The sequence below is a fragment of the Peromyscus maniculatus genome, chromosome 1 (genome assembly GCF_049852395.1).
Source record: "Peromyscus maniculatus bairdii isolate BWxNUB_F1_BW_parent chromosome 1, HU_Pman_BW_mat_3.1, whole genome shotgun sequence".
Taxonomy (NCBI): domain Eukaryota; kingdom Metazoa; phylum Chordata; class Mammalia; order Rodentia; family Cricetidae; genus Peromyscus; species Peromyscus maniculatus.
In genome coordinates, this window is record NC_134852.1 from 181767442 (window position 1) to 181828389 (window position 60948).

General features: G+C 45.4%; 1 protein-coding gene across 2 annotated transcripts; it reads left to right on the forward strand.

Moving 5' to 3' along the window:
• Nucleotides 1–50395: 50395 nt before the first annotated feature.
• Mlana (melan-A) lies at nt 50396–60494 on the forward strand. 2 transcript variants are annotated; one of them, XM_042262512.2, is made up of 4 exons: nt 50396–50466; nt 55453–55549; nt 58404–58532; nt 59993–60494. In XM_042262512.2, the coding sequence occupies exons 1-4, from the start codon at nt 50396–50398 to the stop codon at nt 60059–60061; spliced, it is 366 nt and encodes a 121-aa protein (XP_042118446.1). In that variant the 3' UTR covers nt 60062–60494. The 2 variants fall into 2 exon arrangements, with proteins under 2 accessions (XP_042118446.1, XP_076418188.1); XM_076562073.1 differs by lacking the exon at nt 50396–50466 and adding an exon at nt 52229–54607 and having other exon boundaries at nt 55049–55549.
• Nucleotides 60495–60948: the final 454 nt, after the last annotated feature.

Here is a 60948-nt window from a genome sequence, read left to right on the forward strand (position 1 = left end):
TTATCTTTCTCTTCATCTCTTTATTATAATAAACTATTTATGCATGGATGCAGGGCCTGGAGTGAGAATGACTTTCCACACACTGCTGCCCACCACTGCATCTGCCCGGCATGTTTTCCCCCATGTGTGGGACACCCTGGTCCGGCCAGCTGGGGGTCCCCCACATACAATAGTATAACAAGTGAGCGACTGGGTGAGCTGGAGCTTGTTGTGGGTAGACTGAGTCCAGGATCCTGTCGTGCAAGGGGCTGCCAGGAGGACCTACCTGAGTCATGGCATCAATGTAATGATACAGGATGTGAGAGGGACCTTGGTGGGTTTGGAGGCAAGGTGCCCCACGGTGGGTGAGGCAGACGGAGATGCCATGCAGGCAGGGCTCAGTGAATAGTTTTATTTTGGTAAAGGGAAGAAAGGAGGAAGAGGGAGAGAGAAGGAAGGGAAGACAGGGGGCCGAGGGTGCATACCTTATAGGAATGGGCGGGGAGAGGGAGTTTTCTTTTTTAAGGGGGACTTTATGTCAGGATGCTGGGCAGGTCTCTAAGGGGCAGGTCAGAATACTAACACTCAGTAACACGGATCTGGGCTTAAAACTTGTCAACCTCACAGGATTAGTGTGAGAATTAACTGTTGTGTACAGAGCAGTGTTCTGAAGCTCCCAAGGTCTGTCAAATGTAACCTGTAGTCATAGTGTATTAATTCTCCTGTGGGACAGTGCAAAGTCCACCCCAGGAGAGTAATAACCTCAAGGAATTGTGTTTCCCAGGGACTGGGCGAGCCCTTGCTTCCATGGGCGTGGAGGGAGGAGGTGGAGGGAGGAGGTGGGGGGAGGAGCGTTATTTATTCTGTTATCCTTCAAAGTAACCAGCCAGGGTCCCTGGGATTTTGCCATCCTTTGTTTCAATATCAATCACTTCACTTGTTTGACAGGACGTTTGCCCCTCTCTGGAAGGAGGAAGGACCTGTTTGTGTTGATGGAGACTCCTGTTTTCCATTTCTGGAGATCTCACCTTTCACCAAGAGTATACTCTTGGGCAGAATACTAGTTATTCCTGTTTGGCATGGTGCTGGATGCTGTTTACACAGGGAACTCCAAACAGACAGAGGCAGAGATGGGCTGTGAGGTGCATTCCCCTTGAAGCAGGGCCGACCTCTCAGTGCTCCTCTCCAGAGTCAGTATATTCCCTCTGCACCCATTCAGTAGGTACCTGTCTAGCAGCCCTCAGCCATCAAGAAGCCCAGAAGCCCAAGGGACAGACAGATGGGACTCTGGGAGGTGGACTCAGCTCTTGTATCTAAGAAGCACTATTTGTGTACATGAGGTGCTGGGACCCAGCCCAGGGCTTTGCTGGTGCTAGATGAGAACTCGTCCACAGAGCTACACCAACCTGTTTTACCTGTTCTTAGAACTAAAGCTATTCACAAAATCTTAATTAAAACATAATGAACTGTCACTTTCTTTTGAAGACCACGGCTTTGCAGCACCAGCACCGCCTGACATTTCCTGAAAATCAGGATTTTGTAAAAGCTTAACTAAGTCCTAAGTATGAGCACTGAGTGCAGTGATGCTGGGATGCAGGTGACTGGGCACAGGCCCGAGGCTGACTTTGTTTTAACTAAGTTCACCCAGCTGGACAGCACGGACGTCAGGGATTCTGCCCTGGCTACCTCCCATCTGGCTGTAGGGTATCCTGGGATTGCAGGTGCATACTGCAATGTCTGGTTTTCACATGCACTCTGGGGATCTGAATTCAGGCCTCATGCTTGTATGGCAAGCACATTCATCATGAGCTGTCTCCGTGGCCCATGATGTCGGGAATTTTTAATGACCTTCAGTGATAGTCAACTTCATCCCGTCATCTTAACTGCTACAAGCCTTCTTGCAACAGCCCTCTAGCTCTGTCTTCAACTCTATTTCTATTTTGGAACAATCTTTCTCTTGTAGAACAAAACTGTATTTTACCATATATTTTTTTAAGCCAAAAGCATTTATTTTCCCCCACTAGAAATGTGTTTCTACACTTCAGGCTCTCTTCCTCATACTTGCTAGTTTGTTTCTCACTTACCTTCCTTTATAATAATCCCTAGTGTCATTTACATATTTCTCTTAATGTCATAAAAACAAACAAACAACAACAACAATAAATAAATAAATAAATACACCTGATCACTTTTTGTCTTTTACAAGACAAAACTAGCTGGAAGGTGCCATTAAAGCTTAAGTGGCCCATTATTGGTCATACTGCTCTAATATCTAACTTAAATTCCAAGTTTCATTTGATATAGGTATGATAGGATGAAAGGGTAGGTTATTGAATCTACTTTTAAAGAGTAACAACTTGTTTGAAATGTTTCACAATGCTATAGATTTTAGTTTGTTGATACAAATTTAAAGTTAATTTTGTTATATTGTATATATATTTTTATTCTTGTTTAAGGTATTATGTTTGTACAGCTCATCTGAAATTGTAATGTATAATTAAGAAATACAGATTAGTAATTAGTCATCTATGATAATCAAACTTATAGTCACGTTAGTTAAGTTTTCTATATATACATAGATATATTTCAATTAAGTATGTAATCTTCAAACACTTTGAAGATCTACAAAATATGGCATTTAAAATGTTTTAAAAACTTTGACTTTCCTGGACAATGAGACATGTCTACTCCTGGCAACACCAACCTACTTCAGAGAAGATAATGGTCATTGAAGAAACTCATTATGGAGTTTACTTTCTTTGTGGCAAAAGTTAGCCACTGGGCAAAAAAGTGCCCTTGATTCAAATGCTTGACAATATGTTGTATAAAATGGACATGCAGGACACATAGGAAAGTGACCACTAAACTTTGCAAGACAAGATGATCCTTCAGGTTCCTGCTTCGAAGAGGAGACTGCCAGATATTCTACAGGACACAGAGAAGTGAATGAGAGACTCTAGACCTATAGGCTAAAGATGGATGCCCCAACGTTACAGAGGAACTTTGGGTGACTGTCCAGGCAGCCAGCTGTCTCTGTCATTATAGATTTTTGGAAGTTGCATGCAATGCACTTCCTGTTTAGTTAGGTAATATCCTTCTGCGGTCTTTGATGTAGTTGAAGCCTAAATAGTTATAATTTTCCTTGGTTATGATAAAAGATAAGTTAGATATGAAACCTTAGACTCACAAATATAGGATAAATATTTTCTTTAAATTTGCCAAATATAGACTAGATATTTTAATTTAATTCTTCCTTGATAACTGTTTTATTATATGTAATTTTACTAGATTAAAGTTAAAATCTTCCTTTTTGATTAGATAGGAAAGGGGAAATGCTATAGGATGTCTTTCTGTATGCTGTGAATATGTGTTGCTGTGATTGGTTGATAAATAAAGCTGCCTTGGCCTATGGCAGGGAAGGATTGAGCCAGGTGGGAAAATCTAAGAGAGATAGGAGAAAGAGAAAGGAGAGGCAGAGTGATGCCATTCTGCCATCCAGGGAGCAGCATGTAATGGCACACAGGTAAAGCCACGGAACATATGGCGATGTATAGATTGATAGAAATGGGCTGAGTTTAGTTGTAAGAGCTAGTTAGCAAGAAAATTGAGCCATGGGCCATGGCCATGCAGTTCATAATTGTTATAAGCCTCTGTGTGTTTATTTGGGTCTGAGCGGATGCAGGACCGGGTAGAACATAGGAAAACTTCTGACTACATTCATTCATTGCACAAATCTGGATCTCTTACTCCGGAACATTTGCCCAACCATTTGCAGAAGAGGTAAACAAAACTTGAACTCTCAGGTGACTTTCAGTTTTCAAGGTTGAAATTATGATGGATATATTCTAAAGATGAACAGACAGGGATTGGAGGCAAGTTACCCATCTTGTACAGAAAGAATACAAGGTGCTCAAGGAGAATGCATCCTTCCACTTGAGCCTCATCAAAACACCAGTGAATGACTGGACCACCCTCCACCCTTCACACAGGGGCCTGGAAATCAAGTGTAATGTGACTGACCTGACTCCAGAATTTCCTTGGCTGACAGAAACCAAGTTTCACATAGACACTCATCTTATTTTGTTTTGTTGGTTCACAGTAAAGGGAAAGTTGCTTCTCTTAGGTATACTATGAATTTCCTTCCTATAGGTCCTGAAGCAATTCACAGGAAACCCCAAAAGACAAACCACATATTGTGGTCATGATATTTTGGAGGCAAGTGATCACAGAGGATTCTTTAAGCTCTCTTCAGGATCCATTGGTGCATTATACCAAATGAATGCCTCAAAAACAAATGAACTCACCACTTGAGGTCTGGTAATACCTCTTTAATCTAATATTTACCAATTCAGCCCAATGCGTTGACCTTATCACGTGGCAACATGGACACCCAGGAAATAGTTCATGAGCATAAGTCACTCCTGCCCCCTTTAGAAAAGGACAGGTTAGGATGGATATCAAAAGCAAGGGAACTGAGGCATATAGTATCTAAAACAGGAAGGCAAGGGAGACCCAACAAGCAGTGCAGAAATGAGGGAAGCTGTGAGTACGAAGGAGCAGGGAATTGCATGGTCTCAATTCAAGGAGCAGAAGTCCACGCTTTGCCATGATGAAGACAAAGGAAAGCCAACTGAAACCAGTGAGAACAAGCAGATGTCGCCAGGATCTATCTCACCCCTCCTCCCAGGTCTCCCTGAAGTAACTTTAGCTCCCTGGACCTTGCCATCTCTGTCAAAATAATCCAGATGAGGCACAGAGTGTCGTGTAGAAGAGAGGTAGAGGGGATTACAGAATAAAGTGAGCATTCTCAAGGGTGAGAGTGGACAACTGTTAAAGAGACCATTGGGTGGAACATTCTAGGCCAGCCTTGACACTGTTTCAGAAGGCTCTGGAACAAGCAGCTTCTCCTGAGGGTCTTTGTCCTGAGCAAGCCATTACCAGGCCCACTTGGGTAGACTCTTACACAAGAGGGCAGTGGGCTATCTCTGTTATTTATCCGAAAGCCTCCAGCTCTGTAATACACTTATAAGAAGGCTTAGGCTCTTAGGGCTAGTGTTGGCTAGCTGCCGGCTTTAGGGAATTATTTCTGGGTATGAATTCAAGATTGTATATGTCCTCTTGTGGCCAAAGATATGACTCAAGTCTTCAAGCCAGTAATTAGTCGTGTAGCACCAGCCTTTAAGTTTTACACCTGCTGATTATGAGGGAGGAGTCCATTTCCTGCCCATTTCTAACTAGCTACCTAGGCCCTTGATGTGGAGATTGTATTGGATTCCCCAGGGTAGAGGACATGAGAGTTCTTATAAGGGAAGCAGGAGGCAGGGGAATGAGGGATGGAAGCAGAGATGAGGTGACACACTGGCAGCCTCCTGAAGCGCAAAGGATATAGACTCCTCTCCCCTGGAACTCCAGAGTGACGGGAGCCCTGCCGGTCATTGTATAGTGATGCATGTACGTTTGTATTATAAGCCATCAAGTTTGTGGTCATTTTAGAGTCATTGCAGGAAACCCGCACACCGTGACATCAGGAAGAGTAGGAAGAAAGGCTCGGCAATGGTTTTGGTCAGTGGTTCATTTATTTGTTGCTGTTCACGTTCTGATTTTCATGTAGATATGGGGAACTGTACGCTGTTTTGTTTTTATGCTTAGAGATGAGCTCTTAACCACGGAGCTAAATGACCTCTTTCTGCCTCCACCCCACACCCCAAATGCCCCAAACTTAGTATTTGGAAGTAGTTGGTAGCTGAGTTCTACCAGGTAGTTTGAGACACTCTAAGCCTGTGAGAGATTGAATGACATTAGAGATAACCATCTGCCCCATTTTATGTACTGAAAGCAGGGCCTAGGGAGAGGAACTGATTTGACCAAGGAACATACTGAGTTTCAGGCCAGCAATAAAGCCAAGCCCCAGCCCAGCCCTTGACCCAGCCCTCACTCTGTCCACTTCCCCTATCTTAATATGGTTTGTGTGTACTAAACACAGACATTTCACATAAACAAGGTCTTGGTTTGGTTGCTATTTGAAAGGCGATATTTCCAGCTAGTGGTGGTGCATGCCTGTAATTCCAGCACTTGGGAGGTAGAAGCAGGAGGATCAAAAATTCAAGGTCATTCTCAGCATTGAGTTTAGTTTGAGGTCAGCCTGAGCTATATCAGGCCTTGTCTTAAAACAAACAAAGAAACAAAACCCCAACTCTATTACCAAGTGATACTCAGGTTTCAATAAACTGTCTGTTGTTCTTGGTTAATAAAACCCATGCTTTTGGATGGAGGAGGGCATACAAGCTCCCACCCCTAGCTGGGAAACTACTGGTGATTGGTGGTTGCTAGGAGAGGGAGAGGTGGTTTTCTGTAGAGGCGTGTCCCTGGTGGGTTGCATGCGTAAATGGATGGCCCCATACCACTGCACACAGGGGTGGTTCTAGGTGGACTCAGTGGGCTATAAAGATTTAAAAACTCAGAATAAGCTATGAAGTAGAGAGGGTCAAGTGAGGAGGGGGTCTGGGAGGAGTTAGGAAGGAGAATGAGGGGAGTATGATTGAAATACATTGTATGCATATATGAAATTCTCAAAGAATAAATTAAAATATCATATTAAAAAAACGAATCCCATGGTGTTACAACAGGTTTACTTGAGAACCACATATGTTATTAAAAAAAATAGATAAGTCTGCTAACCTTTTACACCTTGGGTTCCTATAGAAGTTCTTATGCTAGTGAGTATTAGTCTAAATATCTTCTAGCCAAATCATGTATAAACCCACTCACATGCTGACACATGACAGCAGAAAACAGGCCAACGAACATACTTCTGCCATGCTCTAAGATCACATGCATCATTGTGCTCACCAAGGCCATGTGAAAATAATGAACCCAGAATTTCAGGATATTAATGAGGCGCCATGGGTTTCAGTCCTGCCCCTCACACCTTAGTAAAAATTCATATTTAGTGGCCACCAATGTCCTTAATCCTTTTTAGTCTGCTTTCCCAAATAGGAGTCACTTTTTAGTCTACCTGAGTGCCTACTGTGTGTCACATTGATCTATGTGCTGGAAATGCAGAAACTGAATGGGCTCCAGCCCCTGACCCGTGGAGCTCTTTTCTATTTGGGACTCAATTGAAAATCCATGTGTCATCCTGAGATAATCGTGCAGCTGAGCATTTCTCTAACCGTTTCACCAAAGAAGAAAGCAAACCACAGTGCTCAATGCTCAAGTAGGAGCCTGGAACTGTCTCACAGGCTGCTGGGGTCAGGGCAGACCGGAATCCAGATCCTCCCTCGGTAAACTCAGTGGATTGGATCACTTGTGTCTATGAATCTACTGCATGGAAAGGCCCTGGAGCTCTTGTCTGCAATACAGAATCTCTGAGCCTGAGATGCTTGGGAGGGAGAGTGCGGTCTGACCATGTGACTGATGCAAGGTCCAGTATAATCCCCCTAGGGATCCAGCTGTCAGCACTATTCTATTCCCACTGTACCTAAGACTAAATGGAGCCCATTTCTAATGATCTATGTTCTGTTAATCTGAGTGGCGCCTCAGTAATCATAACTTTGTAATGTTTCTCAAGTTATCTAAAGTGCCATCATAATTAGAAATGCATGCCCGTGTAAACAGCGGTTTAGAAAACAACCCCACAGCTCAGAGGCAGGGTGATCTCAACACTTTGCCTATGCCCTTGCTGTGGACTCTGGGAGGAAGTTAGGGTCTGGGCCCCTGGAAATCCTTGAGCTACAGAATGCCAAATCCATCCTTCACACATTGGGGAGAAGGACGTACCAAAGCCAGAGCGGGGAGACCTTGGCTCTGTCTCCTGAGTGCTGAGATTAAAGGCGTGTGCCATCACCACCTGGCTTCTTTTGTTTCTTTAAAGTAAATTTTGGTGTGGCTCTATGTGAGGAAAAGGTGTATGTGGTGTGTGGTATGTGTATGTGAGGTGTATGTGGTGTGTGTGTGTATATGTGTGTGTAGTGTGTATAGTGTGTGTGTGTGTGTGTGTGTGTGTGTGTTACTAGAGATTGATGAACTCAAGGCCTCACAAGTGCTAGGCAAGTGCACTACCACTGAGGCACACCCCCAGCTCTTACATTTCTTTCTCTATTAATTTTGAGAATTTTTGCTAGGATTATGAGCAGGCACTACAACACAGACCTTTACGTGTAGTGAAGACTAAACATATGGATTCCCTCATGATGGGCAAGGACCCTGCCAACTAGACTCCCAGCCCCAGAAACAATTTTTATAATCTTATAAATGAAGAATCTCCAATTTCAAAGTAAAAACTAAATTTGAAGTCATATAGGCGCTTATGACCATTACCTTGGTCTAAGCAAAACTCATGCCCAGCTACAAGAAGTCAATACACACTGACTAAATTTCTGTGGCAAATCTACTCATTTTAAATACAAATAACACTATAAGGCTTCAGGGATGTTTTAGTGCTTAAGGGAGTTTCCTGTTTTTCTAGAAGACCTGAGTTTGTTTCCCAGAATCCATGTCAGGAGATTCACAACTGCTTATGTCTTCAGCTCCAGAGAATCCAAAGCTCTCCTCTGGCCTCTGAGAGCACTCACACACTTGTGGCACGCACATACACACACATACACACACACACACACACACACACACACACACACACACACACACACACACGCAAATGTGGTGGTATTGTGTACTCTAATAAATTTATCTGGGGTCAGAGAACAGACAGCCACTAGATACAAAGGCTAGAAAATGGTGGCACTCACACCTTTAATCCTAGCATTCCAGAGATAGAAATCCCTCTGGATCTCTGTGAGTTCAAGGTCACATTGGAAATAGCCAAGCATGGTGACACATGCCTTTAATCCCAGAAAGCCAGCCTTTAATCCCAGGGAGTGGTAGTAGAACGCAGAAAGATATATAAGGCGTGAAGACCAGAAACTAGAAGCATTTGGCTGGTTAAGCATTTGGCCTGGTTAAGCTTTCAGGCTATGGAGCAACACAGTTCAGCTGAGATTCATTCTGGATGAGGATTCAGAGGCCGCCAGTCTGAGGAGACAAGACCAGATGAGGATCCGGCGAGGTGAGATAGCTGTTGCTTGTTCTGTCTCTCTGATCTACCAGCATGGACCCCAATAACTGGCCTTGGGTTTGATTTTATTAATAAGAACTTTTACAATTCCTTCTACACGCACACACTAAATCTGGGGCCAAGAGTGGTGGCACATACCGTTAACTCCAGCACTGGGGAAACAGAGGAAGTGTGTTTCAGTGATTTCCAGGCCATTCTGGTCTATAAAGTGGTGAGTTCCAGGTCAGTCAGAGCTACAGAGAGAGGCCCTGTCTCTATGTATATATAATATATAAGTTATATAATAAACATAATATACACACACATTTTATAGACTCCTAAAATTACCTAGGAACCTAGGAGACATTAAGGTTTTTTGTTTGTTTGTTTTTTAGGTTTTTCAAGACAGTTTCTCTATGTAACAGCCCTGATTGCCCTGGATCTCACTCTGCAGACCAGACTGGCCTTGAACTCACAGAGATCCACCTCCCCTTGCCTCCCAAGTGCTGGGATTAAAGGACACTGAGTTTTTAAGCCTTCCCTTTAGATGTGTTTCCAGCATGGGTAAGCAGCAGCTTTCCATCCACTCCAACACTGGAGTGAGAAGCTAATCAAAGAACAGTGCTTTAAATAAACAGCTTGCAAATCTTGGGGATTTGTTTTTCATAGATTTATTTTTAGCGCTCGCAGTGTAGGGGTGCAGCCACCAGGTGTGTGGAGGTCAGACGACAGGTCTGCAAAGTTAGTTCTCTCCACCTTCTCATGGGCTCCAGGGACAGAGCTCAGGCTTGCTGGGGCAAGCATTTTCACCTAGTTAGTCATCTTATGGCCCCTGCTTATTGTTTTTAACCTAGTAGTATATGTGCCTCGTTAAGCTATCTCAAATCTGCATTTTGAAACAAGAAAGCTAAGAAAGACTTGAAGAGCAAAAAAAGGATCGTGTTCACTACTCCGAGGTGGAATTTTGTAATTCCAGCAGAAACCCTTCCCTCTTTCAGAGTGCAGCAAAAGGGACACTCTTTTCCTCTGTCCCATTGGCCTAGTGGCCAAGGGCTCCAAATTAAACAGACAAAAGTTACATGACAGGAGAAAGGGCGTCCACTTTATCAGTGCTAATCCTTTTTTCCCAGAAAAGCCAAAGTTGGTACAAACATTTTCAACAGAAGGTGAGCAACCGTGGAGAAGAAACCACACAAAGTCAAGGGCGTTTGGGCCTCTAGAGGTGGAACACTGTAGGGCAGCGGCAAGAGATATGTGGGAAAGAATTGTTCAAGGTTGTTTATGCAAACTCATCTTAAGGCCAGCTCTTCAGCTCTGGGGCTTGGGCGATTAGCACAGGAGATGGGGGGACATTTGTATCCTGCTTTAGGAGAAGGGAAGAAGGCAGGGCGTGCTCCCAGTGCTGGCTCTTTTCCTAAGTGCTTCCGTCTCAAATTCATCAGTGTGCCCAAGTGGCGTGTGTTGTGGGATATCATCTGAAGGTGTGTTATTCGGTTATGCTGTGGAACATTTGTTTAATAGTGCAAAGATGTGCTGCATTCTTTTATATTGCATTTGTTTAACTCTGTGAAGCTGTGTTACTGTGCCTGTCTAAAACACCTGATTGGTCTAATAAAGAGCTAAACGGCCAACAGCAAGGCAGGAGAAAGGATAGGTGGGCCTGGCAGGCAGAGAGAATAGACAGGAGGAGAAATCTGGAAAGAGAGATTGAGGATTCAGAAAAGGAGGAGAGGGTGATGCCAGAGGCCAGCCATCCAGTTACACAGCAAGCCACAGAGTAAGAAGTAAAGAAAGGTATATAGAATAGGGAAAGATTAAAAACACAGAGGCAAAAGATAGATGGGGTAATTTCTGTTAAGAAAAGCTGGCTAGAAACAAGCCAACCTAAGGTGGGGCATTCATAAGTAAGAATAAGCCTCTGTGTGTTAATTTGGGAGCTGGGGGGTGGGCCTCAAAAGAGACAAAGTACAAAGAGTGAAAAAATAACAACCAACAACAAGCATGTCTTGGGGTAGTATGTCCTGATCTGCTTTGTGTTGTTCCTGACCTGAGCCTGAACTCAGGGAGACCTGACAATTCAGTGCCAAGCTCCGACCATAGCCTTGCTTGTCCTGACAGGCACTGTGCTCTGCTACCCAGGAAGCAGCCACCCTTAGGCACAGTGCCAAGGATTCTGCACCCAACTCCTCTGTGTTCCTAACTGTGACTTGGCCTAGAGAAACAAAGGCTGCACAGTAGGTGTTAAGGGTGCCCTGGCAAGGGTCGTGTGTTGCTGGAGGGCTTCTCTCCAGGTTCCCCAAGCCCCGCAGTCCCACAATCCACTTATAAAATAATCACTCAGACGCTTATATCACTTATAAACTGTATGGCCGTGGCAGGCTTCTTGTTAACTGTTCTTTTATCTTAAATTAACCCATTTCTATAAATCTATACCTTGCCACGTGGCTGGTGGCTTACCAGCGTCTTTACATGCTGCTTGTCCTGGCGGTGGCTGCAGTGTCTCTCCCCTCAGCCTTCCGCTTCCCAGAATTCTCCTCTCTCCTTGTCCCACCTACTTCCTGCCTGGCAACCTACTTCCTGCCTGGTCACTGGCCATCAGTGTTTTATTTATATAGAACAATATCCACAGCAGTCGTGGGCATCTGCTGGGTGCCTCCCCTTCTTCTGCGGCCTGCCTGGTTCTCCAGGAAGATGTCTGCAAATCTGAGTGTACCTAAGACTCACCCAGAAGGTTTATGTAAACAGATCCTGGGGCCTTGTCCCAAGAGGGTCGGCTGATGTAGGATGCCCGGTAATGTGCACTCCTAATGAGCCCCCAAGGGGTGACTCTGTTGTGGGTCTGGGGGCTACACTCAGTAGCACTGTCCCAGGGCTAGGACTGTCCTTCTCCCAGTTATCTGAGAGGGGGAGCAAACAGCTTCTGTGGGTAACAGGTCACTGGAGACGGGTGGGAAAAGACAGTCTGTGCTTATGTCTGTTAAGTACATACTATAAGGAAAATGGCTCATCTTTCCCACATATTGTCAGCATTAGCCGGGGTTCTGGCTGGCAATAGGTGATGCCCTTAAAAAGGTTATGAAAGGCACTATTTACAAAGGTGTGGGCAGGCATGGTGGTGAAGCATGCAGCATCTAAGGCTAGCAACAGTGGGACTCTGTCACCACCCCTCTGCCTACAGAGACAAGGACAGAGTGTGGCTATAGGCAAAAAGCAGTGCCTAGCATTTGCAAAGCTTGATCGGGATTGCATCTCAGTGTGACATGATAGGTAGATGACAGATGGACAGACAGACAGACAGACGAGGACAACAGTCACATTTCCAAGAAGCTGTGCCAATAAGAGCATATTTTGGGGAGATAGGCTGAGCAAGCATATGTCAACTCAGGTGTACCCAACCTTTTTTATTAAATTTTTTTATTGATTCTTTGTGGGTTTCACATCATGCATCCAATTTCATTCATCTCCCCATCCCTTCACATCTGCCCTCTGCCCTTGCAAAATAAAACAAAAAACAAAAAACAAAAACAACCAACTATCATATCAAAAGAAGAAGGAGGAGAAGAAGAAGAAGAAGAAGAAGAAGAAGAAGAAGAAGAAGAAGAAGAAGAAGAAGAGGAAGAGGAAGAGGAAGAGGAAGAGGAAGAGGAAGAGGAAGAGGAAGAGGAAGAGGAAGAAGGGGAAGAGGAAGAGGAAGAGGAAGAAGGAAAATAAAAGAAAAAAGAAGTCTCTGTATGGAAGCTGTAGTGTGACACAGTGAGTCACACAATACTTCCTTCAGTCCACACATCTTTACTTGTAAATGCTCATTGCAATGAATCTCTGGTTTCTGCTACACCCTTGATACTGGGCCCTCACTGGGACTCCTCTTGGATATCCTGATGCTGCCTTGTGTCATGGAGATCCTGTAGCTTTCGGTCTGCAGGTCCAGCCCCTTCACATGCTCCAACCGTTTATAGATGAGGTAGATGTTAGGGTGGACCAACTCATAGGCCTGGTTCTGGGCCTGGGTGGTAGCTGGGTTGGTCAGCCTGCCAGCTTTCCCTCACTGATACCACCAGGGTGAGGTCTCCAACACTGCCCTGGCAGGCTCACCCACTGCATCAGGCAGGAAGGAACAGGGCCAGCTCTCCTGCTCTCACATCCTTGGGGCTGGCTCACCCACACTCACACCACCAGGGCCAGGCCAACTCTACTGTTTCGCCCAGATGAGGTGCAGGGTCCTCTCCCCCAAGTGCTGCAGCCAGTGGGCTACAGGGCCAGCTCCCCTGTTCTCGTGCTACCGAGGCCAGCTCTCCGGCCTGCTGCAGGTGAGAAGGGGTGAGGACGGAGCATCTTTCCCTCACCCATGCCACCACATGGCAGATGGAGAGGTCCGCCCTCCTGCTCTCACGCCTCCCAGGCAGGCTCACCTGCACCCCCAACAGGGTCAGCTGTACTGTGCTGCCCAGGCGAGGTGAAGAACCCGATCTCCAAGAGCTGGTGAGGGGCAAGGCCAACTCTCCCACTCTCATGACCTCAAGACAAGCTCTCCCATCCCCCACAGGCAGTGAGGGGTGGGGAATAAGGGAGGGCATCTCTTCCTCACGCACTCCACCATATGGCAGATGAGGGGTAATGCCCAACTGTAGTGGTATTTCCTCCGCCCATGACCTTGGGCTATAGGGCCCGAAGGAGGTGGTGCTTCCTGACGTTGTATGTGACCTCTTAAAAGGAGAGGGAGAAGGGTCACATGTCCCTTCTCCCTGCTGCCTGTGAGGTAGATTTGCTCCGGGGCAGGTCAGAGGATGACTTCAGCTGTCTACTCATTCTGTATTCATGAGTATATTTCCTTAATTTATGTCTTAATACATCCCTATTACCCATTAAATAGACTCTCCTGGATTGATCATAATACCCAACCTTTTGACATTGTAACATGATGTTGTCATCTCTGTAGTTCACACTCAAGAATTTTGCAATTGAGTTATTTTTAAAAAGTCACATGAGGCTGGCTAGATGGCTCAGTGGATAAAGAAATACCCATTCTGACAACCTTGGTTCGATCCCCAGTCCCCATGTGTTGGGAGGAGAGAACTGACTTGTACAAGTTGTCCTCTTACGTGTGTGCCAGGGCACATATATGCCCTCCCTTTCTAAATAAACGTTTTTAAAAACTGCAAAGCAAAAACCACCTCACAATACTTTGAGTAAGTTTTCAGTTGTGTGTTGGGCTGCCTCCATAACAATCCTGGGATGTCTGACTGGGGATTCAATGCACTTAATTCTCACCACTCAAAGGAGTTACAAAGTCATCACAAGCACTGCCACCCAATACTGGGCCATTGTCCCTAAAGTAAATACAGGGTTACAGGTCTCTGATCCCAGCATAAAAACCGAGTGAGCTAAGGTCAGTGAGATTGTCCTGAGGGCAGAAGATTGTGGAGGGAAGGGCTGGCTCCGAGCCAGATCCTGGAGCCCAGGATGGGGCAAGCAGGGCTGGTGAGGGACTAAGCCCATGCATAAGGGTGATTTCAGGTCCCAGTCTGGAAAGTGTCACAGAGAGGGGGACAGGTGAGCACTATAGGGGTTCACAGTGGGTAAGATCACATGGAACTGACACTAACAAGGACTCTTGGGACTTGCAGAGAAGAGCCAGTCAGGATATTCTAGAACTATTGGCTTCCGGGCTACTTCCCTAAAAAAGGTGGGGCTCCTCTCATCCCTCCCTAACCTCAGTACAGGGTACAGAGTGCCGGCAAACTTTCCCAGGGCTCTTTCTTGGGGCTCACACCCATCTGTATGCAGGGAGGTCTACCTGTTCCTCTGGGGCATGTGTCCAAGTTGTAAGGAGCTCTCAATGGCTGAATGGGGTAAAACTGTGGGGAGAGGCTGAATGCTGAGGAGGGGTTCCATTCACATTGCACAAAATGGTCATCTTTGCCCTCCTGATGGTCCTAAGATCAAAGAAGTGTCCAACGTCAACACATACCCTCTCCTGCTCAGCAAAAAGTAAGGATGTTCAGTGGAAGCTGGAAGGATGGATAGATGGATGAGAAATTCAGTTCCTACTCTTGTGAGGCTGCAGGTGGGGGTTGGGGAGGTTTAAGTTGCTGAGTTTGCTAAATCCTTCCTAAGTGACCAACTCCACACTGGTCCTTCTTATAAACATGAACTCATTTTATACATCCAGTAACCCTGACGGGTGGGTGTTGACTGTCCTGTTAGGTGAGTGAGACCGTGGGGCCGACAGATGCATAGTAACCCACTGCACAGTCCAGTTACACTCCTGCCTGGAATGTAGCCTTACCTCATGCCTCTGTCTCCAGGCTGAGTCTTCTCCTCTCTCACTGTGCTTTCTCTTCCCTTTTCTTCTTCCTTATTTTTTTTTTTTTTTGGTTTTTCGAGACAGGGTTTCTCTGTGTAGCTTTGGAGCCTTTCCTGGAACTCACTTGGTAGCCCAGGCTGGCCTTGAACTCACAGAGATCCGCCTGGCTCTGCCTCCCGAGTGCTGGGATTAAAGGCGTGCGCCACCACCGCCTGGCTCTTCTTCCTTATTTGTAAGAAGAAAACCTTTTTAAAAATGTTACTGCACTTGCTTTTTATTTTAACTTAATGTGGTGGGGGGCGGGGGAGAGGCACTTTGTAGCCCTGGCTGGCATTCTACCACTGAGTTCTGGGGATTGAACTCACGGTCTCGTGTTGCACAGCAAATACCTTTACCTGTTTCGCCATCTCACTGCCTCAAGAAAAGTCCTTTGAGACAAGATCCTAGCTGGAGGCAGAGGCAAGAGGACAATAGTGAGTGTGAGGCCAGCATGGTCTACAAGCAAGACTCTGTTTCAAAACTCCAAACCAACCAACCAACCCAAACCCTAGACCCAGCCCAGATCACCTCTGCCTTAAATATGCCGCATGGAGCTCTCCTGCAGGCAGAGGCGGGCCTTTGGTTTTCTGTGAGTGATGGGCTCTTCCTGCTTTCCTAGGCGTGCCCTGTTCTATCCCATCTTCCAAACACTTCCTCATTCCCCTTTGACCCATAATAGCTGTATGGGATGTTTATGGGAAATGAAAGTCTCTGTTTCAGACATGAGTTAACACAGGTTGAGAGGAATGTAATGACACCTGAAAACTACACAACCTTATCTTGAAACAAAATAAAGAATTTCTTTGCTCCGGGCCTCTTTTTCCTGGCCTGGAAGTGGCAAATAGTTGCATCTTTTACTGAGGAGATTATAGGGCTAAAGTCAGGTTCTGTGGCAAAGGTGATCAGCTAGCAATGCCTGCCGTGAGTCAGGAAAGATATAAATGGAGGGCCACAGGTTTGGTGCTTACCGCCCCAACTTACCGTAACTCTTCCAAAGTTAAGATCAGTGCATGTGTGTGGAGGTCATCGGCTTTCTCCTTCCATCATGTGGGTCCCAAGGATCAAACTGAGGCCATCAGATGTGGTGGCAAGTAGCTTTAAGCCCTAAGTCACTTTACAAGCTCTATTTCACACACTGATACTTGCAACACTTGGCTGACAATGCACTAACTCAAAATGAGTGAACGGAGGACTAAGGAGCTGAGCCCCATTTGCCGATAAGGTTATCAGTAGTGTGCTACAGATCATCACTCTAGGTGCCATAAAAGTCACAAACACCCATCTCCTCCACTCCAACCCTCCCCACTGCACCCCACTCTGCCCCGTTTTTTCTTAACTTAAAAAAAGCTTCCTATTTATTAAGCTTTCTGATTTTGTGCCTCCAACACTTTGACAATGATGTTCTGCTCCTCAATCAGGACGCACAGCCTATCCTGTAACAGGTACCCTTAGTACACACAGGGCCACAGTAAGCCCTGATGACTGCCTCTTTGTTTTAGACAATCTCATAGGGACTTTAGGTCTTATGACATGAACCCTGGAAGTCTGCCTGGGTGCACACCACATGTGGGCTGGGATGCTTTCCCAACCTTCTTGGTATAAAGGTAAATAATCCTATTACCAGGGGTCCATTCAGCCTAGTTTTGTTAGAGGCTATGTTATAGGAAAGCCTACAACGGTGTTGTCAAACACTGGACCATTCAGAGTGCCTCTAAGCACTGTCCCCAGAAGAGGAAAAAGAAACTATTTCTTTTGTTTAATCAGCAGTCACTGTTTATTAACTGATCAGATTGTAATAACACCATAGTAGATACCCTAAACATGAGCAGTTTAAACACCTTTGGTCCACAATTTTTCTGAGAGAGAAGGTCTGGCTTTGTACCCCTGACTGTCCTAGAACTCACCATGTAGACTAGGCTGGTCTCAAACTCACAGAGACCCTCCTGCCTCTGCTCCTGAGGGCTGAGATTAAAGGTGTATGCCACCTCATCTGGCTGGTTCATAATTTTAAAAAATGTTCTGTTTTTGTTTTTGAGACAGGGTTTCTCTGTGTAGCTCTCTGGCTGTCCTGGAACTCACTCTGTAGACCAGGCTAGCCTCAAACTTACAGAGAGCCATCTGCCTCTGCTTCCCAGGTACTGGGATTAAAAGAGTGCACCACCATTGCCCAGCCCCCCCCCCCCCAAAAAAAAATATGTTCTTAATATACACACTTTTGTCTTTGAAGTTAACACACTGCTGTTGTATTGCGTTAATGTAGGTTCAGAAAAGGCAGTTACTAATACCTATGAGCAAATAGCCACATGCTAACCCCAAGGACAAGGTGTTCTTCATGTTTTGATCACCCATGGTCACATATGGGACACCACCTCTGTCCGGGGAGGAGGCGGGGGTGACGGCTTCAAGGTAGGCCAAGCTATCAAGTGAGATGACTATGACCGTGACGGCAAAGGGTCAGTGTTGCGTGGTATGAGCAATAATGGAAAGTGGAAAATCTCAGATCAAAGCAGGGCAAGTCTGAAGGGCTCTGACGACTTCTTCAGGTGCCCTGTGCTTGCGGTCATGCTTGCGCGCGCGCGCGCGCGCACACACACACACACAGCTTCTCTAGGCTGCCTGGGACCTTCAGATGCTCTCTGGCGGGAGGACAAGTGGTATGGCGCAGGGACATGTCAAGCATACATTCGAGAAGTTTCACAGTTCAACTCCTATTTCAAGCTCGTTTTGTCGGAGTGCTGGGAACAAATCTCCCTAAACAGAGGCTCAGCCAGGGCTCGTAGGCTGCTCGCCTCTGGCAACTGCTGCTCTCAGAGTCAGTCAGTTCCTGTCTCCTGGCGCCTTCAGCTGGGGATCCATCTGCTCCCAGCACGCTAAGCTGTATGGCCTATAACCTGCTTTCTCCTGCCTCAGGGAAGTCAAGGGTTGGCTGCCCGGACTACATCCACAGTGCTCCCCTCTCTGAGGCCTTGCCTCATCACCTCCTCTAGATCCTCAGCCTATTTTAGGTTGGGAAAGCTTTGGTATTATAGGATAGGGTTGGTTGCTATGGTTTGAATGAGCCCTCCACTCACATAGAAGCCCCGACATGACGGTACATGCCTGTACTCAAAGCTATTCAGGAGGCTAAGGTAGAAAGGTTGCCTGAAAACAGGAGCTGAAAGCCAGACAGGGCAGCCCAGGGAGGGCCAGCTGTTGTGCCCAGATTGTAACCTCCAGAGAGACCACCAAGGACGAGCATACCAGAATGCAAAAGCAAGGGTTATCTGTTACAAGTCATGACAGGGAACTCAACTCAAGCCATCTCAAGTGAGGCCGAGAAGAGTTACTCTTTCTTGGGGAAGTTAGTTTTTATAGGCAAAACCCATAAAATTTCTTAGAGGGGAGGGGGTTAGTACCGGTCCATCCTTGATTGGTCCAGTTTTTCCTGGGCCTGGACTTTATCTTATTCTAACTTATCTGTTTGCTCTGTCAGGAGTTTTACAACTCATCTCCGGGGTCTGGTCATGTTATCTCTGGAGAGGGGCATCTTGTGGTTAATTGGTTACCATCAGACATCCTGACTCTGTTCTTTTGTTCCTGGGGCTGGCACCATCATTTCTGGGGACTTGAAACTGGCTTGGGTCTATCTATACTGAGATATCTTTGTCTAAGGCCCCCTTTTTGAGACAATAGAGTGAGGGTCTTGTTGTACCTAGATCACTGTCCCCAAAGCTGCCACTGGAGAATGCAAAAGTAAGGTGTTTTCTAAGTTTACAAGCCTCCAGGGAGGCTCTTCCAAATCTCTCACTCACAGCAGGGAGGTTGGAAGGAGCGCTCCCCTTTCTTTGTGAGGCTAGTTCTTTTTTTTCTTTTTTTTTTTTTTTGGTTTTTTTTTCGAGACAGGGTTTCTCTGTGTAGCTTTGCGCCTTTCCTGGAACTCACTTGGTAGCCCAGGCTGGCCTCGAACTCACAGAGATCCGCCTGCCTCTGCCTCCCAAGTGCTGGGATTAAAGGCGTGCGCCACCACCGCCCGGCTGTGAGGCTAGTTCTTTTTTTTTTTTTTTTTTTTGGTTTTTGGTTTTTCGAGACAGGGTTTCTCTGTGTAGCTTTGCGCCTTTCCTGGAGCTCACTTGGTAGCCCAGGCTGGCCTCGAACTCACAGAGATCCGCCTGGCTCTGCCTCCCGAGTGCTGGGATTAAAGGCGTGCGCCACCAACGCCCGGTGAGGCTAGTTCTTAAAGGCACAGACCATATAATTTATTTTAACCCGCCTCCCTTTTTAGTCTTTTGGTCGAATATCCTGACTGTGTTTTCCAAAGTTCCTGTAGCAGATACAGCCACCTGGGGAAAAGGGGTCTAAGTTCTTATCTACACTTAGGAATCCTGGTTTAAGCTTCTCTTTGTCTGTAGGGGATAGAGTGGGGGGTTTTCACACCAACCACAAACAAACAAACAAACAAACCTCACGTTGAAACGCAAGCATTGTGGTATTGTTAAAACCGGACTTTTGAGAGAGAATTTGACTGGGAGGGAATTTGTTCCGTTATCACAAGTGTGAGTTGGTTACAGGAGGGAGTTTGGCGTCCTCCGTCTTTGCCGTTGCTGGCTTCCAGACTTTCTACCATGTGATGATCCAGCAGGAGGCCACTGGCAGACATGGCAGGCCCTTGATGTTGGACTTCTCAGCCTTCTCAACTGTGAGCCAATAAATTCTGCTCATCATCAACTCCCAGTCTGTGGGGCTCTGTTCTAGAGGCACAGACGACCAAGGCAGGGATGTCAGCAGCTGCGCTCTGGGCCAGAGTGTTCTCACTTTTCCTGCAGAGCAATAAGCACACAATAGCCTAGGGAGTGTGTGTGTGTGTGTGTGTGTGTGTGTGTGTGTGTGTGTGTGTGTGTGTAGTCCAAAATTTCCTGGACGCTTTGTGTTATGACTTTTTTGGCTTTAGTGTTTTCTTTGACTGGTGAATCTATTTCCTCTATTGTATCTTCAATGCCAGAGATCCACTCTTCCATCTCTTGCATTCTGTTGGTTATACTTACATCTGTAGTTCCTGTTCGTTTACTCAGATTTTTGCACTGGCATCTACCCATCTCTTCCTCCAGTCCATGAAAGTGCTGTCTGTGTCTGAGGGAGCCTCTTTTGGTCTGATTTATACTCTTGGTCTAATGGGAGCTCTTGGTCTAATCCGAACTCTTGGTTCAGTTGGTGCTGATGGATTCTGTGTCTCAGGGAGCAGATCTTAGTCCAATGGGCACCAGTGGGCTCTGTCTCAGGGAGCAGCTATTCCCAATCAGTATAGGGTGGGACCTGTTTTCTGTTCCTAATTGGTGCAGGGTGGGCTTATGTCTCTGGTTTTCACTGATGTCACAGGGGCCTGTTTTCTTAGTGAGGGAGCGGGCGGGGTGGGGGGTGGGGGTGGGCAGACGGGACGGACAGCTGGTCAGTCCATGGGGCTCCAAATGGCTTGGGGGAGGGGCACAGGATGTGCCCCCGGGGTCTAGGGCCTAGGGACCTGGTCTGCCCAGTCTGGAGATGGGGCCTTACCTATTCCCATTCGGTGCAGGGTGGTATGTTTATGTGTGTATGTATGTGTATGTGTGTGAATGAGAGAGACAGACAGATAGACAGAGACACAGAGACACAGAAAAGGAGAGATGGACAGACACAGAGAGAGAGACAAGTAAAGAGACAGAGAAACTCTTGGAAAATAAAATACTACATATGAAAAAAACCAGTAAATATGTCAAAGGTTATCCCAGAGATACAGGAAATTCTGGGGGTATCCTTGAGAGTGGCAGGCCCTTTCTTGACTCTTAATGAACTAAGCCCAGGAGTTGGGGTGCTGGGTGCTCATACTCACAGTGGGCCAGTGGCTTTCAGGGTCTCACCCCACAAATTTGAATGAAATTCATGGACCCCAGAGGCTGAATTTTAGAAAGAAATTTATGTTAGATTCCTAGGTGTGAGTTTGAGAGAGGGAGAGAGAGAGAGAGAGAGAGAGAGAGAGAGAGAGAGAGAGAGAGAGAACGCAGGTGATGCCCCTGCACTGCAGGAGTGGCCACTGGCTTAGAGTTAGTAAGGCTTTACTTGATGAGGTGCAGAGACGGTATGAACTGGTTAACATAGTTCCCAATTACAAGGTGTACCTCTCAGTTTAGTCACATCCTTACATATCGTTTCTAGGAAAGAGCTTCTCATTTAGGGAAAAGAACAAGAAACCAGACCCACCCCCTTTCTGGCATCCTTGGCCTCTAGGGTAGAGCTAAAGACATTTTGGCTCAAACACTTTCAGTATCTCTGGCCTCAAAGGATAGAGTTGTCAAAGGGGACAAGGACATTTTTGGTCTTTATTCAAGGGGGGGTGTCTTTCATTTTTGGGGTGTTCTACCCTAAACTGCTTAGCCAGTTTCTATCACCTATTCTCACAGCCAGGATGCCATTATTGGCTTTTGCTGTGCTGAATTTGAAGGAAATTTTAAAAAGACCAACATTGAAGGAAACAATATATAGACAGAAGTTTTCCTATCTGGCCCACAGCAGCTTATAAAATAACCACACAGAGGCTTAATATTAATTACAAACTGTTTGTTCTATGGCTCAGGCTTATTGCTACCTAGCTACTACAACTTAAATTAACCCATTTCTATTACTCTATATACTGCCATGAGTCTTGTGGCTTTACCTGTATTCTATTACATCTTGCTTCGCCAGCAGCGCTCAGTATCTCCCCTGACTCTGCCTTCCTTCTGCCTGTATCTTTGCTTGGATTTCCCATGTGGCTATAACCTGTCTTACCATAGGCCAGAGAAGCTTCTTCATTAACCAATGGTAGCAACACATATTCACAGCATACAGAAAGACCATACCACAGCACTAGTATAGCTGCTTTCTGCTTTTTTTAAAAAAAATCAAAATTATGATTATTGAATTTTGATTTTAATTTTTGGGGGCAGATTTTCACTCTGTTGGATGTCTCACCAATAGAATGTATCAAAGAGAAGAAAACCATCTGAACTTAAAGAAGAACAATATAGACAACAATACATTTAGAAAACACCAGTGATAATTCCAAGATATAAGTGATATTCAGAAATGACTAGATAAGCTGAGCCATCTCTCCATGTTTTGTTAACTTTACATTTTTAAAATGCTAATGAGAAAGGAATGACAGCTGCAGAGAGACACTGGATAATAGAAAAAAACTGCTGGAATGAATCAGCTTGTATGCTTCAAAGATGTGTTGACCTCAGAATGGAAACCAGGATATGTGTTATGTTGGGGAAGAGGTTTTGCTTTTGTTTCCATGGGAGAAGAAAAGCTATGGATATCATTAAAATTGATAAAGATTAGATTTGAACAGGAGGGACCTCTTGATTAGGAGAGGTGATGGTTCATCAAACAGCTTGGCCTTTCAACCTGCCAAGAAGGGAAACTCCCCAAAGTTAAGGTTGGGGCAGGGGTTTGTTTTGGCTTTCCAGGAAGATAAAAGCATCCAGCTAAGGAATCTGGAGACCACTGGACAAATGAGACATCTGGAAAAGAAGGATGAATCATCCAGAGAAAAAGCCCCAAGAAAAGGAGCAGAATGTCTTAAATAGCACACTTCCAATAGGATAAAATCTCATAAATCTTACCAAATATTTGTCTCTACTGTTCTCTACAGACATATAAGGTAAATGGCCACCAAGATATGGTTGATAATAGAGGATTTTCTCCGAATTTGCCAAATACTACTGAACTGGACATTGTGAATGTATATCTTACTTGGTAATTGTTCTTATTGTATAGAGTTTTTACTATGTTAGAGTTAAAACCTTTCCTTTTTCTGTAGCCACAAAAAGGGGGAAATGATGCAGGAGAATTGTTTGTACAGCCATTTCATTGTGCCAAAAAAGCCACCCTAAATCAAAGGATGGAGTAAGTGATTTGCTGACTGGGATTAGCCATAGAGTTCTTGGAGGACTGAGGAGGTCTGCTAGAGAGGACAAGAAGAGAGAAGAAAGAATTTCCGGGGGATTTCCTTTGGAGGTGGTTCAGGGAAAAACATGGAGAGAGGGTCAGCTAATTAACTCTCTGCTGTCCTTGGATTTATCAGGTCTTTATCTCAATTTCTGACTCCTGAGTACTTATTATGCTGGAATAATTTAGATATTCATTACAGACTTCAATGCCCACTCTTACCAATTGCCAGGTTCTCATGAACAAACAAACAACAAAAAGCCCTAAACAGAAATATCTAAATTAAATGACATCATAGATCAAATCACCTTACCAGATATCTATAGATCATTCTACTCAAACACAGAATGCTTATTTTAATCAACATTTTATGGAATAGTCTCTAAAATATATCATATATTAGGACCCAAAGCAAATCTTAATAAATACAGGAACATTGAAATAACTCCTTGTATTTGGTCTGATCACAATGGAATAAATCTACAAGTCAACAGGAAGAGAAACCCTAGAGTACACACAACCTCATGGAGATTAAACAACACACTGTTGAGTGATGGATTGGTCCCTAAAGAAATCCAAAGGAACATAAGAGAATTCCTAGAGTGAAAGGAAAATGAAAGCAATACACCCAAACCTTTAAGACACTAGATGCCAGTCCTATGAGGGAAGTTTACAATTCTAAGTAAGTTTATAGTTCTACATTAAGAAATCAAAGGGATCTCAGATAAATAACAATGATACTCTTTAGGGCCATAAAGAGAACAAACCAAATCTTAAATCAGTAGATGGGAAGAAAACATTCCTCACCCCACTCCTCTTCCATGCTGTTTCTTGAACCTTGTGGGGAAGGAATATACAGTAGTTTGAGTAATAAATATTCCCCAGTCTCAGATATTTGAGCACTGTCCACAGTTGGTGACACTGTTTGTAAAGGTAGTGGAAGTCTTAGGGGGTGGAGCCTTTCTGGAGGAAACGCATCATTAGGGTTGTGCTTTGAGAGTCTATAACCCCACTCTCCTTGTGCACTCTATCTGATGCTTTTGTGCAGAGGAAATGTGATCTCTCTGTGTCTCACCCCTGCTGCCCTGCCGCCAACTTGTTTCATGTTTCCCCACCACGGTGGACCCTCATCTCTTTGGAACAATTAGCCAACTCGTTCTTCCATAGCTGTTTTTGGTCTTGTCATTTTATCACAACAAAAAGTAACTGCTGCAGAGTATAATATAAAGATTCCATTTATGGCTGAGCACCCATAGTCCCTTGTTCTCTACACTTGACCAGTCATGAGTCTGTACTGACCACCATCCACTGTGCAGAGACCCTTCTACAATTAGGGATGAGAGCGTCCCTAATCTATGGTTCAGAGGTAATGTATTGCAAAGGCAGTTTGATACTATGTCCATTTAGCAAAGTAGTAGTAGCTTCACCCCTAGTGCCTATGAGATTCCCAGCTATGGGTTCTTGGGCCAGAATTACAGTACCAGGTATGTGTTTCTTCCTGTGGAGTTGGTCTTAAAACCAACCAGAAAGCACTTGCTTACCCCCACATCATGAAACTATGGTATCCATGGGTATATATTGGCAGGCCAATTATCTAGGTAATTTGTTATGATGACTTGCTCCCTCCAGCAGCCTGCATAGACTTTCTGGTACTATCTATGAAAGCTAGGCAGTAGAGAGGGAGCATTCACATCATTTAGAGCTTGATTTCTCCTAGTCCCGTGACCAATGTATGTAGCATCTTTAGGAGCAGGGTATTGCTATCAAGTTTTGGTGGGCAGCCAAGGACAACAGCAATAGCTTATGATGTTGTTTTGAGAACTTCTGCCCAACTCCCTCTGACCAAAACCTTGAGGAGAGGTATACCATACCTGGCACCGGGCCCTTCATTTGGCAACCTTTAGCTTCTGGGAGGAGCCTCATTCCCTGTACAGGGTGATTCCATGTGCACATGTGTGTACTATACAGTAGTAGGTTCCAGATGGCTTCCTCAAGCATTCTTGCTGCTAGTCCTTCCCCACCTCCTTCTTACTCTCCCATCCCCTCCCCACTTGAACGTCACCCTCTTCTGCCTACCTTCATATATTCAACTATCTCCCCCGCTCCCCAAGATCTACCTGCTCCATGTCTCCTTTCCGGTTTCCTGACTCCTACAGGTATCCAAATGAAACACACAAAGTTAAAGACTTGTGTCACATCCATATTAAGATTCCCCTTTGAAGCCAAGAGTGGTGGTGCACGCCTTTAGTCCCAGAACTCGGAAGGCAGAGGCAGGCAGATCTTTATGAGTTTGAGGCCAGCCTGGTCTACAAAGTGAGTTCCAGCATAGCTTGGGCTGTTACACAGAGAAATCCTGTCTTGAAAAATAAAAACAAAACCAAAAAAAATCTACATATATGAGAGAACACATCATAGGGTTTTGTTTTTATTGTTTGTTTTGGATTTTTCAGATATCTTTTGAAATTTCATTAATTTTATTGATTTCCAAAGTTATCAATTTGTTATTGTCATGGGTATGGGGCACCATGGCCACATATGGAGGTCAGGTAACAGCTTGCAGAGAATCAAACTGAGGTCTTCAGACTTTGGTGGCAAGTACTTTTACTTGCTGGCCCCTTGTCTTTTGTTTTGTTTTGTTTTGTTTTGTTTTGTTTTTTGGAGACAGGCTCTTACTGTACAGCCATGGCTGGCCACAAACTTACTACATACCCCAAGCTGGTCTCAAACCCACGGAACTCCTCCTACCTTAGCCTCTGTGCTGGGATTACAGACATGAGACACCATGCTGTTTTTTTATCCTTTGAACAGGTGTCCTGGAGCTTCAAAGACAGTGTCAGGCCAACTCATGAGGTCAGGCAGCAGCAGAGAACTGGAGGATGCTGGCCCCTTGAGACTGGCTCCTTTTGTAGCCACTCTAGGGAATTTAGGCAAAGGTCTGTTCTGGATATTAGATGTTGGCATCTCTGTTGCTATGCTACAGCTATGGGATCCAGGAACTTCTATGGCTCCCTACGTTGGTTGGAATGGAAGCCGGAACAGAGAGGGCAACTGGACAGTTTACTCACAGTTTGCTCAGTGCTGTTGGGGATTCAAATAGGGTACATAGAAGGTTGCCATCTAAAGAAAAAACTCTACCCTGGTGGATGGCATGACCGTCCCTATGAGCCACCCAGACTGGTATTCCAGTGGTGCAGGCAACCTGAGAATTTGTGATCTTGAGGGAGCAAGATGGACTAGGAATGTAGCTCAGTGGTAGGGTGCTTACCTAGCCCTCATACAGTCTTCTATGGCATTGGGGTAGAGAGAAGAGGAGCCGGGTGTGGTGGTATATGCATCTAATCCCAGCGCTCGGGAGGCAGCAGTTAGTGGATCTTTGTGAGTTGGAGCCAGTCTGATCTACACAGCAGGTTTCAGGTCAGTCAGGACTGCATATTGAGACCCTGTCTCAAAACAAACAAACAAACAAACAAAAAAGCAAAACAACAACAAAAACCCGAACACACACACAAACCAGAACAGGTGAGTGACCTGCCTGCTAGCAGAACTGTACAATGTTGTGGAATAATCTTTCTGTACACTGTGGAGATGTGTCATTCTGATTGGTTTAATAAAGAGCTGAAAGGCCAATAGCTAGGCAGGATTTCTGGGCAGAGAGAATGCTGGGAAGAAGAAGGCAGAGACACCAGGAGACAGAGAGCAAGTATGATGGACAGTATAGAGATGAGGTAATAATGCCATGAGGCAGAATGTAAATTAATAAAAATGTGTTAATTGAAGTTATAAATCTAGTTAGAAACAAGCCTAAGCTAAGGCTGAGCTTTCATACTTAATATGTCTCAGTTTTGTTTTTTGTGAACTGGCAGCCCAAAGAAAAGCTGGACTACAGTATCCCTCCCTGAATTCTGTCCCCTGAGACCCTTTCTCAGGCCCACCCCACCTCAGCTCATCACTGGCCCTGCTGCTGCTGGGCCCTGCCCAATCTCCAGCAGACTTCCACTAGTGAGGCGCAGACCACACCAGCCACAACTGGTGAGTGACCCTCCTGTTCTGTGGCCCACACCCTCTCATCTCAGCATCAGCACCACTGCTGGGCCCTGCCCCCAACTCTGGAGGAATCCCACTGCTCTGGTATACCTCTCCCTGAATTCTGTCCCCTGGGACCCTTCCCCAGGCCCATGCCATCCCAGCCCATCCCTGGCCCCTTTGCTAAGCCCTCCATCTAACCCTAGAAGACTTCCACCAAGCAGGCCCAGGCCACACAAGTCAGAACTGGTGAGTGACACACTTGTCAGCTGGACTACTGCCACTTCCTGGATTCTGCTCCCTCAGGACCCACACTGCCACCCAACCCCTCCCACCTCATCATCCTCCCTGTAGTCAGCCCTTCCCCAGAATTCTGGCAGACTCCATAGGCCCAGACACAGTCCACACCACTTGAAAGAACAGATTTGTAGGTCCATCACCAGAAGAACATCCCCAGCAGCTCTACTAGAGGCCAGGCTGAGCCTGAGTACCACAGAAAAAGACTCAGGTTTTACTGGAGGCCAGGCCAGATCTAGAGAACCAAGAAGACTTTGGCTTTACCAGAGACCAGATCAGATCTAGGGACCCAAAGGCCCCCAAACTCCCAGCAGAGACACCCTAATGGACCTGAAAACTAACCAGTCACCAAAATCCTTGGCCACTTAGGCCAGAAGACCAGAGAGGAAAGAAAAGTCAAGGAACAAAACACCCATCCAAAAAGACAAACACAGGAATTAACACCTAGACCTAGATCTATTCAATATAGTACTTGAAGTTCTAGGTAGAGCAATAAGACAACAAAAGGAAATCAAGGGGATACAAATTAGAAAAGAAGTCAAAGTATCACTATTTTCAGATGACATGATAGTATACGTGATCCACCCCAAAAATTCTACCAGGAAACTCCTACAGCAGATAAACATCTTTAGTAAAGTGGCTGGATACAAGGTAGTTAGCTACACCCATGAAAACATAGACAATAAATAACTCCACACCAGCAAAACCCAAAGAAGGGAAACACACATACACACCATCATCACCACCACTAATACCAACAATAATAGCAAAAATAACAGAAATTAACAATTACTAGTCATTAATATCTTTCAATATCAATGGATTCAATTCGCCAATAAAAAGACACAGGCTAACAGAAAGCATATGAAAACAGGATTCATTCTTCTGCTGCATACAAGAAAGAAACACACCTCAACATCAAAGACCGACATTACCTCTAAGTAAACAGTTGGAAAAAAATTTTCCAATCAAATGGACCTAAGAAGCAAGCTGGTGTAGCTATCCTAATATCTAACAAAATAGACTTCAAACCAAATTTAATCAAAAGAGATGGAGAAGGACATTTCATAGTCATCCAAGGAAAAACCCACCACGATGATGTCTCAATTCTGAACATCTATGTCCCAAATGCAAAGGCATCCACATTTGTAAAAGAAACATTACTAAAGCTAAAGCCACATACCAAACCCCAAACATTAAAAGTGGGAGACTTCAACACCCCACTCTCACCAAAGGACAGATTTTTCAGACAGATAAGTAGAGAAATAATGGAACTAACAGAAGTTATGACTCAAATGGACCTAACAGATATCTACAGAATTTTTCACCCAAACAACTTCTTCTCAGCACCTCATGGAACCTTCTCCAAAACTGGTCATGGACCCAGTCACAAAACAAATCTTACTAGATTAAGAAAAAAAGAAAGGAAGGAAGGAAAGAAAAGGACTAATTACCTGTATGTTATTGGATCACCATGGATTAAAGTTAGAGTTCAACAACAACACAGACTACAGAATGCCTACAAACTCAAGGAAACTGAACAATTCTTAATTAAATTATCACTGGGTCAAGGAAGAAGTAAAGAAATTAAATGCTTTCTAGAATTCAATGAAAATGAATGCACAATATACCCAGACTTATGGGACACAATGAAAGCAGTGCTAAGAGGAAAGTTCACAGCATCTATCACCCTGCATAAAACTCAAGTCCAAGTGCATCAAAGACCTTAACATAAGTCCAGATACACTGAATTTGATAGAAGAGAAAGTGGGAAGTAGCCTTGAACACATTGGCACAGGAGACAACTTCCTGAATAGGAGAATACCAGTAGCACAGACACTAAGATTGGCATCTAATAAATGGGACCTTAAGAAACTGAAAAGCTTCTGTAAGGCAAAGGGCATGGTCAATAGGACATTCCCTACAGAATGGGAAAAACCTTCATCAACTCCACATCTCCCAGAAGGCTGATCTCCAAAATACATAAAGAACTAAAGAAACCAGGCATAAAAAAACCAAACAATCCAATTAAAATATGTTGTACAGATCTAAACAAAATTCTCAAAAGAAGAATCTCAAATGGCAGAGAAACACTTAGAGAATTGTTCAACATCCTTAGTCATCAGGGAAACACAAATCAAAAGGACTCTGAGATTCCATCTTAGACCTGTCAGAAGGACTAAGATCAAAAATACAAATGACAGCTTATGCTGGAAAGGATGTGGAGCAAGGGGAACACTCCTCCATTGCTGGTAGGAGTGCAAACTTGTAAAGACACCTTGGAAATCAATATGACAGTTTCTCAGAAAATTGGGAATCAATCTACCTCAAGACCCACCAAGCTATACCACTCTTAAGCATAAACTCAAATGATGCTCAATCATTCCACAAGAACACTTGCTCAACTATGTTCATGGCAGCTTTATTTGTAATAGCCAGAACCTGGAAACAACCTAGATGCTCCTCAACTGAAGAATGGATAAAGAAAATGAAGTACATTTATACAATGGAGTATTACTCAGCTGTTAAAAACAATGACATCAGGAAATTTGCAGGCAAATCAATAGAACTAGAAATAATCATCCTGAGTGAGGTAACCCAGACCCAGAATGACAAACATGGAATGTACTCACTCATAAGTGGATATTAGCTGTAAAAGATAGCCACTGTCTTAGTTAACATTTCTATTGCTGTGAAGAGACACCATGTCCATGGCCAACTCTTATAAAGGAAAACATTTAATCAAAGTGGTAGTTTACAGTTCAGAGGGTCAGTTCATTATCATTATGGCGGGGAGCATGGTGGCCTACAGGCAGACATGGTGCTGGCTACATCTTGATCAGAAGGCTACAGGAAGTGGATTGTTTGTCACACTGAGCGAATCTTGAGCAAAAGAGACCTCAAAGCCCACCCCCACAGTGACACAGTTCCTCCAACATGGCCACACTTATCTTAACAAGGCCACATCTCCTAACAGTGCCACTCCCTTTGAGAATATAGGGGCCAATTACATTTAAACTACCACAACCATGCTACAATCCATAGACCTAGAGAGGCTAGCTAACAAGGAGGGCCTAAAAGGCGATGCATGGATTTCCCTGAGTAGGGGAAATAGATCTCCTGGGTGGATTGGGAACAGATGGAGATGGACACTTGAGGGATTGGGTAACAGGGTGGATGGAGGGGGAGAGTCTGAAAAAGATGGCTGGAAGTGGGAAGGCATTTGGGGGTCAGGTAGGAACCTGATGCAAGGGGAACTCCCACAAATCTATAAGAATGACTCCAGTTGAGACTCCTAGCAATAGTGGATATGTAGCCTGAACTGGCCATCTCCTGTAATCAGTGATTGGTGACTATCCCAATTGTCATCAGAGAGCCTTGATCCAATAACTGATGGAAACAGATGCAGAGACCCACAGCCAAACATTAGGCTGAGCTCAGGGAATCCTGCTGAAGAGAGGGAGGAAGGACATCACAAGAAACAACTAAGAGCAACCACCCACCTGGCTCATAGGAACTCACGGATTGTGAACCAACAACCAGGGAGCCTGCATGGGACCCACACAAGCCCTTTACATATATGTGACAGTTGTGTAGGTCGTCTTGTGGGGTTCTAACAATGGGAGCAGGGGCTGTCCCTAAAGCTTTGGCTGGCTTTTGGGACCCTACTCCTCATTCTGGGTCACCTTGCCCTGCCTTAATACAAGGAGATGTTCTTAGTATTACCTCAATTTGATATGCCATGCTTTGTTGATCCCCATGGGAGGCCTGCCTCTTTCTTAACAGAAACAGAGGAGGAGTGTATTGAGGGGGGGTGGGTAGGGGAGGGGGGGTAAGGGAGTGGGAGGAGAGGAGGAAAGGGAAACTTTGGTCTGGATGTCAAATTAATTAATTAATTAAAAATGAAGAAAGATAAAGTTTATCATAACCAATTTATAAAATACATCTTGTGCCAGGATCCAGCCTGACCACACATCCTGTGCTCTTTCCCAACCATGTCCACATCAGACACAGAATCAACAAAAGAAGTTTACGTACAAAATACAGCAACAATACGAAAGATCAAGGCAGTACCTCATCACTGTGATGTTGTCCCCTCCCCTCTCTCCAAACCCTGCAGTCGTGTAGAAATATTTTTCCGGATGAACTTTAGGACACAGAACTTAAAAGAACAATTGTGGCTATTTTTTTTTTTGTGTTAATTTGACACAGATTAGAGTCACTGGAGAGGAGGGAGCCTCAGATGAGAAAGTGCCTTCATAAGATTGGGCTATAAGCAAGCCTGTAGAGAATTTTCTTAACTAGTGATTGATGGGAGAGGGTTCAGCACCCTGTAGGTTGGGCCACCCCCCAGTTGGCGGTCCTAGGTTCCACGAGGAAGCAAGCTGAACAAGCCATGGAGAGCAAGCCAGTCAAGTAAGCAGGACTCCTCCATGGCCTCTGCATCAGCTCCTGCCTCCAGGTTCCTGACCTGTTTGTGTTCCTGTCCTGACTTCTCCCAATGATGAACAGTAATGTGGAAGAGAAGGACAAATTAACCCTTTCCTCCCCAAGTTGATTGGCCATGGTGTTTCATCACAGCCATAGAAACCTTAGCTAAGACAACAGTCATAAACTTCATCAAAGAATTCAAAGAGTGTAACTGAAGTAAATTTCAACTATGAAAGAGTTTAAAGAAGACACAAAGAAACAGCTCAATGAACTTATAGAAAATACGCTGTGAGATGTCTTTCTGTATGCTGTGAATATGTGTGGCTCCCACTGGTTGATAAATAAAGCTGCATTGGCCTATGGCAGGGCAGGATAAGGTTAGGCGGTACATTACAACTGAAGATGAGACAAAGAAGGGTGGAGTCAGGGAGATGCGAGCCCACCACCCAAGGAGCAACAGGATGTCAGCAGACCAGTGATACCATGGCCACGTGGCAACATATAGATTTATAGAAATGGGTTAATTTAAGATGAAAGAGCTAGTTAGAAAGAATCCTGAGCCATAGGCCACAGAGTTTGTAATTAATATAAGCCTCTATGTAATTATTTTATTATCAACTGTGGGACCTCAGGTGGGAGAGATTCATCCAGACTGCTGGCCAAGGCAGGCCCAGAGAAAATTCCCGCTACAAAAATAAATGTCCGAGTTATGTCCAAGAAAGCTCCAATATAAAGCTAAATAAGATTATGAAAGCAATCTAGGATTTAAAAACAGAATTCAATAAAAGATAGAACTATTAAAAAAACTCAGGCTGAAAAGAAGATGGAAAATGAAAAACCTAATAATCCAACTAGGAAACTCAGGGGAAAGCCTCAAGTAGAATGGATCTAGTAGAAGACAGAATATCAGGACATGAAGATAAAATAGAGGAATTAGACCACGCCAGCAAATATGATGAAAATTTTAAAAATATAGAAAAGAAACATGCAAGAACACCTTAAAAAAATAAACCTTAGAATTATAGGCATAGATGAAGGAGATGAATTCCAGGTCAATAGCATAGGGCAGATCTTCAATAATATCATAGAGAAAAATGCCCTGAAACTAAATACACACCTGTAGTGATAAAAGAAGCACATAGAACACCAAAGAGACAAGACTGGAAAAGAAACTCCCCATTTTGTATCACAGTAAAAACACTAAATATACAGAACAAAGGAAGGGTATTGAAATCTTCAAGAGAAAAAATGTAAGTCACATTTAAAGAAAAACCCTTCAGAATTACAGCTGACTTTTCAATGGAAGCTTTGAGAGCCAAAAGATTCTGGAGCAATGCACTCCAAGTTCTAAGAGACCAAGATTACCCTACCCAGAAAAATCATCTGCCATGGTGGAAGGAGAAAGAAAAATTTTCCATGATATAAACAAGCTAACAGAATTCATGTCCATGAAACCAGATCTAAAGAGAGTTTTAGAAGCAGTACATCAGACTGAAAAAAGGAATAAGCACAAACAAGATCAGAAAGAAAACAAATGAAGCATAATTACTGGAGCATGAAGTACAGCTAAGAACACAAATAACAACAAAGTGTCTGCAATCAACACACACTTTACAATAATTTTAAATATCAGTGCTCTCAACTCTCCAATCAAAAGACACAGGCTGGATGAATGGATTAAAAAAACAAAAAATCCATCTTTCTGCTGTCTACCAAAAAACCAATCTTGAAAGGAGGGCAGAGTCAGAGTAGTCTCTAGCCAGATGCAGAAAAAGCAAATGAAGTTCATAAACTTGAAGTAAATAAGCCTCGGGGAAGCACATAGATCAACAGAAATGGGTTAATTTAAGTTGTAAGAGCTAGTTAGTAACTAGCCTGAGCTATCAGCCGAGCATTTATAATTGACATTTAGTCTCTGTCGGTTATTTGGGAACTGGCGGGCAGGAAAGGAAAGTCTGCCTCCACTCTTGTCTCCGCTTTCACAGCTCCAGGACTGCAAGCATGCCCTGTTGTGTGTGGCTTTTTTCATGTTGGTTTGGGGGATTGAACTCAGGTCCTCACGCTTGCATGGCAAACACTTTACCAACTGAGCCATCTCCCCAGGCCAAAAGCAAGTGTTTACTGTTACTGGAAATGTAACTAGGAACCCTTTATTTTATCTGGCAACTCTAACTTTGATAATTTTTGTTTCTAAAAAGTTAGAGCAGAAAAATAATAATGAAAGAACAATAAATAGTTCCTGTCTGCTCCTCAGGAACGAGGTGTCATTTGCATAAATTTCCTGTAGCTGTATCCCCCTGCCTATTGCTCACTCACTTTCTAAGAAAGAAACCCCAAACTCAGGATGAGCAAATTGCCTAAATTTACAGAGCTCTGAAGCCCATTTTCCTTCTATACCATTGTCAACATCTGGCACAAACAGCCGAAAATTTTTAAACCTTCCTATTCTAGTTAGTTTAGACTTCCTACTTGACACAGCCTAGAGTCATCTAAGAGAGGAATTGCCTAGATCAGATTGACCTGTGGGCCTGTCTAGTGGTGGGAATTGTCTTGATTGCTAACTGGTGTGTGTGTGTGTATGTGTGTGTGTACACCTGAAAATAACCAAGGATAGGGGAAATAGAGGAAATTTCATGAGTTGACTGAGGGAGGGTGGGGATGGGAACATGAAGGGTCAGGTTGGGGACCAGAGGAGGAGAGTACTGAAAGAGACGACTGGAAAGTGGGGGGCACATTTCAGGGTCAGGTAAACCCCTGGCACAAGGGAATCTCCCAGGAATCTACAAGGAAGATCCCAGCTTAGACTCCTAGCAATAGCGGATATGTAGCCTGAACTGGCCATCTCCTGTGACCAGATTGGTGTCTAGCCCAATTGTCATCAGAGAGGCTTCATCCAGAAACTGATGGAAACAGATGCAGACCCACAGCCAAGCATTAGGCAGAGTTCAGGGAATCCTGCAGAAGAGGATGAGAAAGGATTGTAGGAGCCAGAGGGGTCAAGGACACCACAAGAAAACTCACAGAATCAACTAACCTGGGCTCATAGAGGCTCACAGAGGCTGGATAACCAGGGAGCTGCATGGGACTGACCTAGGCACTCTGCATATATGTTACAGTTGTGTAGCTTGATCCTCTTGTGGAACTCCTAACAGTGGAAACAAGAGCTGTCTGTGGCTCTTTTACTGGCTTTTGGGACCCTGCTCCCCACATAGGTCACCTTGATCAGCCTTAATAATGGGGAGGTGCTTAGTCTTACTGCAACTTGATATGTCATGTTTTGTTGATACTCATGGGAAACCTGCTCTTTCTTAAACAGAAATCGATGAGCAGGGGATTGGGGAGGTAGAAATGGGGGGGGTTGGGGGGGGACTGGGAGTAAAAGAGGGAGGGGAAACTGTGGCTAGGATGTGAAATAAATAAATAAATTTATTTATTTAAAAAATCTCACCTTTAAAATTTATCTCATTTTATATGTATTGATGTTTTGCCTGTATGTGTGTCAATACATCACATGCATGCTTAGTACCCATGGAGGCCAGCAGAGGGCATCAGACTCCAGGAACTGGAATTACAGATGGTTGTGAGCCATCATATAAGTGCTAGGGATTGAACATGGGTCCTCTGGAAGATCAGCCTCTTGTTGGTTGTTTTTGCTCTTTTGGGAGGCCCACCACCCAGCTGCCAAATAAATCACACAGAAGCTTATTCTTAATTATAAATGACTGGCCTTAGCTTGGCTTGTTTCTAGCCAACGTTTCTTAACATTAAATTATCCCATCTATCTTTTGCCTCTGGGCTTTTGCCTTTTCTCTATTTGTGTATATCTTTCATTACTTCTTATTCCATAGCTGGCTGTGTGGCTGGGTGGCTGGCCCCTGGATTCCTCCTCTCCTTGTTCTCTTGCTCTTTCTTCTTATCCTCACAGGTTTCTCATTTTATTTATTCTCTCTGCCTGCCAGCCCTGCCTGTTTCTCTCTCTTGTCTTGCTATTGGCCATTCAGCTCTTTATTAGACCATTAGGTGTTGTATACGGGCACAGTATCACAGCTTCACAGAGTTAAACAAATGCAACATAAACAAAAGTAGCACACCTTAAATAATATTCTACAACCGCAGCCAGTGCTCTCAACCACCAAGTCATCACTCCAACCCCAAGAAACTCATCTTAACTCACAAATAGGAGTCACCTTAAAGTGGAAGATTGGAAAAAAGTCATTAAGAAAATGGGACCAAGAGGCAAGCGGGCACTGCTTTAAACTAAAACTAATCAGAAGAAATTAAAAGGAACATTTACTTCTAATCAAGGGAGCAATTAAGCAAGAAGACATTACAATCCTAAATATATACGCACCAAACTCTGGTGCACCCAATTTCATAAAAAGCATATTACTATAAATAAAGTCATAAACTAACATCAACCCATGAAAAGTAGGTGATTTCAGTACTCCACTTTCTCTAGAAGACAAGTTGTCCAGACAGAAAAATAGACAGAAATACTTCAGAATTAAATGACATCATATATCAAATGGACTTAACAAATATCTACACAATATTCTACCCAAATGCTTAAGAATATATATTCTCCTCAGAAGCCCATGGAAACTTCTCTAAAATAGAGCACAATCCTGGGACACAGAATAAATCTTAACAAATTCAGAAATGGAAATAATTCTGTGTGTCCTGCCTCACCATAATAGAGTGAACTTGAAACTAACAATAAGCAAATCCCTAGGAACCCCAAACTCATGGAGAGTAAACAAGATTGACATACCTTTGGCCCAACTAACCAAAAGAAAAAAGAAAGAAAGAACCTAAATGAACACAATCAGAAATGAGCAGGGAAACACTACAAGAAATGCCAAAGAAATCTAAAATATTATAAAGGAATACTTTAAAAAAAACTTGTAATTAAGTTGGAAAATATAAAAGAAATAGGCAAAATCAGGGCCTGGTGCACTGTGAGCAGTGCTACCCCTGGGCAGGTGGTCCTGGGTTCTATAAGAAAGCAGGCTGAGCAAGCCACAGGGAGCAAGCCAGTAAACAACATCCCTCCATGGCCTGGGCATCAGCTCTGCCTCCAGGCTCCTGCCTGAATTCTAATCCTGGCTTCTGTTACCAATGGACTCAGATTTGGAAGTGTAAGCCAAATAAACTCTTCCCTCCCCATTCTTTTGGGAGGGGTGTTTATCATAGCAATAGAATGATAACCAGGACATGAGGTAAAGAGACAAAGAAAAAGAAAACTACAGGCCTATGTCCTTGATGAACATGTGTTTAAAAATCTCAATAAAATACCTGTAAGTTGAACAGAGCCATATAGCAAAAAGATTTCACACCATGTTCTAGTTGGCTTTATGCCAGAGATGCATGGATGATTCAACAAATGTAAGTCAGATATAAATGGACTTAAAGACAAAAATCACATGAACATAGACAATAGAAGCAAAAAAATAAAAAACAGCCTTTGACAAAATCCAATATGCCTTTGTGATAAAAGTCCCAGAGAGAGGAAGACTGGATGGAACATACATACCTCAACATAATAAAGCTTATATATGACAAACCCATAGATGATATCATCCTGAATGGAGAAAGACTTGAAGCAATCCTATTAAATTCAAGGAGGAGTCAGAGATGCCCACTCCCGCCCCCCGCCCCCCCCCCCCCCCCCCGCCCCTACTCCTTTCCAATTTTGTGTGCTGAAGCACTAGTTGGAACAATAATGTAAGAGACAGAAATTAAGAGGATACGAGTAGGAAAAGAAGTCAAAATACCCTACAAAACATAAAGCATGGGCTAGAGAAATGGCTCTGTGGTTAAGAGGACATAGTATTCTTGCAGAGGACCCAGGTTCGATTCCCAGCTCCCTGGTCAAGCAGCTCACACCTAACACCTACCTGGAACTCCAGCTTCAGGGAGCTGACCCCTTTCTTACCTCCTTGGGCACATACACAAACACACATTACATATACATAAATAAATAATACAAAGTTTAAAAACATATAACAGCCTGGGCTACCAAGTGAGCTCCAGGAAAGGCGCAAAGCTACACAAGAGAAACCCTGTCTCGAAAAACCCAAAAAAAAAAAAAAATAAATAAAAAAAAAAAATAAATAAAAACATATAAAGCATAACCAGCCTTGGGCAATTTCAACTTCGCCTTTCTTTCCCCTAATATAAGGCTTGAAATCATAAGATCTTGTCCTAAGGAGGAAATCTTGTCTTCACACACACACACACACACACACACACACACCCGTGGTAGAGACAGTTCTGTCAAACACTTGGGTGGTTCTCTCCATGCACGATAACTCGTTCTTTTTCTGGTTATTTTGATCTGTTCACTGGCTGGGGGCTGTTTCTCCAGATACTTTAGGCTATGAACAGGAACTAAGAAGGGTTCTGGGCAGGTTGAAATGCCTTCTTGCTGAAACAGTTACATAGCCTGTCCTTACATTTTTAAAACTCCACAAACCGTAAAACATCCGTGGAAAGCAAGCCCTGTGGGGTCATAGACTTTATAACTGGACAGAGAGCCAAGGAGAGAGGGCTCCCAGGGACACGGGAGAGCGAGCTGTCTCATACTTAAAACACCCCATACTTGCAAATGTTTTACTAATCCCTTTCCTCTTTGATACTAAAGGTGAAGAGGGAGCCATGAAGAACATATCTACCCCCATTGGTGTCAGGGCAAGGCCACCCTCATGGCTGGCCTTCATATCGTCAATGCGGTGTACAGCCCTGCCTCTCTGAATCCTACGCCGGGAGGAGCTGCTGAAGGCTGTGTGCTCAAGAAAGAGACTACACTAGCAATGACCATGCTTGGGTAGAGAAAGCGGGGAGTGGTTTCCTTTTCAAACCAAACCCCGAAAAAATAAAATAAACAGAAGCCGACAGCTGTTGTCCTTAATGTTGACTGACTGCACCATTTTCCTTGATAGTGGAGTTTATTTTAAAAGCCTCAGGGGATGAGAGCTGAGCGACACTGTGGTTCACTGGCCTCTCCACCTCATTACGGTGTGCAGGGTCACAGAGGTACAGAGACATAACCCCATCCCTGGGATAACTGTGGCAGACTGCGAATGTGAGCAGACAGCGAGCGCCAGGCTGTGAGGATGAAGAGAGAGCTGCTGGCAGCCTTCCCGTCTCTCCTGCAAGATGTCCAGATACGCAATTCCATTCCTCCCTCAGGGCTTTTTAAGAACTAGCAAGAGCTGGTGAGGGCAAGTTTGGGCTTGATGAACTGGGTCTAACTGAGGGCCGCTGTCTGAAGTAGAAGCAGTCTTTTGTCTCTCTTGAACCTTTGCCGGCTTGTTTTGGTGGCAGTAATCTAAACATCTTCTAAAGAATTTCCCCTTCCCTGTCATCAGCCTTGATAGCTGGTAACTCTCTCTCCCACCCAAGCCACTTTATACAGTGCCGGACTGGACCGCAGACCCACAGAGTTTGAATATTATACACAAGGATGGAGATCCTTAAAGCTGCTTTCACAGGGATGGTCATAGCTTGAACAGTCTCACTATGCGGTCCAGGCTGGCCTTGAATGCCTTCTTGGTTTTGTCTCTCAAGTGCTGGGATCTCAGGTGTGCATTACTATACCCGGCTGTCCTAAGTTCTAGTTACTAAACATCTTCAGTTCTGTGGTAACCGACCCTTCCATTTCTCTCAGTAACGAGGTTCAAGTTTTCATTGCTCAAATTGATATCAGCTGATCGCAGCTACCAGCAGCCTCCCTGAGAGGCTGCATTCCCATTCTGCAGAGGAAACCACTTCTGAGCACAAAGATGCAGAACCAGTCAATGCTGGAGCATCTGGTACTGAATCCGAAGCCCCAGATGTCTCCTGTCTGCCCTTCATATCGTCAATGCAGTGTTCAGCCTGCCCAGAACACGCTGCTTCCTTGGCGTCTTACCTCAATATAATTTGCACTTCAACCAATGTTTTACCTACACAGGCAGCCATGGCGCCCTCTAGTGGTGGGTATCTCAGTGACATAGAAAGTAGACGGCTCCTCAACCTTGGAACCCTGTTACTCAAAATGGCTTAAGATCCCAGTCCTCGGGGGAGACCTTAATCTGGAGGAGGTGGGAATGGGGGGTGGGCTGGGGGGAAGGGGAGGGGGGCAGGAAGGGAGAGAACAAGGGAATCTGTGGCTGTTATGTAGAACTGAATAGTATTATAAAATAAATAAAAAATATATGAAAAAAAAAACAAAAAACAAAACAAACAAACAAAAAAAAAGTCAGTCCAATAGCCTTGTCTTAGGGTTTCTGTGGCTGTGAAGAGACACCATGACCATGGCAACTCTTAGAAGAAAAACATTTAATTCGGGTGACTCGCTTACAGTTTCAGAGGTTCAGTCCATTATCATTATGATGAGGAGAATGGCTGTCTGCAGGCAGACGATGTGCTGGAGAAGTAGCTGAGAGTCCCACATCTGGCAGGCAACAGGTCTCAGTGTCACATTGAGGGAAGCTTGAGCAAAAGGACCTCAAAGCCCACCCCCACCCGTGGAACACTTCCTCCAACAAGGCCATTGCCACTCCAACAAAGCCTCCCCTCCCCATGGTGCCACTCCCTTGGGGGGGGCCATTTTCTTTCAAGCCACCACCAGCCTTGGTGGCAATCCAGGCCCTCTGAAGACCAAAACCTGACCCCAGGTTTCTTTGTGTCTTCCTCCTAATGTGCTCTAGACACAGAGTTCCCCATCCACCAGCCCTCCCGACACCTGCCCATCCCCACCATCACCCCACCTCATGAGTGGCACTTACCTTCCTTCTGGAACGCCCCTTTCCGGCCTGGTAAATCCCTGCTTTACCTTTCCAGGCTCCAGAAAAGCCCATTTTCTCCTGGCCCTTTTCACCTCTCCTGCTCCACACGGAACCGACACTCGCACTGCTCTCTAGACAAGAACCCGGGGTTGTAATCTGATGTCAGAGCAAACATGGACAGTGACTGTTCACTGTGACCACGGGATTTCATGTTTGCATTTCCTCTCTGCTCACCTTGGGAGCAGAGCTGTGTCTCACCGATGGAGTTAGGCCAGACTGATGGTTCCCTTTCTCTTGCTTGCGATGGACTGTTGCTTGGGCCTGTCAGGGAGGAAAAGCAGGCTTGGAGAGCTTCCCGTCAGGTACTTCCTAGACGGCCTGCATCACTCACTTATTTACCTCACACTGCCCATCATCATCAGAACCTCCCTGCCCAGGCAGTGGCATTTAGTTAGGCTGACACTTAGCTGTGACCCTGCGAACTCAGGCGTACCTGGGGGTTCTCAGGAAATTCGGAGGCACCAGACTTCCTCCAGCTTCAGTAAGCTGCCAGGCTCTGAGCGAGCAATTCCGTGTTTGTTTTTTTTTTTTCTTTCTTTCTTCCCATTTTACAGATAAGGACTCTGAAGCTCAGAGTGGGGAGTCACTTAGTGAACTGGGGCAAGTAATCAACGGTGAGAGCTGGGATTCCGGGGCCATTCCTGTTAGGAAAGGTGTCTTGCCACACCCGACCCTCATGAGACCGGCCGGCCTGGGGCGCGCTAGGGAGTGTCCAATAGGTGGCAGCAGAGAGCCAGTCAGTGGCCTGGGCGATACATGGTGCAAGTTCTCACCTGGGACAAAGGCAGGCCTGGCCTGCAGAGCTGGCGTGTGGGCAGCTCCCGGAACAGCTCCCCCTGCCGTGGCTAAGCACTTTGTGGGCGGGCACGCGAGTGTTACCTCCTTTAGTCTCACGATCCTCCTGCGCAGCGGGTGCCTTTAGCCTCACTTTCTTCAGAGGAGTGAACTGAGGCGCTCCGAGTTTAGACTGAATAGATGCGGAGCAGGCAGTTTGGATTGCAGCCCCAGCTGTTCACCGGGGAAGGAAATGCAGTCCCTTGGAAGTAACAAGGCTAGGGATGGTCAGGCCTGGTTTGGGCTGGCTCCAGTATGCTTGAGGCCAGTCCAAGGACAGTGACTAAGACCTAACCATGGAGGACTTCCCGGAGGTTGTGTGAGTCCAAGAAACAGGATGTGGTAGGATTTTATTTTCAGGCTAAGGTTCCTGGAGCATCCACACAGATCATTCAGGTACTCTAACTCTAAAGAATCCGGAACCTCAGTGGCTGCAAGGCACTAAAACCCCCAAAGATGCTCCTGTAGATCTGGTGATGGCGGCTTCCTTGGGTTTCACAGAACAGACGAGCTGGAGAGCATACACCTAGAGTATGGCAGCACTATCAGCATGCTGCATCTGTCCATAGGGCCCCTCTGTGGGAGGAGTTGATGACAGTTTCCTAGATGTCCCCACCCTGGAAGAATGCCAGGACATACTCAAATTCTCTGAATCGGCTTGTGCCGCCAGAGGATGCCACTGAGACCTGGGAACTTCACTTTGCCCTGAGATCCAAGAGAGCACCTCCTTCGTCCGTGGTCTCAGTGGTCTCGCCCTGATCATCCAGGCACCCAGCTTGTTTGTAGAGTCCCCCTGGGCACAAACATCGGGCTCCTTAGCTCAGAACCGCAGCTCTCTTTGTAGATCAGCGATCACCACTAGCTGGATCACCAGACGTAACTCCGAGGTTTAGACAGAAGTTACTGCATCCAGATGTGAAGATACCGGAGGTTCGCATCCCTCCCAACTTTTATACAAATCTCCTGACGCAAACTGGTTGGGGTGCGTGGACCTGTCTGCAGTTGCAGCCCTTGGCAAAGAGGCAGAGGTTCAGTTCATCATTTTCTATACTTAGTGAACTAAAGGCCAACTCCAGCTATGTGAAACCCTGTCTCAAAAAATTTTTAAAAAAGGGCACGGGGGGGGGGGGGGGCGGGAGGGGAGCTGGAGAGCTAGCTTAGCAGTCTCTGAGCTCTGGTAGAGCTCTGAACGCTCTACCAGAGGACCTGGATTCCACTCCTAGTACCCCCATAATGGCTCACACCCATCTGCAACTCCAGTTCCAGGGGACGCAACACCCTTTTCCGGTCTCCTTGGGCACCAGGCACACTTGTGGCTCACCTACATTCACCCAGACAAAACACCTATACTCTAAAATAAGACTTTAAAAAAAATTAATTTTTTTAGTTTTTTTTTTGTTTTGTTTTGTTTTTTGTTTTTTCGAGACAGGGTTTCTCTGTGTAGCTTTGCGCCTTTCCTGGAACTCACTTGGTAGCCCAGGCTGGCCTCGAACTCACAGAGATCCGCCTGCCTCCGCCTCCCGAGGCGGGATTAAAGGCGTGCACCACCAACGCCCGGCTAGTTTTTGGTTTTTAATATAACGTTTTTAATTTTAATATAACATGGCTGAATTCTTTGAAAATTTCAATCATGCATACAATGTATTCCTATGATATTCACTTTCTATCCCCCTACTCTTCCTAGATCCCCCCACTTCCTTTCACCAACTTTATATCCCTTTTCCTCGTCATTTCTTTTCACTGAAAATGGATTTTTCATACACTATATCCTAATTACAATTCCCCCTCTGTCTACTCCACCCAGTGCCTCCCTTCTTCCCCTCCGCTCCAGACCCACTCCCTTTCTGTCTCTCATTAGAAAAGAACAGGCTTCTAAGAGAGAACAGCCAAACATGACAACATAAAGTGTAATAAGATAAAAGAAAAGCCGTCACATCAAAGTTGGACAAGGCAAACCAACAGACCCTCAAGAGAAGGAAAAGAAAGAGTCCTAAGAGCAGGCACAAGAAACAGAGACCCACTTGTTCTCACGCTCAGGAGTCCCATCAAAATGCTAAGCAATAGCTATAATGTATACACAGCAGAGGGCACAGTACAAGCCCATGCTGGCCCCATGCTTGCTGTTCCAGCCTGTGAGCTCATGTGAGCCTTGCTTAGTTGATTCAGAGGGCCTTGTTCTCCTGACATCCTCCAGCCCCTGTGGCCCTTACAATCTTTCTGCCTCTTCTTCTTTGGGGTTCCCTGAGCTTTGAGGGAAGGAATTTGATGGAGACCTTCTACTAGATTTTCTTTTCATGTAGTGCCTGGCTTTGGGTCTTGCTGCGGGCCGAAGGAATATCATAAGAACTCAGCTGGTTATGGCAAAGTCACTACCTGGAGGAATCAGGGAATTCCTCCAAAGGAAGCCAAATTCCAAGGAGTTTTTTGTGTTACTTGGCTTGTTATATATCAGCTGTATTCTGTTATGAAAATCATGTGTGCCTTCATAGTTTTCCCAATTGACTTTCCCCTAAGAAGGGCTAACAATGTGGACTGATCACTCCCTGGACATACACATTCCAGGTATTTGGAGAACAGCCTCAGGAAAGGCTTTCTCTGGAATCAGATATCTCCCCTAGCCACTTTCAAGGACTAAAGGAAACATCACCCAGGTGGTCACCCAACTTCCGAGGACTAGCAGTGATAACAACCCACAGGCGAGTCTCCTGACTTAAGGTAAATTCCACAAGGGGACACTGCCTAGGTCAAGTAGACATTAAGTAATAGCTTTACACAATTTAGCTCAGACCCCTCCTTTCTTACAGCCTTACTAACTTTATAGACCTCTAACTACTTACCTAACCACTTCTAGGAATATTTAGATAACATTCTGTGCTAACAGCTATGCTCAGCCAGAACCCCAGTTCAAGCCTCCCTGTAATTATCATTGGCAGCATCCAGCCAGGTCCATGCCCAGTTGGAGGAAAGTACCTTATCAGAGATACCTCTGTACTCCTTAAGAACAGACTTAAGCATCCAGGCTACCTGTTTGAGAAGGCCTGGTGGATGTGCTAATTAAGCTTAACTTCCTCCTTTCCCAAATCTTATCTCCAGTTCCAGATCTCCCTTTAACTATCACCAGAGGCATCTATCTGTACACAGGTTGCCTAGAGACTAAGCACACTTTCCCCCACCCTGCAGAAAAATAGCAGACAGCTTGGACAGATAGGAGCCACAGGAAAAAAGAAGACAGTTTTATTTTCTCCCGTTGACCTAGCAACTTATAGATTTTTAACATCTTTTACCAAACACATTTAAGAGTATAGTTGTGCGCATAAGATCCCTCTTCTTAGATATTACCAGTATTTAGCCTTTAGTTAATTCATTAGTCACTTCCCCTTTGGGTCGCAAATGGTAATTAACAACTAGTGCCCCTCTTTGTAATTCTTATCAACCCTCCATTTGATCTGATAGCAGACAATCGCTGCCTGAGGAAGTTCAGGCTGAGTGTCCTGGGCGGAGGGGAGGATTGTGATTTTGGGGAGATATATAACTGTAAAGCAGAGGACAGAGGAGAAGGAAAAAGAGAATGGAAGAACTAAATGGGTAAGAACTTGAGAGGAACGAACTGAGATGGGGAAGAACTAGATTGAAGGGCTAGAAGAGAGGACAAGAGGAACGAGATGGAAGATGAGGAAGAGCCAGATGGGGAAGAACAAGATGAGGAAGAGCCAGATGAGAGAGAAGGAGATGGGAGAGGAGCTGATAGGGGAAAGAACTAGATAGATGAGAACCTAGAGCGGACAGTAGACAAATATAGAGAAATCGGGCAAGGAAGGAGCTAGACATGAGAGCAGAATAGAAACTGTGTAGAGAGAGAACTATCACAGAATAATAATAAAGTGTATGAACTAAGGACTTTTGTGTACATAGATTTATTTCTTTTCTTCAAAGATTAATTATCAGCTGGTTGTAGATTCTTCCCGGACCCTGGGAGGGGACTATCTAGGGGCTGGACTCCCATAGTCCCCGATAGGGTCTCTGCATCTCTTTCCATCTGCTGCCAGAGGAAGCCTCTCTGATGGTGACTGGATAGAGCACTGATAGGAGTCATTTTAATGAATTTTTTCTTCTTTTTTCAGACACCAGTAGTGTTTTGTTTTACCCCAGGCCTCTCAGCTAGCTAGTTTCTAGATCTTGGTCACTCATGCAGTGTTGGGTATCAGTTTTGTCTCATGGGGTGGGCTTGTCTCAGGTCCAATCAGACAGTGATGCTGCTCCCACAAGTTCTGTGCTACTGTTGCCCAGGATATCTTATGGGCAGGACAGACTGTAGCTCTTTAAAAATCTACCGACCCATCCGATTCTGGGCCAGCTCATGCTCTGGTTCTGCCTCAGTGCCTTTGCACTGTTGCTCTACCTGAGAAGATTTTCCTCCTCGTTTTCCTTTCTTTTCTTTCTTTCTTCTTTTTTTTTTTTTAAAACATGGCCAGGGATTGAACCCAGGGCCCCATAATTGCTCTTCCACAGAGCCACACCCTGAATGCCCTCAAGAAAAGCACAGCCTTCTCCTTGCTGCCATTTAGTTCTTAGTTAACAACGCCTGTCCTTTGCAGAAAAGTATAGATGGACTTTTCTGTTCTACTAGCTGCTCCCCAAATAACCACACAAAGATTTAGTATTATTATAAACGCTCAGCCGATAGCTTAGGCTTGTTTTTAGATAGCTGTTATAACTTGGAATAACCCACTTCTATGAATCTATGTGCTGCCCCGAGGCTCATTTACCTCATGTACGTACCTCTCATCCTGCTCTCTCTGTATCTCATGGCAACTCCTCAGACTATGCTCTTCTTCCCAGCATCCTCCTAGTATGGCTCTCTTGCCCAATCTCTTCCTACCTAGCTATTGGCCAGTCATTATTATTAATTATTATTATCCAGTGAGAGTAATACACAGGTAGTGTACAAAGATTGTTCCACAGCAGAAAGGCTCCCCCTAGGATCAACTCTCTTCTTTCTGTCATGCTTGTCCCTTGCTAACTCCAGTGACAGTCACTAAGTTTCCAGCGGGCTCATATTACCCTCACACAAAGCAAGCTTCATACCCCAGCATGGAGACTAGAATCATAGGCTCTGCGATGATATGACCGTCAGATGCGAGGGGAAGGAATCTTTGCGGTCAGTTCCCCCAAGTCCTAGCTGATGGAGACTCTTGTACTCCTTAATCTGGGGTGGGTTTGTCTGTCTGTGACGTTAGGGAGGGCCAGTTAGCAAAGGTGACCACTGTGCCATTGCTACAGACTGGATTTTGACGGTGAGTAGAATTATCTCTAGTTTAACGGGAGTCTAAGCAGGTCCATGTCGAAAAGGAAAAGTTCACCTGTCTCTTGCAAGTGCACAGAAACTCACAATCCTCAGTAGACAGTTTACCCAGGGCCACCACAGACAAGGGCATGGACTGTTGGGACTTGCTTTTCAGACCTCAGCCTACCAACTCTTCAATTCTTTGGGGTGGAAGTCGGGCACCCAGTTAAACTTGGGCTTCAGATAAACTTTATACATATTTGGAAGCAGGTCTCACTATATAGCCCAAGCTGGCCTTGTACTTGTGATCTTCTTACCTCAATGACCCAAAGGGCTATTACTGTAGGCATGAGCCACCATGCCTTGCTCAAAAAATAGAATTCTTTACTGTGACTTTATCCCAACAACATGTGAGACATTTAAACAATTTTTGATATGTTTTTTAAATAACATTTTATTAAAAACTTCATATATTTTGATCATATTCTTCTGCACCTCCTCCTAGACTCACCCTCCCACTCTTACCTCCCTACCCACCCAAATTTGAGTTCTCCTCCCCCTCTTCCTCCTCATCTTTACCTATGGAGTACAGTTTGGGTTGCCCAACTACTCTTGGGAGTGGACTCTGCCCTAGAGTGTGGTCACTCTATCAGGGTCAACACCATTAATGGGATCTCACGCTCTCTCTCTTGCAGCTATCAAATGCCTCGGCTGGTGGTGAGCTTTGTCTGATGTGAGTAGGTCTGCAAGGGCAGAGTGTGACATGCAAGTTGCATTTAGGGCTGAGCACTCCATGACTAAGGCATTTTTAGAGTAAGGGAAAAAAAAGATTACATTAGATGTATGACAAGAATACTTGTTTATGTGAAATAGAATACTTGTTTATGTGAAATGCAAGTTTACCTGGACACCCACTAGGCAACTTAAAAATGAATGGCTTCCCTGGGGTAAAGTGTTGGGTCTGGGAAAACACAGACCACCAAAAACTGTGTGTGTGTGTGTGTGTGTGTGTGTGTGTGTGTGTGTGTTTTCCCTAAAGGGCAGAATGAAGTTAGTTTCTTTCATGCCAAATAAGGAATCACAGACAACCCGTTAGGAATCTAAACTCATGACTATCATGAGACTCAAGATCAAGAATGAAAAAAAAAATTTTTTTTTTTTTTTTTTTTTTAGATTAATAGCCAGAGAAGCCGTCTTCACACACAGCCAGTCAGTCAGTGCGCAAAGGACTGTCTCCTCAAGAAGGTAAGAGCTCTGGCTTCTTTCAGAACAGGGCTTGGGGACTCCTTTGTCCCCCCTCAGGGCTTTTTTTGAATCTCAAGTGTCAGCAGAATTCCCCTCTCCCTGTCCCTGTTTGTAATTGCCTCACTTCTGGAGTCCACAGTCTCTTAGATTCCCTCTCAGTCCTCCAAGGTTGCCAAGAATGGCGACATGGTGGGGGGGGTTTGTTGCTGGTGACAGGGACTCCTTTTCTCTAGATGTAGTCATATCTGTCACCCAAAGGGACTTCTGCTGGCTTGAGTGGGTGAGGAGCACTTGTCCTGGAACTGTTTGCCAAGGCTCTGAGCTTGAGGTAGATGCACACAAAAAACAATGAATGTGGAATTAATTGACCCTCTTGTCTGTCAACACAGGCGTCACCCCTCTACTACCCACCTGAGATGATCCGTGAGATCAACTGTAATTTCTTCTTTATACCTGGGAGGGGCAAATTACATGCAAAATGCCCCCTGTGGAAAGGAGTCACGGGGTAATAAAGGAAGCCCTGATTTTGCTCTCCCATAATCCCTGTTCTTCAAAAATGGAGCTAGTTAATGTAATTCCATGGGGATAGGCCTTAAAAATATATAAAAAACATTTTAAAAAAACCACCCCACAATAATAGCAAGGAGTGAAGCTCCCATTATTGCTTTTTTAATGAGCTCACTTTAATTATGACCAATGTAGTCTATGAGATTTTTTGTTGTTATTCATTTATACACATTTTAGGGTTTGTTGCTGTGTGTGTGTGTGTGTGTGTGTGTATGTGTGTCTGTGTGTCTGTGTGTCTGTGTTGGGTGTGGTGGCACACACCTTTAATTAACTCTAGCACTTGGACAGCAGAAGAACACAGATCTTTATGAGCTCAAGGGCAGTCTAGTCTACATTTTGAGTTCTAAGACAGCCAGGGCAGCACAGTGAGACTCAGTCTAAAAAACAAAACAAAACAAAACAAAACAAAGAAGTTTTTAATTCCTAGGCATGAGACCTGGATAGATAGAAACAGAAATTGAATTGAATGGGAGGAGAAACAAAGTACTAGAGGAAATGAGTTTCCTTTCACTGGTTTGTCTTGGGTGATTTGTACTTAGCCAAAAAGAACGGGTTCCCTCGTTGGAAAGTGGGTTTGGAAGATGTTCGTCACTGCTGCACACACCCTGGCCAGCCTCGAGGTGCGGTGCTCTGGGAAACACATCTCACTGAGGGCTGGAACCTTCTGCTTGGCCAGAGATTGATGACGGTGGTGATTTTGGAGAAAAATAATGCATCTTCTTTTCTTTTTCTTTTTGTTGTTTGTTTGTTTTTTGAGACAGGCTTTCTGTGTGTAACAGCCCTGGCTGTCCTGGTACTAGCTCTGTAGACCAGACTTGCCTCAAACTCACAGAGATCCTCCTGCCTCAGCCTCCCAAGTGCTGGGATTGAAGATGTGCTGCCACCACTGTCTAGCTTCTTTTATTTCTTTTAAAATTTATTATTATACGATGTGTGTGTGTGTGTGTGTGTGTGTGTGTGTGAGAGAGAGAGAGAGAGAGAGAGAGAGAGAGAGAGAGAGAGAGAGGGAGAAGGAGAGGGAGAGGGAGAGGGAGAGGGAGAGGGGCAATGCACATGTAGGGCTCAAAAGACCATGTCATGGAGTCATCTTCTACCTTTACCTGGGGTTCTGGGGATCACACTCAGGTTGCCAGACTCGTGTAGCATACATCTTTACACACTGAATCATCCCTCCAGAACCACCTCTTGTTCTATTAACTGCTGCCCTAGGCCAGTAAAGAGAAAGAACAAATAAAAACCTCCCTGACTTTATCATAGAGTCAAACTGAAGGCCGGAGAGACACACTCCCCCATGATAACTCAGTTTTAATTGCTATGTTCAATTCATAGTTTCTTCTTAGACCTTTCCAGTAATTAAAAGGCGTCTGAAACCTGAGCTATTTCTAAACTTCTTGGAATTAGTGAGAGGAGGTATGAATCCCCACGGGGAGGACCTAGAGGATGTGCTAGCTGACACCCATCCTGGGGACACTCCCTGTGTGTCTGTGAGATGCTTGAGGGTGTTTTGGATACACTGAACCATGTCCACACGCCCTTCCTTTAGGTGTTCTGTGCTCTGAGTCCACACAATGCCACAGGAAGAAGCTCACTTCGGTTACCCCAGGAAGGGCCACAGCCACTCTTACGTCACCGCTGAAGAGTAAGTTAAAAAGCAGGGTTTTTAACTTCTGGGGTTCCAGTTTGCTATTCGCGGCCCAAGCCTGCTGACTTCCACCCACACATGCCAACCACTGCCCCCGGGGGAGACCTGGTGGCCCTAGAATGCTCTCACTCACACTTCTCTGGGGCCAAATGGAGGGGAGCTAGAAGTGAGAAAAGTTAGAAACTCCTATTCTTGTCTGCATTCTTGGGCCTTGGTTGTTGGTTCTCAAATTGGGAAACATCTGTCCAGGACCCGACACCTGCTTCCTTAAGCCTATCTCATCAGCTCCTCTCAGGACTCCTGTGGAAACTTTGTAGACAGAATAGCATTAAGTTGCTAAAGAGCGAGTGTGGCCTCCATGGGACTGGACTAGGCCCTCTGCATAGGTGAGGCAGTTGTCTGGCTTGGACTGTTTAAGGGGTCCCCTGGCAGTGGGATCAGAATTCGTACCTGGTGCATGAGCTGGCTTTCTGGAGCCCACTACCTATGGTGGGACACCTTGTACAGCTTTGGTGCAGGAGGAGGGGCTTGGACCTCCTTCAACTGAATGTACCAGGATCTGCTGACTCCCCATGGGAGGCCTTGCCTTGGAGGAGGTGGGAATGGGGTGTGGGTTGGGGAGGAAGGCTGGGGGGTGGGGGGGGTAAGGAGAGGGAGATCTGTGGTAAATGAATAGAAAATGTCTTAATAATAAAAAAAGAAAAAAATTCACACACATTCACACACACACACACACACACACACACACACACACACACACACACACACATTTTTAAAAAAAAGAGCCACTGTGGATAAGGGGCATGTGTGTGGGTATCAGCCTGCATGCAGACTTCAGTCTGAAGATGGTGGCCATGACTTTTGCACGATAGTGTCATCCTACAGAAAGATATTTGGACTTCTGAGTTAATTAACAATAAGTATTTATGTCATTACTACTTCTAAGAACTAAGTACATGGTTCAGAGATACTGTTCTATATCTCCGAAAAGGGCCAGAGTCCAGTAGGAGAGTTAGGCAGGGACTAACTCCAGCACTTGTGAGTGCCCTTAGGGGAACACCAGACATACTCCGCAGGTGCTAGGAATGGGAAGGGTGTGGTCGGAGGTGAACCCGAGCTGGGAGTCCAGCCAGGCTTTGATTTAGACCAGTGGTTCTCAAACTGTCCTAATGCTGAGACCCTTTAATACAGTTCCTCATGTGGTGACCCCCAACCATAAAATTATTTCACTGCTAATTCATAACTATAGTTTTGCTACTGTTATGAATCATAATATAAATATCTGATTTGTAGGGTATCTGATATTTGATCCCTGTGCCAGGGTCTTTCGATCCGGGGGTCGCAACCCACAGGTAGAGAACCGCTGATTTAGACCATCTTTATGACGTCTGTTCAGAACACGTGCAGATCTGCTCCACTTGTAGAAAGAGCTTCTGGAAAATCTTACATAAACTACACAGAGTCAAACGGCAAACAAGGTACAGACTCCATCAACGGAGTCTAGCTAGGAGAATTTCCCAGTGGATTTTCCACGCCACGGCATCGCCAGCGGAGAGGTGGGAGTGGTGATGCAGTCCAGCAAATTGTCTCAACAATATATGGCCAATTGTCTCCGTACTCATCCGTACTGCATATGGATGAGCCCACTTAAACTATATTCTTCTCAAACTAGAATTTTATTATCTCCCATTTAGTAGTCTGGGAGCCCTAACCAATCAGTTCCCTTCTTTCTTGCTGTCACCCATGGACATTGCCTCTGTCTAAGTGAGGATGGGATGACATCATCTTTGTGTTCCCCAACAGAACTAAGAAACCCAGGGAAGGCTGGGGCCATTGTTCCCACTGCACTCAGCCTTCTCTCTATGCTGCACATCATGACACCTTGTCTGCCTGCCGTGTTGGATGCGGGGAAAGACTCAGAGAAACCAGGGGATGTGCAGCAGGACGTGGTGATGTTGGGATTCAAGTACAGCTCTGCTTGCCCACGAAGCACTAAGCTGGTAGGCTAACAAAGGCAAATATTTGCACAATCCCATTCAAAGAGAGGAGAGGCCAGAGATCAGTATCTCCAACTGCCAAGCTGGAAGCTGGAAGCTGGAAGCCGGAGGCAGGCGTTGTGGGCTCCGTAGGCTGAAAGCTGAGTCAGCCTTTGTGGTGGGCAGCCATCATTTCCAGCTGGCGAAGCTGGTAAAGCGGCACCCCCAGCCAATGCAGAATTACTCTCGGGGTCTAGTAAGGAGGATGGATGGCAGCAAGTCACTTCACCTTCAGCACGAGGAACCGGCGGGGGCCTCGAGGAGACAAAGCCACAGAAGTGACACTGGGCAGCCCAAACCGCAGGATGCTGCCTCTGCCCCTGGGGCGGAGGGGACAAGTGGAAAGGCAGTTGGAACCTAAAATGGAGGGGAGCGACCCCACAGAATGGGGCCCACATGACGGAAGGGTAATTCTGTCGGCTGGTTCCCGTGTGCTCAGGTGTCTGGCCAGTGGGGCACTGGTCAGCTGGGAGGGGCAGGGAGCGAGCTGGCGACTGAGCTGACTAGCAGTGTGAAGAGCTGCTATGGGTGATGCCTGAACAGAGCAGGAAGCCAACTGTCGTGGAGACTCTTCTTGGACACTCTGCAGAGGCCCACGGGCAAAGCAGAAGTAGGGTTGGGAGAGTCCAGAGCCAGCATCCAGAGCAGGGCATAGGAAGGTGGGTTTGGAGGTGGGGACGACAGCTTACAAAGGGCACCTGGGACTTCTTCTTAGCATTTTGTTAAGTAACCCCTTCACTGGAGGCTCATGCTGTCTTACATCCTGACCAAAGTGCTTATGCAGGGTCAGGAGAGTACTATGGTGTCTTCCAAGAGCACAGAGAGGTCCCGGGTTCCAGCACAGAAGGAAAACACCCACTCAATCTGCATATATGGATGCAATCATGTCCATTGACATCACCAGAGGCCCCAGCGCAGGGCAGTGACACTTTTAACTTCAGTCCTTGAAGGAGGGAACCACAGAGTACCCAAAACATTGTGGAGCATGATTTTGTGCAGGGTAGTGAAAGAGACCAGGGAAGAACACGAGAAGATCACCGCACAAGGCCACCAATATCAGGACCCCACTCATCTCGCTGTCTGTTTGAACGGGAGGGTCAGACACAGGGGTAGCAGAGGCCTCTGCAGTGAAGCAATGCATCTCCGAGGTGCTTGGAGGAGAGTTCTCCTCCTTTGAAATCTGCCAAAGGTACAATGAGGAAGAACGATATGACGTGAATCCCCATAGCCAGTCAAAAAGGGCTCCCCACCTGCTGACCGTTAGCTCACTCTGACGCCCCAGTAGACAGGGGTTCTTACACACTTGAGTGGCTAAATGCAGATTCCTAGGTGCTGCCTTCAAGAGGAATCAGTTTAGGCCAGGCGTGGGGGCCCCAGGATCTGAGCTTCAATTGCACCTCAGGTGACTGCTGCCAGTGTCTGAGAGACTGAGGAGCCTGCTAGGCTGGGCAGCGGCTCCCTGTGGCGCGTCTGGCATTCTTTGATGTTTTATGCTTTCAGTCACTGGTGTGTATGTTTTAAGTACAACGTGACTGGGCATAAGAAGCTGGAACAGAGCTCTGTCTGTGTCAAGATGCTCAAAGAGCGAGCAGAGGGTGAAGCGAGGTGCATGCTGGGAATTGTGTCAGCTGCCTTCAATCATAAGAGCCATGCCTTGTGACAGCGTCATCTTAGATGGATTTTTTTTCCAGGAAAGCACTGGACAGTGGGACCTAGGTCTGGTCTGAATCCTAGAGCTTCCTTGATGGCTGTCCAGTACCACTTACTCTGCTGGTTCTGCCATGCGCTGGCTGTGCAGCCTTGAGCATTTTGACAGCCTGATGTCAGCTGTAAAGTGAGCTCTCCCTAGCTCAGAGGATTACTGTGGAAAAAAAAAATGGACAAGGGGGATGGGTAGCACAGCACCTGGCCGGAATGGTGTCAGAGGCAGTTCTGATGCCCGGGACCTGGGGATCTGCGTCACGCAGTTGGTAGCGCTACACGTGGGTCAGCCTATACAACTCGGGCAGAGCTTCCCTCTGGAACAGCCCTCTTCCAGATCTCTCCACCCCATCTAGAATTGGACAGGACAAGCTTGATGCCTTGGCAGCCTTGAGATGAGGGTAGGTGGTCCTGGCAAAACTCCCTCCTTCGTTCACCCTGGCTCCCCCTGCGGCTACTCAGTCTAGGACGCATAACCCAGCTCGGCAGAGCATTTCTTAGCAAGTTCACAGTCACAGCTAGTGTCCAGTCCTCAGTGCATATCACGCCGACTGGCAGTGCCGTGCAGGACCACACATACCACTGTGCCTGGGACCTTTGCAGCAAACTGTAATGTTTCCCAGGGAACCCTGGACACAGGACCCAGCAGCTGGCTAAGAGCCTCAGAACAGCACCCTGATGCTCGGGACAAGATACATAGATAGGTGACAGCGTAACTCTGCACTAGGTCCAGCTCAGACTCTTCTCCTGGGGCCACAGGGAACCTCAGGCTCAAACCCTGACTCTGCCTTGTGATAGCTCTGGGTGGCAAGCCATTGGTCCTCTGAATTTATTTCTTCCAGTGTGATGTGGAGATAATGATTGGTTCCTTGCTGCAGAATTAGGACCCTGGCTCATAGTCAGTGTTCATTTCTACTTCTATTTTCTGGATTGAGTTGGAAAAAAATGCTTTAAAAGAGCTGTGTTGAGAAGAAAAGGTTAATCTATTTTGGTAAGTATGCTATCCACATAAGGGTCAGGTGCCAGGGCACCCCTTAATCTTGGGGCTTGGGTGTTCCTAAACTAGGCCCTGTCCTTAGATATTGGAGCTGGAGGTCTGGTCAGATGCCCTTTGTAGAAAATGGCAAACTATCTGGAGACCAGAAGATGCTTTTCTGGACCACGAAGAAGGAGAAGGTTGGTTGTTTCATTGCAGTCTGGAACGATGTTTCTGAGCTGCGTTGGACATGTCTATCTCTTGGCCCAGGGCTGCGGGGATTGGCATCCTGACCGTGGTCCTGGGAATTGCTCTGCTCATCGGCTGCTGGTATTGTAGAAGACGAAGTGGATACCGAACCTTGACGGTGAGTGTGGTCCCCTGCAGGGTCCCATCTTCCTCTGAACTTCTGGGGATGCCATGCATGCGTGTGCATGTATATGCACTTGCCAGGGTATGGGTGTGGAGGCTAGAAGAGACAACTTTTGGGAGTTGGTTTTCTCCTTCCATCATGTGGGGCTTGGGAGCAAACTCAGCTTGTCAGCCTGGGTGGCAAACGTTCTCCTCGCTGAGCTGTATCCCTGCCGAATTCCAAGTTCTCCTGACTCTGTCATACTAACTCTGTCATACCACGGTATCCAAGGTCTTCCTGAGGATGATCGCATCAGCATCGTCCTCCCTGCAGCATCAGGGGCACCACGAAATAGTCCCTTCATCCATTTATCTGTCTATTGGTCCTGTAAAGATCACGTGCAAACTTGTCATAACGCTAACATTAGAAGGGGGCCTTGAAAACCTGAACGTTTGTGTAGGTTCCAAAATAAGTCTGGGCTTTTTGAGGCCAGGCAGGCACAGCAAGAAAGGGAAACTTACATTTCTCAAAGGAAAAGCAAGTGTTACATAGTAAAAACAAATCTTCAAAAACGAAAGCCACTGGGCGGGAGAGATGGCTCAGCTGTTAAGTGCACTGGCTGCTCTTCCAGGGGACCCAGGTTCGGTTCCCAGCATGGTGGTTCACAGCACTCTGTAACTGCAGGCCTAGGGGATCTGTTAAGCTCTTCGGGCCTCTGCAGGAACCAGGTATGCACATGTTGGTGCACAGACATATGTTCTGGCAAGATACCCATACACATAAACTAAATAAGTAAAATAACAAATTAAAGCCACTAGCTAGGGACGGTGGTAACTTCAGCACTTTGGAAGGCTGAGGCAGGAGGACAGAGTTCAGGCCACCACAGGTGAACAGGAAAAACATGTTTAAAAAATAATAATAATAAAGCACCCCTCCCAATCCCCAAGCAGGCTTTCAAACACATCACTTCAAAGTTAGATTGTCATAGAATCATCAATATACATCGTCCTAGAAACAGCGAAACCATACCAAAACACAAAGCCCTGAAGTCAGGGGGCTGAAATATGGCAAAGTGGACTGAAACTTTCAGGAGTGTCAACCCTCTGTGATTCTGACCCACACTTCTCAAGGCTGCAGAAAACCTTCGCTCCGTCCTCTCAGGAGGAAGGGAGACCCTAACAAAAGCCCACCAGTACCTGCCCAGGCTGACTTCCTGGCATGGCCACACACCCCCAGTCCCCAGGCTTGTATTATACTCCCATTTCTTTTCTTTCTTTCTTCCTTTCTTTTTCTTGAGACAGGGTTTCTTTATGTAACAGCCTTGCTATCCTGGACTCACTCTGTAGACCGGGCTGGCCTCGAACTCAGAGATCCGCCCGCCTCTGCCTCCCGCGTGCTGGGATTAAAGGTGTGCGCCACCATTGCCGGGCTACACTTGCATTTCTTGAGTGCCTGCTATCTGCATCCTTGCAGCTGAAAAGTTTCTTTTCCAGGAAACCAGGTGGCACCTGCGTCTCTTTCTCTACTTGCCCTTCTTAGCTGAGGGTCCAGAATGTAAACCAAAGAGACAAGGCTCATTGGGACCCGCACATCACCAAGCAGAGTCCCCTAGTGAGTTCACATTGGGGATAAAAAGTGTGGATAAGAAGACTCCAAACAAACTGCAGGAAAACCCGAGATTGCCCTAAGCCTAGAACTCCTGCCCACAGGGTAGTGCCACTGTCCACGCTGAGGAGGGGAGGGACTTCACTTTCGGCCCCCTGACTCCACCTGTGCACCTATGGCATGGAGTGATGACATTATCTTGCAATTGGTTATTTACTGTTTGGTCCCCTGACTCAACTGTCACATAAAAGTCACTAGGTTGAAGGGCATCAAGATTTGGCTTCATTGTCCACCCTGGACTTGCTTGGTGACCTTAGATTAATTTTTCCAAACCTCGTTGGTCCTACTCTACACCTAGTCACGACAAAAAAAAAACATGAAGAAAAAAATGTTTATTAGTTTTTACTTTACACATGTCCATCTTTTACGTTTATTTTTTATCTTAAATTATATGTGTGTGTGTGTGTCTATTTGTGGGTATGTGCATGAGAAGTGCCTGTCTGTGTCTGTAGAGGCCAGAAGATGGTCTCCCTGGGGTTGGAGCTACAGACAGTGTGAGCCACCAAATGTAGGTGCAGGGAATTGAACGTAGGCCCTTAGCAAGAGTAGTAAATGCTTCTAACTGCTCTCTCTCTCTCTCTCTCTCTCTCTCTCTCTCTCTCTCTCCTCTCTTCTCTCTCTCTCTCTGTCTCTGTCTCTCTCTCTCTTTCCCCTCCATTTTGATGTATATAGTGTTTGCCTACATGAATCAAAGAACACCACATGCATGCAGTCCCCCACAAGGAGGGGGACATTGGATTCCCTGGAACTGGAGTGATGGATGGTAGTGAACCATCATGCCAGTGCTGGGAACAGAACCTGCATCCTTTGCAAGAAAAGCAAATGCTCCTAACCACTGAGCCATCTCTCTAGCCCCATCTCCTTATTTTTGAAGTACAATTTCATAAATTGTTCATTTTGTAGATTCAGACTTCCCTTTCTCTTCAAAACTCCCCAGTGAGGGACAGCTGGTGCCAGGCACTGCCTTGGCACTGTCTTTAGTTGGCTCCAACAACTCTGAGAAGTGGGTTTAACCATCCTGCTACTACAGATCTAACAAGTGGAATTCACAGAGAAAGGGAGTGGCCTGAGGACCCAGAGCAAGTGAGTGGCAGCAGCTAGCTTAAAGCCCATTTTAAAACCTGGTCCCTTTCTCTTTCCTTTAAGGGACTCAGTTCTTTTTTTGTTTTTTAAACCACTCATTTTTCATGACTTTATATTTCAGGAAAAAAGGCTACATGCTGGTACTCAAAGTATCCTGAAGGGAAGATGCCCGAGGGAACAATGCTCATGTGATGGTCTTGGTCATCAGGACAGCCCACTGGCTTTTCAAGAGAAAACTCATCAGCCTGTGGTAGGTGGAGATTGTGCATCCAGGCATTTCCATGCCAGCTGCTTTCAGCTCAAATGAACAAAGTGATTTCCACTGAAAAGGCAATGTGAATATACTGAATGTCACTCAACTCTTAACTGACCAACAATGGTCAAAATTAGGGCTGGGACCGTAGCTCATGGTGGAGCACTTTGCCTTGCCCGCACGAGGGCCTGGATTCAATCCATACGACTGCCCCTCCTCCAGAAAGGCCAAAGTGATCATTTTTGGTTTTTATATTCTATAATAAAAGTAAACAAAATGGGAAGTAGGTTTTCTTAAGTTGTATCTTCTTATATTTAGATTTCACAGTCAATAATGAGAGCCCTACATGTAAGAGCCACAGCATTTTCTTCTATAAAACTGAGCTACCACCACATGTATTAATCACTTGAAACAGTAGTTTGAAAGTAGTTTTGTGACATATATTCAGAAACAGAACACGTGAAAAGACTACTGACTTACTGATTTCATGTTGAAATGACTGTAGTTTGACCACTGTAAGTATTTTATCTGATTCACCTGCTTTCTGCAGGTGAAGCTATTAGGAATTTAAGTTCCGCCTGTGACTTGCATGCATTTGTGCTCTAGAGCAGTGGTACACATTAGGAATAGCAGAGTAATGGACACTGACTATTGACTCAGATAACTGTGTTTGATTCTTAGCCCCATGACTATTTGTGACCTAGGGCAAGTGACTTTCCTATGCCTCATTTTCCACTTGACAACATCTCCTAGAATTGTGAGCATTAACTGAGTGATTGACACGTTTGTGCTCAGCTGGTAGATAAATGTGTCTCCCCAACCTCCATGGCGTTGTCTTTGGATGATGTCCATCACTGAGCTGCCCCTCCCCACAGGCCTAAATATGCCTTTAGACACAGCTAACAGGGACATATGTGGTGAAGACGGCAGGTTTGTTGAGTGCCGCACAGGGTTCAAGAATTCATGGGTGGGCGAGTTGCTTCAATGGATACCTGCTGCCAAACCAGACAACTTTAAGATCGATCCCTGGGACCCACCTCGTAACAAGAGAGAGCCCATTCCCCCAAATTATCCTCTAACGCCCACATGTGTGCTGTGACACAGGTGCTGCCCCTATAAACAAAATAAGTGACTGACTAACTAACTAACTAACTAACTAACTAACTAACTAACTAACTGTTCTTTAGTTAGGACTTGGAAACTCTGACATGAGCAATCTGGGCATAAATACACTTTCAGGTTTTGGGAAGCCTCTCTTCTCATTTTCCCTTCCTGCCAATGTTTCAACATATGCATTTGTGAAATTTAACAATTATCCCATTGGACAAAAAAATATGTATGAACATTTAGGAGCTCCAGTCCAGAGCAAAGGATGAACGTGATGCAAACTGTTGCCTCCTCCGTCCCCAGAACATGAACACTGCTGCCAAGCTCACTCTCCCTCCTCATCCTCACAGGTTCCCAACGCTCCACCTGCCTATGAGAAGCTTTCTTCAGACCGGTCACCACCACCATATGCACCCTGACGCCAGCAAGGGGCTAAGAATGCTGAGATGATTTCCCTCACACTTTTGCTTTAAGGCTGGTAGACACCCATGCTTTTCTTTAGAATGCTACATAATGTGCGTCTCTACTAACAGGCCAGTGTTACGTTCTTGTTAGGTCAACCAGAGAAATAGTGAGGAATGGTGAGAAATATGAACCTGGGAAACGCTTTAATAAACATTTTAATGCATATTATCTGTCCCAGAAGTAATACTATTAAATCATCATCATCATAATCATCATCATCATCATTTTGAGGGGTAAAACTCACATGGATGACCTGGGAGCACCTGATTTCTTTGTGAAGAAAAGATTTTTTTTTTAACTTCAGTTATTCTTTGTGTCTTTCACATCATGCATCTCAATCCCATTCATTTCCTCGTCCCTTCGTATCTGCCCTCTGCCCTTGCAATCTCTCCCGTCTAAATAAAATAAAGTTTAAAAGGATAAAAAAAAGGAACAAAAGAAAAAAAAATCTCATTACGGAAGCTGTGGTATGACACAGTGAGTCACACAGTAAGCCCCTTTGTCCACACATCTTTACTTGCAAGCATTCAATGCAAAGAGCATTGGTCTGGTTGGAGGCCTCTGCTTCTGCTACACTATCAATGCTGGATCCTCATAGGACTCCTCTTGGATATCCTGTTGCCCTGTGTCATGGAGACCTGGAGCATTGGGTCTGCATGACCGGCCCCTTCATTTGCTCCAGCAGATCACAGATGGGATGGATGTTGGGGTGGACCAACTCATAACCCTAGTTCTGGGCCTGGGTAGTTGCTTGCAGGGTTAGTCAGCCTGCCAGCATTCCCTGTCCTCAGGACCAGGGTGAACTCACAAGCATCCCCCTCCCTCCCTGTGCAGTCACCCT

Bases quoted from the DNA above. Each gene is read 5' to 3' on its own strand.
- Mlana (XM_042262512.2), top strand. From the start codon at position 50,396: ATGCCACAGGAAGAAGCTCACTTCGGTTACCCCAGGAAGGGCCACAGC. The intron at 50,467-55,452 runs GTAAGTTAAAAA...CTCTTGGCCCAG, and splicing joins TCTTACGTCACCGCTGAAGA to GGCTGCGGGGATTGGCATCC. The intron at 58,533-59,992 runs GTAGGTGGAGAT...TCATCCTCACAG, and splicing joins AGAAAACTCATCAGCCTGTG to GTTCCCAACGCTCCACCTGC.